Below are 65,138 nucleotides of genomic sequence, written 5' to 3' on the forward strand. Positions count from 1 at the left end.
TGGTGCAATCTCGGCTCACTGCAACCTCCAACTCCTGGGTTCAAGCGATTCTCCACCACACCCGGCTAATTTTGTGTTTTTAGTAGAGACGGGGTTTCTCCATGTTGCTCAGGCTGGTCTCGAACTCCCAACCTCAGGTGATCCACCCGCCTTGGCCTCCCAAAGTGCTGGGATTACAGGCGTGAGCCACCGAGATGGCTGGGAAGTTTTATTTTACCATTTGTTCATTTTCTCACACTCTAACACCCAAGGCAACAACCTACTTCAAGACATGACATGTTTGGGCTCTGTGGTCACTTCCATCAAGGGCCATTTGACTGGGGCTTCTCAGGGGCATGACATGTAGGTGAATACATCTGGGAACTACAGAGCCATTGCTAACAACGCTCATTACTATTCAGAATGATCACCATCAGGCACATCAGCACCTCTCCCTCCGACACCGGAACCAACACCCGAGCCACAGAGCTGGGCTCTGCTGCTGCACAGGGCACCGAGTCAGCACCGGCACATCCCGGCCGTCCTTGCTGTCTCCCCATTCTTCCCCAACGTGGGGCCTATCAGCACACTCCCAAACTCACCTCCCCAGCAGCCTGGTTCCTTTAGTCCCACTTTCTATCCTGGACTACTGCCCTGAGGGACAACAGAATGGTTTCTGGACTCTTTGGACACCAAGGCCAACCCGGGCTGCCGTAGGGGCAAGGCCTAAAGAAGGAGCCTGCAGCCTCCATACTGTGGGTGGCAGGGTCATGTGCATGTGAACTGCCGCCCCGTTTTGTTGTGTTACTACAGAGAGAAACACAGTGGACCTTCTCTATCATGAGATCACCATAGTCTAGGAGGAGTGAAGGAAGGTCTTTATTTCATGAGACTTAAAAAAAAAAAAATAGCTTCAACATATAGTTTTAGAAACATTAGCAGACATCTTGTGGTCTAATATCAATTCATAAATCAGATCTTAAAACTGATTTTAGCAGATCTTTTCTATAAAATGCTGTATTTATAAAATGGAAAAAAGGCAGGATGGTGCAGCAAATTGGCCATGCACAGATTGCATATTGACTTCATCTGACACTTTTTTGTTTGTTTGTTTGTTTTTGAGATGTAGTCTCGCTCTGTCACCCAGGCTGGAGTTGCAGTGGCGTGATCTCGGCTCACTGCAACCTCCGCCTCCCAGGTTCAAACGATTCTCCTGCCTAGCCTCCCAAGTAGCTAGGACTACAGGCACACGCCACCATGCTTGGCTAATTTTTTTTTGTTTTTTTTGGTATTTTTAGCAGAGAGGTTTTGCCATGTTGGCCAGGCTGGTCTCAAACTCCTGGGCTCAGGCAATCCTCCTGCCTCGGCCTCCCAAAGTGCTGGGATTACAGGCACGAGCCACCGTGCATGGCCCTAGCCCATTTTCTTTCTTTTTTTGGGGGGGGGCGGGGGCGGAGTCTCATTCTGTTGCCCAGACTGGAGTGCAGGGGTGCAATCTTGGCTCACTGCAACCTCTGCCTCCCGGGTTCAAGCGATTCTCCCACCTCCGTCTCCCGAGTAGCTGGGATTACAGGTGTGTGCCACCATGCTCTGCTAATTTTTTGTGTATGTGTATTTTTAGGAGAGACAGGGTTTCGCCATATTGGCCAGGCTGGTCTCCAACTCCTGACCTCTAGTGATCTACCCACCTCGGCTTCCCAAAGTGCTGGGATTATAGGCGTGAGCCACCACACCCAGCCTCATCTGACAAGTTTTAAAGTGGCAGTAAGAAGTGGTCTGTGCTCCATGATACAGAATATGAATCTACTTCCAACTGAAAAACATTCACGTATCACCCAACCAGGATGGCTGCAGCAGGAACAAAAGCAAACACACTGAGAAATAAGATGTCTGCTGGCTACTCTTGATTTGACGCTGTTTGTACATAGGGTCTAATTTTCAAAATAAAATCTTCTTTGCTTGTTTTGCCAGTTCTTTCTTATATTTGAGCAAATTAGAGGGGAAATAAAATGGCAAAATTCAAACTAAATTCTTGGTGCCTCCAAGATTCCTCAGCCATGAGGGAGAAGGATGATGTTTCTTAGGAAGAATCATCCGGATTCTGAGTATAGGGCAAAGGCCGCCAAATCCTAGTCCCCCATTTTGAAGCCTGATTAACTTGTTAGAAAGAATTCACACCTGTAATCCCAGCACTTTGGGAGGCCAAGGCAGGAGGATCACTTGAGCCTAGGAGTTTGAGACCGGCCTGCAACATAGCAAGACCCCTGCCTCTACAAAAAATAAAAAATTAGCCAGGTGTGGTGACAAATGCCTTTAGTCCTAACTACCTGGGAGGGTGAGGGAGGAGGATGGCTTGAGCCCAGGAGGTGAAAGCTGCAGTGAACCAAGATCATACCCCTGCGCTCCAGCCTGGGCGACAGAGCGAGACCTTGTCTTAAAAAAAAAAAAAAAAGATTTACCCAACACCCACTATCCCCACAATAAGCCTGGAGTTCATAACCTGGGAAGAAGATAGAGGAAAAAGAGAAACTCTTGAGAGCTCACTCAGTGCCCGCAGTTTCACGTTCACCTTTAGAGTGGCCCCTGGGGAAACAGTAACTGATGGTAATGAGACAGGGCTCAGAGTGCATGTTAAACTTTCTAAGCTCAGCTCTGCCCAGGGAGCTTTCCAACCTGCAGAGCCTTCTTTCCACCCTATCCCACGCCACCTTCCACAGGAGAGGCCCCACACTCACCTGTTCTACAGACAAAAGAAACACACACCTGCCCCAAGGAGAGGACTTAACTAGGAAAACAGGATTCAATGTTTACCAGGCTAACAAGAAAAATGCTGAACAAGCCAGGAACCAATAACTAAGTGTCAAACAGACCTGCAAGGCCCAATGTGGCTTGCTTCACAGGAAGAGGCACACAAGCACCTCTTAGAAGCCCTGCATTGAAACAATCCCACAAATCCCCCCCGAGGATGCAGACGGGAGATGCCCTGCAGCTACTCCTGGCCTCCAGAACTGGGAGGGGCTCAAGCTCTGGCCCAGTGAGAAGGCAAGAGGCCTCTATTTGTGGCTACAAGAATCAATAGAAACTCATGGACTTCTAGAGAGCCTTGCCAAAGATCTCGAAACTCAGGAACCATGTAGGGAGCCCTACTGTTCACCACTGTATGTTGTATGTTGCCCTGTGGGCTTGGCAGAAATTTACATAAGTGCAATACCAAGGGGCAAATAAGATGCCAAACTGTGGAAAATAAACAGGGGAGCAGCGGCAGTTCTCGGAGTTGGGGAAAAGAGAGAAAACGTGTTTTTTAAAATGAAAATGTTTGTCTAGAATTGAGAATGCAAAGAAATGCCCAGAAAGCACTGGCGAGCTGCAGGAGAAGGGTGACAACACAGTCTGCAGCGAGAACAGAGAGTTCGCAGAGCCTGGGCGTGTGCCTGCTTCCATTCCCGCCCACCCACAGTTTCTGGGGCAAACAAATTCTTGGCTGAGCAGGTATGTGTGGGAGGCCTGATTTATTTTCCAACCATTAGAGCTTTGCCCAGAACTACTTAATCAGGATTTTTCAAGGTCATACATTCACATATGATGTTATAGCCTTACAAAACAAATAACTTTGGGGTCTATGGGGCAGGAGGGTAGGGAGTGACAAGAAGGGGAAGAAGAAATTAACCACTCTCATGTGATCTAGCTTCCCAACCATTCTTGTATCTACTATATATTCTCAGAAAATTGACACACTGTACAAATGCACAGCTCAAAGAAATAATAGCTAATTATAATGCTTACTCTAAAGCAGGCACAATTCTAAATGCTCTGTATATATTGACTTATTTGACCCTCACAAGAATCCTTTGAGGGGGATACTAATATTATTGTCCCGCTTATTTTACAGATGCATGAAGAGGTTAAGTGACTCACCCAAGGACCAACAGCCGGCTGGTGCACCCAGATAGTTTGTGCATTCCCACTCTGCTATACTCCCTCTCTGTGCTCTGCCGTCCTGTCCCTCAAAAGAGCTTGTTTCAGTCATGGTGTATCTAATTAATTTTCCCAGTGTGGTAGAGTTTTATTTAAGCTACTTTCTTGAAAGGAATACTATCAGAGCCAGTCTCAACCTCAAAGTACAGATGAGACAGTACCAACCCTGCTGCTTAAAAAGCCATATAATTTTAGGAGGGCTGGAAAAGTCCCAAGGCTCAAACCACAATTCACTCTCACACAGAGCCTGATTAGAAGCAGTTCTAGGCAAAGCTTTGATCCTGTTAAAACGTACAAGCTTCTGGGAGGCGTTCACTTTATGCTGTTATCACTTTGTAGGAAAAGTTGCATTGTTATCTTTTTAAATACAGTTAATGATAAGAACTTCAGGTGGTTTCCAGGCATCTGATTCACCTGTCCAGTTCTGACTTGTTCCCTGCTGGGTACCTGGAACTCTCCAGGACCTGGCACATAAATAAGTGCTCAATATTGCCAGCGTGGGCGAACGAACGAATGAATGAATGGCTGTCATTCCTGCAGATGCTAGGTTTAGGGCAAACCCATGACACATGTAGGTATCACAGGGGCAACCAAGATAGGCAAAATTATCACATTAAAAGTGTAAATGTGAACAAGTAAATCTCTGCCAGATAGTAATAGCTGAAAGAGACCTCAGGCATGTTTAAGTTGTATATGTAGAGAATGGTCTTTTTAAAGATTATATTTTAAAATGCATATGCAGTAGAGCTAATATACCTAATGAAGAAGGTAATAAATGGCTTAAGAAGGAAGTGATGTCTATGTAATTTCCCCCTAAAATTATACTCTCCCAATAGGTAATGTGCCCTAGGACATCACCTGTTCTCCCAACAGTCTCCTATCCAAGTCCTCTGTGTACTCAAAGTCCTCCCCAAATGCCTTCTTTTCCAGGAAATGTTCCCTGGCTTTCTGGCCAGAAGAGGTCACTCCCCAGTTTGTACTCAAAGGTACTTTGTTCTTTCTTCTTGTACACAATTCATTTTCTGAACTGTAGTTATTTTTCTCATCTGCACTACCAACTTGTCCCTAACTTCTTCCCTGTATTCCATGAGGGAATCACACATTCTTCCTAACGTAAACCAAGCATCTAGTAAAATTCAGGCTGTTTTTTAAAAGACTCCAATGGAAGTGCTCCAAGGATACCACAAACATCTGTTTCTGATGTTCAAATACGTTTTGGATATTTTTTAAGCTTTAATTTAAGAAAACAACCTGAAATGGTTTATATGCAAACTTTTCACGCACTGCAGATCTCTGCCCATGAATGTGATGTGTGCCAATAAACCCGGCCACGCCGGGCAACCTCGCAGCCCTCACAGGAGGCTGCTTTGCCCGCTCTGTGCTTGCTCACATGTGAACTTCTCCTAAGTGTGACACTGGTGAGGGAAGCTGTAGCCCCAACTTGGCCCTGTGAGAAATACCTGCCTGCGTAGTCTGCTCTCCTAAAGTTGTTCAAGCAAGCACATGAATACAAAACCACACCCTAGCGTGGGCTTCGATTAAATGCCAGGCAAGGCTCAGGGCCATCTGTACGGCCTTGCTTTCATGGCACCATAAAGTCCTTTGTGATAATATCCCACTTGAGAGAGAGTAAATATTTATTCTAAGAATTAGATGTTTCCTGTATGACTAGATTTATGATAAGGAATGTGAGCAACTGTTTCCTAAGTTCAGTTACAGGGTTTCTTACAGCTTTGAAACAAATACTCCCTACCTTCCACTAGCTGAACTAAAATGTATCCTGGGATCCTAAGGCAAGGTATTTAAATCAAACCAAAAAACTCTGTTACAGTTTGCAAACAATTTTCTACAAAAACAGACTTTTAAAATATCCTGCATTTAAAGCAAAGTACACAATTTTATTAAAGAAAGAAGATGATGTGAATATAGCTATGATAAGTTAACAACACCTGACTTAAAATGTTTTCTGTCTTCATAACAGCCTCATTGTTCTTACTGACATGGCAGTAAATAAACTTCATGAACGTAAACTTAAAAAAGTTTATCCTAGTAAGACAGCACTTTATCTGTTTTACATGGTAGAGTTTCATGTAAGATTTCAGTTAATGAAAGGATTCACTGCTTCCCAAAAGTTTGAAAACTTCTCTTAATGTTCCTTAAACACCAGTCTATAGAATGACTGCAAGACACCTGGAGAAGATGTTTTCATACATGTGTTCCTGGACCATTTTCCTCAGTAATTTCCTTATAATAGATACGAAGGTAAGAATCTAAACTTAGGCAAAAAAAAAAAAAAAAAAAAAGAAAGAAAAGAAACCACTAATCTAATACCATATTCATAGAGTTTATTTAACTCTGTCTTAAAATTTCACTGACAATCAAGAGCCAGAGCATCAGTGTGGCTTCTAGAATCTCACTTTATTTAAAATTTGAACAAAGATGATTTTTCTTGCATTCGGCCCCTATTCTGCATGATTTCTCAAAGTCAACATCAGGGTTTTTCAAGTATTTGCATGCTCCTTCAGCACATCCGAGAGTTTGAGAAAAATTATATATATATATATATTTGAGATGGAGTCTCGCTCTGTTGCCAGGCCGGAGTGCAGTGGTGCGATCTCGGCTCACTGCAACCTCTGCCTCCCGGGTTCAAGTGATTCTCCTGCCTCAGCCTCCCAAGTAGCTGGGACTATAGGCATGCGCCGCCACGCCCGGCTAATTTTTGTATTTTTAGTAGAGATGGGGTTTCACCATGTTGACCAGGATGGTCTCAATCTCTTGACCTCATGATCTGCCTGCCTCGGCCTCCCAAAGTGCTGGGATTACAGGTGTGAGTCACCGTGCCCAGCCGAGAACCATTAATATTTCTTAAATTTAATTTGAAGTTCTGGGATACACGTGCAGGACATGCAGGTTGGTTACATAGGTAAACGTGTGCCGTGGTGGTTTGCTACACCTATCAACCCATCACCTAGATATTGAGCCCCACATGCATTAGCTCTTTTTCCTGATGCTCTCTTCCCCACCCCCAGAGTATGTTATTCCCCTCCCCTGTGTCCATGTGTTCTCACTGCAGAACCACTAATTTTTAACAGTAGTCACTGAATATCTCCTCCCACACTGAGCTACACTTCCCAGGGGCCTCTGCAGTTCTGAACTCTTTACAGTTTAAAAACAGTTTCCTTGCATGAAAGTATGGAAGTAAAACAGCAGTTGAGTAGAATCACGGATTTTTCAGACAGAAAGATACTCTGAAATGCAACTACTCTATGCTGATTTTTTCAGATAACGGAAATATATTTAAGAAACAAGAAATATACGCAAGATGAAACAGGTTGTTGGCAAAGTGAGAACTCAGTAGCCAGGTTTCCATGGTTTACTAAATAAAGAGATCTAAGTTCAAATTCAGATTCTCCCACTCACTAGCTGTACGCGCCTGATCCAATCTTATGAGCCCCAATTTCCTTATAAACAGGAAAAATATGTGAGAATATATTATTCCTGTTTATACCTATAAGGATTGTTAAGTAAATTGAATTGAAGACACTTAACTGTCTTGTACAATAGTGCCTGACTCCAAGTAGTAAGCACACAATAAATGTTGGTTGTAGTTATAAACAGATTTTTGTTGTGGTTTTAGAAAAAAAGAGGAACATTCCCCAGGTATGAGGTAGACTAACCTGAGACCTTTGTGTTTTGAAGGCAGAGACTGAAGGAATTAGGTGCTGGAGCCCAGAGCTGCGAGTGTGAAGGTTGTGGGCCTGTGGGAACAAAGCTGGAAGTGACTCAATCCCTGGGGTTGGTTTCCCCAAAACTGGGAGGGGAAAGGATTAGGGTCCCATGAAGAGAAAAGCCCTGACCCACTCACACACCTGCAGGAGGCAGGATTCCAGATGAAAGTGTTGTCAGAGTGGAGACCTCAGTGAACACGCGCTTGGGGGCACTCTGCAGAAACCCCCTGCAAAGCATTAAGAGGTTCCCTTCTGAGAGGACGCCAGGGGACTGGGCCAGGGACATGAACAGAGCAACCACAAATGGAGGGAGGTCAGGAGTCCCTCTTCCCCTCTGGCGGAGGGAGGGATCCCAACAACGAAAGTGGGTTTCCCACACACTCTGAAAAGCGGGAACCCTCATCAGATTTGATTTGATTCAGAAAAATGATTTAAATCAGGTTTAGCCTAAGGTCACGCAGCTAGTAACAGCAGAGCAAGGATTCAAAGCCAAGTCTGTCTGATTCCAAAGCCCTCACTCCTGTTGCCCATGCTGCCTCTGTGTGAGCTAACTTGTTCAAGCATGAGTTCCACCAACTATAGATCACCATCAGTGTCTTCGCAGGTGGAGTTCAGTATGTAGTGTTTCAATTAAAAATATTTTCTAATTAAAAATTTTTTGGTTTTTGGCAGGACTATTTGGATGGGCTCTAGACCAAGCGGTTGTATTTACAATGGCTTCCCTCTATTAAAGTTAGGAGAGATGACTCTACGGTAAAGATTCTGTCTGTTTTAAAACGCAGTGGTAAATAAAATTTATAGTAGCCCAGTGGTTTGGACTGAGCTCCTCCTGCACTAGGCCCCAGAGGCCAAACCACAATGGAGTCACTCAGGCTGAAGTCCCAAGCCACCAACTCAAAACTAAGTTGTTCCAAGAAATCAGGAGAGAGAGAGAGACAGATAAGAGCCAAATCCCCCCAAAGGCCAGTTTTAGCTGGCATGATAAGGAAGTCCCCTCTGCTTTAACCTTTGTAAGGAAAACAACTTTGAAATGACGAATCACTTTTTGTTCACCGTTTTCTTCAGCCGTTTTCTCCCTATAAAACCAACCTCCTCTTCTCGGCTCATCGCAACACCCACTGTATTTTATAGAATGAGGTGTTGCTGTACTTTAGAACAGCAAATAAAAGCCAAATAGATCTTTAAGCTAATTTTTGGCATTTTGTTTTTTGACAGCGGGTCAGTCTTCAGTACCTCCAGAGATATGTTTAAACCAGATACAAGAAACAAGAAATCCCTAAAGAATTCATTTCTTTTACTCCACCTGAGTAAAAGAAGGATGGTCATACCTCTAGGTGTCCTCGTTCAGAGGAAGTACTGGCAGTAACTCAGGCAACCAGCCAGTTACGCTGGTGAACAGTCCTGGCCCTCCACATACCTTGGTTTTTAGTGGACAATCTGATAGAAGCAGAAGTCCTGTTATATCCAGATAGGGGGGCCTTGATAAAGAATCTCTGAGGGACTAATCTATTTGATGTAAGCCAAAGAACTTTTTCATTTTCAAATTACAGCTATTAACAAATGTCAGATTTATACAAATGAACTTAATGCCACATTCCCCCAAAAATGGTTTTAAATTAAGATATATTTTCTAGTTGTGAGATGAATGACTTGAGCATGTGTGAAAAGATCCTAAAAGGATTTCTACTTGTACTGCTGGAGGTGAATGACAAAAGTGAAAGGCCACCACATCCCAGTGGGTGAGGGGATTTGTGTGGGCTTCTTGCCTAGGACAAAGACTTCAGCAGGGTTACCTATACTGAAGACTTGCTGGTAAGCGAACAGCATTCCCACTGTGTAGGAGCTTCTCGGAAATGCAGAGCCTCAGGGCTCCACCCCAGACCCACTAAATCAGAATATTTTAACAAGATGCCCCAGGGTTCTCCATGCACAGTAAAGTTTGAGAAGCACTGCACTTATACCTTACTTAAGTAAATGCAGATGCACTGTGCCTAAGTGTGATCAGTTTTCTGTTCTGTGATTTCAATCAACTATCAGAGGTTTCTCATAAACTAAATGTTCCTTAAATATTTCCAAGGAAGAGACAGGCTATTACTCTCCCTGGAAAAATGAGCTGATGTTCATCAATCTGTGAAACACTGACTCCACATAAGCTGTGTCACAGGCAATAATTTCCTTGATATACATTAGTACCATCAATGCTTTATTTTTATTTTTTTGTTTCTGATTGTCCCCAAATGACAGAAACTCTTAGAATTTTAAAAAAATCCTAAACTAAAAAAAAAAATTAAAAATTCTATTTCGCCTTTTACCACCGTTTCTCCTTTTATATCAAGTAATCAATGGTGGGTTAATGACTTCTCAAATATATTAATAAGGAGTTGTAGATGAATAAAATCGTAAAACAGAAACATACTTTGAGAACAAAATCATATCTTCCAATCACCTCAAGCTTCTTGCAATTTATCTGTGTCTAAATCAGATTTCTAAACCAGACCCTCCTTAGAACAAGAGACAAACTTTATTTTGTCACTGCAAGCTCCACCTCCCGGGTTCACGCCATTCTCCTGCCTCAGCCTCTCCGAGTAGCTGGGACTACAGGCACCCGCCACCACGCCCAGCTAATTTTTTTTGTATTTTTAGTAGAGACTGGGTTTCACCGTGGTCTCGATCTCCTGACCTTGTGATCCGCCCGCCTCGGCCTCCCAAAGTGCTGGGATTACAAGCGTGAGCCACCACGCCCGGCCCCCAAACACAAAAGCTTAAAAAGTCTCAATTACAGGAAAATTCTGTACTTTCAAATTCCAAACAAATTTTAAGTTATGTTTAGGTGTGTATGAACTGGGGACACCAAAAGAGGACAACTGGATTATCTAAATAAATAAATATTACCACAAACAATAAAGGGAGCACTTGAGTGCACATTTACTTTAACAAGTAGCTTTATCGGCCACGCGCAGTGGCTCACACCTGTAATCCCAGCACTTTGGGAGGCCGTGGTGGGCAGAACCCCTGAGGTCAAGAGTTTGAGACCAGCTTGGCCAACATAGTGTAACCCCATCTCTACTAAAAACACAAAAATTAGCCAGGTGTGGTGGTGTGCACCTGTAGTCCCAGCTACTCAGGAGGCTGAGGCAAAAGAATCACTTGAACCCAGGAGGCAGAGGTTGCAGTGAGCTGAGACCGCACCATTGCCCTCCAGCCTGGGCGACAGGGTGAGACTCTGTCTCAAAAAAAAAAAAAAAAAGTAGCTTTATCAAAGTGAAGACATGTGAACTATACTACATTGAAAACTGAAGTCTGCTACTCAATAAAAATATTTAATGAGTCACTCCTATATGGTAGTGTGGCATATTATCTTGGTGTCCCCAAGGAATCATGCCTACTGGTGATCACACCCATGGTCATGCCCTCCCACACCAACTCTGGACTGGACCAATGGGACATTAGAAAGCACGATGTAAGCAGAAGCTTCGTGAATGCTTGCATACTGGGTGGGGCATGTCCAATAAAAGTATCTCTCAGAATATCTAGTGATATTCAGCTGTCCTATTAAAAAGACTAAGCAAGCCATGTAGATAGAGAGGTCAAAACCTCTCCACTATCCCCAGTAAGGTGCTGGACATGTAAACTGTCTTGGATATTTCAGCCCCAGTCACTATCTTACTGTAACCACTCTAGATAATCAGAGACCAGCAGAAGAACCATCCACCTGAGCCCTAGCCAACTCACAGACTAATGAGCAAATAAAATGATAGTTGTATGACTGCAGTAAGTTTTGGGGTGGTGTGTTATATAGTAATAGACAATCCGAACAACTAGGAAACGGTATCTGGCTTAGAATGCAAGAGACTTCAAATAAATCTAGGTTTATTAAGATTTTTAAATTCTTTTGTAGATTTTTTTTTCTACTTTCTGTTTATGACCTACAAAAGATAACCTCATACTTAAGAGAACATTAAATGGTCTAAGTAGGGAGTCATTATAATCTACTTGAAATAATGCTGCTTTTTACATTAGTACAGCATTTTCTATCTATTATGGCTTATCAAATGCACACTAACTTCTAAGGCAGAGATTCTTAATTTGGGGGGAGCAGGGGAGAATTCCCTCTGAGAATCCAAAAAAAAAAAAAAAAAAAAGGTAATGGTCCCAGAAACACATAACTACATATATATTTTCTAATTTATTTTTATTTTTTATTTTTTTTAAGAGATAGGGTCTGGCTATGTTGTGCAGGCTCATCTTGAACTCTTGGACTCAAGCAATCCTCCCACTTCAGCCTCCCAAGTAGCTGGGACTATGGATGTGCACCACCAGTCTTAGCTTTATATATGTAGTTTTAAGGAAGACCATCTATAAACGCCAGGTTAAGAATCTATGTTTTCTAGGGAAACAGGTCTTACCAGCCTAGTAACACTGAGAAGTAAACAGAATTCTCTGGAAAATGACCTACCTAAGCTTATACAGCTAGTAATTGATAGGACCAGCAATCTAGTCTGTCAGAGGATATACCACTAAACTCTTCTAACTTTAGTTTACAGTCAAAATGGGATTGCTGAACCTGGGAAAAAAATAAATGCTTCCCAATTTCCTATTTAAACAGTGTAAGAATTGGGGGAGGCATTTGAAGGTGGGAGAAGAAGGGCAAACTTGTTAGTTTACTAGTGTGAGTGGTAGATTTTTATGCCAACTAGAATCACTGAGATTAACCTTATGGACGGACTGTAGACTGGAGATTAAAGTCCACACTTGAATTTGGATGATATAATGCGCAGCAAGCACAAAACATTCCATATATTTTTTCAATGGTTTACTCATACTTGAATCTCTTATTCCCTATCTACTTCAAATTACTTAGAAAAATCTGTATATACATAAGATGAGAGAGCTTCTTTATATTATATTTAATTTTTTGTTGCTGTTGTTGAGACAGAGTCCCGCTCTGTTGCCCAGGCTGGAGTACAAAACATTGCACATATTTTTTTCAATGGTTTACTCATACTTGATGAGAGAGCTTCTATTATATTTAATATTTTGTTGTTGTTGCTGAGACAGAGTCTCGCTCTGTTGCCCAGGCTGGAGTGCAGTGGCGTGATCTTGGCTCACTGCAACCTCCGCCTCCTGGGTTCAAGGGATTCTCCTGCCTCAGCCTCCCGAGTAGCTGGGATTACAGGCGCATACCACCATGCCCAGCTAATTTTTGTATTTTTAGTAGAGACGGTGTTTCACCACGTTGGTCAGGATGGTCTTGAACTCCTAATCTCAAATGATCCACCCACCTCAGCCTCCCAAAGTACTGGAATTACACACATGAACTACCGCACCTGGCCTATATTTGAATATTTAACAATTAAGCTGAAAAGCTTCTTGATGACATATCTTTAGAGATGATTACCAAGTTACATCTTCCCCTTTTCCATATCCGTGGGAAATATACCCAACACAGTGCTACAGACTACCAAAGCTGGAGTCCTGGTGCACTTCCTCATTTCTGACCTGACAGCTACCACACTTGGACCAAAGACAGTAGGCCATCCGAGAACCCACACAGGCACTTGGCAAGTCTATAAAACGACTTGCAGACCATCTCCAATCTCAGCCTTTGACTGGAAAATTCCAATGTACAACAAGTTTTTGAAAAGATAAAAAATATATATTTTTAATATTTCTCTGCCTCTCTTGCCTCCATCTCCACTCATTCAAGCTTTACCCACTTTTCTGCTTTCTGCACAACTGCCATCTTTTGCATTAAAACTTTCCATAAACCATACCTTGCCTAAGCGCGATCTCTGGGAGAAAGAAGTGAACTCCCACAGCACTCCATCTTTGCCGCTCCAACAGTGCCATCATTTTCCACCTTACACGGTTTTTTTTTGGCTTTGTTTTGAAGACAGGGTCTCGCTCTGTTGCCCAGGTCATAGTGCAGTGGCGTGATCTCGGCTCACTGCAGCTTTTAACTCCTGAGCCCAAGCAATCCTCCCACCTCAACTTCCCGAGTAGCTGGGACCACCAGCATGTGCCACCATGACCGGCTATTTTTTTAAAAAATTTTTGTAGAGATGGGGTCTCACTATATTGCCCAGGCTGGTCTTGAACTCTTGGGCTCAAGCAATCCTCCCACCTCAGCCTTCCTAAGCGCTGGGATTACAGGTGTGAGCCACCGCACCTCGCCTCTACCTTACACGGTTTTATTTCTTCTTTAAGCAACATGAGCATAGGATTTGTGTGGTTTCATCTTTCTTCTAGTGCCTAGCATCCTGCACATACACTATGTGTGTATGTGTGTCTGTGCATATATCCTGGAAAAGCATGTAGACACACACCCAAATTTACCAAGCACTACTATGCCCAGGCACTGTGTCTTACCTACACTGTTGCAAAAATCATCCATCTTCACAAAGTCTCCATCAAGTAGTCATTATCATCATTCTCATTTTGCAGAATAGCAAACTGAAATTTAGAGAGGTTAGTACTTGGCCAAAATCACAGAGATAGTAAATAGCAGAGCTGAGATTGAAATCCAAGCCTGACCGATTAAGGGTCAAGGCACTTAATAATAAATTTAATACCCATTCGATATGTCATTTAGTGAACAGCATTTCTGTGCAAGGTACTAGAATGAGAACTGTTAGGAATGAAGATAGCCCAAGGTCAACAACTATAATATAACTATCGACAAAGGAGAAAGAGCAAAGTCCAAGAAAAGAGTGCATAAATGCTAAGGATGCTCACAGGAGTATGAGATCACTCTTTGGGGGAATGGAGGTAGAGAGGGGTAGGAGTAAAGATAATCACGAAGAAGATGGCACTGAGTTGCAGCTTGGATCTGAACAAGCAGAAATGAGAGGATGAGAGGTAATAATATGTTAAAGATTAAACTGGGCTCACCTTAGTTTTCTTCCTAAAGCAGCAAAGTGGGCTAATAAATTACATTCAGTTATATTATCCTTGATAGCAAAGACAATTTCATATACTTGTTTTTTATGTAACATTCATTCTGGAAACATCCAGTAAATATTTACTGATTGAGAAAGGAGGAGAAAAGGGGGCAAGGTGGGCGAATAAGAAATATTAAATATTTCTTTGAATACTTAATTAGTTCAAACACCAGTTTGTTCCACATGCAGTCTGGTTTTACAATATATGTGAATTAAATCCTCTTCTAGTCACTAACAATCTTTTACTAAGTTGTATGTATTCTCTGCCCATAATACTGGAAGAATCTAGGTGAAAAAAAAATTGCCCAGTTTTTTTTCTCTGCCCAATTTTAAATCTTTATGTGTCCAGCGACGTCTGCATTCAAAGTGATTAGGACAAATCATTGTCTTATCAGTTTTATTCCCAAAACTAAGTACAAATCCATTTTAATCTATTTATCTGTACATCGAAAGATTTTTCTCTAGAAAATACATTTTTTTTTTTTGAGACAAGTCTCGCTCTGTCACCCAGGCTGGAGTGCAGTGGCATGATCTCGGCTCACTGTAACCTCTCCCTCCTGGGTTCATGCAATTCTCCTGCCCCAGCCTTCCGAGTAGCTGGGATTACAAGCGTGCACCACCACGCCCAGCTAATTTCTGTATTTTTAATAGAGATGGGGCTTCACCATGTTGGTCAGGCTGGTCTTGAACTCCTGGCCTCAAGTGATCCACCCACCTTGGTCTCCCAAAGTGCTGGGATTACAGGTGTGAGCCACTGCATCCGGCCTACATTTGTATTTTAAAAAGGTAAAATTAACAAAAGGTGCCCATCTACGTAAAAGAGAAAAGTCAAAAGGAACCATCCACCTGCAAGGCAGCATGAATAAAAATGTAAAGGCAAACTTAACCGTTACAATAACATATCAGCTCTGAGTCTAAAGGAAAACGGGTGTTTGTTAAGAAATGTGCTAGAGAGAACCAGCCAGTTGTAATGTGCCTTAAGCAATGAAAACCTGTTTCCTCCTTTCCTTCTTGTCCTTTTGAAAAGACAACATGTCACAGGGAGACGTTTTTCGAACAGCATCCATCCTGGTGACAAATGTTTGCCAAGGGTGGGGAGAGAGGAGGGAGGAAAGAAAGAAAAAGAGAAGGAAGACGCCATCTGCTGACAAAAGAGAAAAGAGGAGGAGGAGGAGGAACTGGAAGGCGCCACTTCCGGATCCGTGTCTGAGAAATACAACGTATCACCATAAGGCAGACTTCTACTCGATATAAGGAAGAACTTTATAATAATTGGAGGAATTCAAAGGCAGAAGTGATCAGGGACCGAAGTTCAAGCAGGGGGTGGTGAGGTCTCCTCAGGCAGAATAATCTTTCGTAAGCTTCTCCCTCTTGAAGGAAGAACTGCCCCAGTTCAAATAGAAGAAAATACTGTGCTTATTATTTTTCTCTAATTCCTAAATGTTTCAAGTAGTCTCTATCTTGATAATTCATGATTCAAAGGACTGAAACATCAACTAAGCAAGCACACAAATTTGCCTGACACCACCTGCCCCCACCCCTAGTCCCTGGGCCTTATTTCTGGGCTCACTGCTGGGCTCTCCACGGGCAGCCGGCTGCCATTGCTCTGCTGGAGGGCGGTACCATGAGCATGGATGCGGCCTGCATGGCAGGCAGAGCACTGGAAATTAATGCCAGCACCCCGCTGCTGCCTGACTCTCAGTCGGCGACTGGCCAGAGCTGATGTGTAAGTGACCCATGTGGGCTAACACTGAGGCCTGGTCCTTACACTGGTTCCCAGAGTGTCCAGCAAAGTTAGGCTCCAATTGTTTCCCTATCTCGCTTCCCTTAAAATGTTTCTTTCACCTTCCAAACAGACAGCATGCATCTCTGTCTCAGGGGAACTCAATCCAGGAAAACACCTCACACCATGATGATATGAAGATGACATAATCTACAAAGCATGGAAGATTCTCATCTTGGTTTCTTAGATTTTCTAGCCACATATTTTAGACTCAGTTTTGTCACACAATTAGCAACAGAAAATATACAGGTATTTATACAACAAAATATTAATATAAAACAAGTTATCAGTCCTATGTTTGTGAAGACTAGAGAGTCCACTAGACTCATAAAAGGAATGATGAAGAATACTATCATTTCTTTCAATTTTTTCAGTTCTGAGAGTGAGTGACTTTGAAGTCAAAAAGACAAAAATCACTTCAGTATAATGAAAAGAAATTCTAAAGCACTATTTTATTATGTGGAGAAGTTCACTTTCACAATTACTAAAGGCTTACTGTGTGTTTCAGATGCTGTGCTTGGTCCTACCTAAAATATAAAATCAAGACCACCCAGACCCTGCTCTAAGGAAGTCAGTCTCTATAAAGGGACAGAGACATGTAAGTAAATAATTCCACTTGAATGTAATAAGTGCAATCATTCAACCTTGGACAAAGACACTAGAGGAAGGTCTGTCTGTAGGGGGAAAGGTCAAAAAAGGTTTTGTCATTTAGTATCATGTGAACAAGGTTCCCAAGGATGCCTCTAAGAGCTGACTGGGGACTCCAGGAGCGAGAGGCAACACACGGGGTGGAGACTCAGCCTGGGAGGAAGCAGAAGGGTGAAGCAGCTTTGTGCATTCATCTCTCCCTGGCTTCAGTTCAACAGATGGAAAACTAATAGGCATATGAAAATAAATAATTTTTTCTTCTAGATTATAAGATCCTCACGCTACATCAATAATCACTTACTTGACAAAAGTCAGAGATATTTTCTGTCTCAGAAAGAGCCTCTAAAATGCTGTGCCCTCATGAGTCACCCTGATAGCATAAATCAGAGAAAAATTATCTGACTCAAATTGTAGTTACTGTAAAAGTTCATTATTACTTATTAAAAGCCCTCAGGTCTACAGCCATGGGGGAAAAAAAAGCCTCCTATTTTTAGAAATAAGACTTATTTTCTCATCTTCTGCATGTTTGGTTTAATTTAAACTTATTCTTGGAGTTTCAATAGACATTGATGGCTATGGTCCAGTTGCTGAGGGAAATCTCTCTTTAACTCTATGGGAGGTGAGAGGCTCCAACGGGGACCAGACTTTGGAAACTGCACACCATCAAGGGTGTGCCATTAGAGGACTTCTCTTGTCTAACAGAAACAGGGCAATGCTACAACCTTGTGATTCTTTTCCTTCTTCTAGGCTACCAGGAAGAAAACTGAATATCCTTACATCGTGAGGTCAGATGTATGGCTTTCATTCTGAATGCAGTAACTTCAAATGTAGACACATGAACAGAAAGCTTTGTAACAGAAAAACAGCATTGTTGTTAGATGACTACAGATAAAGTCTATGAAGTTAGATGACTTCATAAAATACAAGAAAAACACTCAAAATTAGCTCCAAAAAATGTATGAAAGGTGATATTCTGATAATCAAACAGAACTTCTCACAACAACAAAATGATCCAATTTCATATACCAATCAATAAGCAAGGGTCTACTAACTTCACCAAGAAAGAGAAAAAAACCTAAGTTAAAGCAAAATAAAGCCGGGCGCGGTGGCTCACGCTTGTAATCCCAGCACTTTGGGAGGCCGAGGCGGGCGGATCACGAGGTCAGGAGATCGAGACCAAGGTGAAACCCCGTCTCTACTAAAAATACAAAAAATTAGCCGGGCGTGGTGGCAGACGCCTGTAGTCCCAGCTACTCGGAGAGGCTGAGGCAGGAGAATGGCGTGAACCCGGGAGGCGGAGCTTGCAGTGAGCCGAGATCGCGCCACTGCACTCCAGCCTGGGTGAAAGAGCGAGACTCCGTCTCAAAAAAAAAAAAAAAAAAAAGCAAAATAATTTGGATCTTAAGGACGTCAATAACACGGGCCTTGCAGAAAGTTCCAAAAAACATGCTTGCAAACCTTTACCTCCATGAAAAACAAACAAGTGTTACCTCCTGCACCTAATGAGCACTGACGGGCTCAAGGTAGTCGCCATGCTATGAAATATGGCAATAGCTACAATGTCATCTGTTTAGTTGTTCATCAGTCCATTGCTTAGGAGCCACTCAGAAGCAGCTGGGCGCAGTGGCTCGTGCTTGTAATCCCAACACTTTGGGAGGCCGAGGCAGGAGGACAGCTTGAGTCCAGGAGTTGGAGATCAGCCTGGACAACACAGAGAGACCCTGTCACTACAAATAAAAAAAATTAGGTGGTCGTGGTGGTGCACACCTGTGGGAGTTTGCTTTGCTTACAGCCAATTAAGTGTTCCACTCTGAGGACAAAAATGAATGAGCCTGGGAGTCTAAGATGGGAGGATCGCTTGAACCTGGGAGGTCGAGGTTACAGTGAGCCGTGATTGCACCACCGCACTTTCTATATTCTTTTGCAATAGGAGCTTATTTTAAGTCATTCTTAAACACACAAATAAGTTAATTCTGGGGGGGCAGTCTTGATCTGGGTTCTTGCTTTCCTCTGCAGCAGTCCTGTTATTAAGCACCATCTATACCCAGGGCACTCTTTCTTTTGCTCATTTTACCCATCCCAAACCTTGGCAGGAAATCCAACAGTAATGCTTTCACTCTTATCCCGTCCTAATCTCAAGATATCAGTATTAAAGTCTTGAAAGTAAGGAACTAACTCAAGTAACTTCCACTTCAGATTGACTAATGGCACACTGAATGGCTCCAGCACACTCACTTACTGGCCTCTGGTAAGTGACTTAACCTTCCTTAGTTTCTTCAACCAGCAAATGAGAAGGCAGAACTAGATGACCTCAAAGGGCCTCTCAAGCATCAAAGTTTTGCTTCTATGAAATACGTATGAGCAAGCACATTCAAGTGCAGACAATATAGATTGGCAAATAAGGGCAAGTAGGACACCAAGAAAAGTCCCAGACTCTCAGATTCAAATCTAGCGTCTTCTCAGGAAGTCAACCTACTCACACAACTATTTCCGAGAGCACTGTTAACTGCGTGTCATTAAATTCATGTAGTAGTTCCACGGGTCATTATATTTTTTTTTTAAAAAAAAATTTGATTTCCATGTTCAAGTCAGTTTCAGACACTGGGTTAAATAAAGTTAAACAGATTTTTCAACATCCTAGACTTTTACAGTGCTAAGAGGGCATGTGAGTTTCTAGGAAAAGTACTACAACACAGCATTTTCCCAAACTTAGTTGCCACAGAATCCTTTTTCATAGGGCAAATCCTGCAGATCTTGTGTTCCCAGGAACAAGTGGGAGTTTGCTGTGCTTGTGGCCAATTAAGTGTTCCACTCTGAGGACAAAAATGAATGGACTTGAAGGGTCACTCAGGGCCCCACCAGAAGGAGCCTTGGCTGCAGATCAAGACCCTCGACTCCACTGCAGGTTCTGCTGCCAGCTACTTGTTTGCACTGGGCCCCATTTAGCCACCTCCCCAGACCTGCTGGGCCCCACTGGCCTTCCAGGCATCCGCTGCCAGCTTCCTTCCCCAACACCAAGCCTCCCAGGCCCCAGCAGCACAGCACGGGGCCATCCTAGGTCTCTGTTCTCCTCTGACTAAACTTTGCAGAAACACTGGCTGCAGTGGCTGCTCCCATGTCACAATCCATTTATGGCCTTCATTCCACTATCATCCTAATTTCTAAATAGTCATGTAATAAATATTGGTAACATTTTGGAATTATTGCATAGAGAATTCTAAAAAAAAAAAAAAAAATCTAATTGTCTTGAAATGTTCTCCAATGTAGATATAACTAAAGAAAATGAACCACAGTCTCTCTTCCAACTATTTTCTTTTCACAGAACTCTCCTAATTAGCAAATTACAATTAATACTAGAAATTAGAGGAACCACGTGGGATTCTTTGAAATAAAAAAAAAAAGCTTTTCTGATAAGTATTACTGACTGAAATACAGTTAACATGTTTGTCACTTTCAAAAACCCACAAATGAATTTCTCTGAAAAACCCAACGTCTTTATAAAAAAAAAAAAAAAAAATCCACAAAACTGGGGCTCTGCCAAAACGTGAATATTGCAAAACCATGTGTCACATGCCCTCCTTCAGTTTCATGTTAATCACTACAGCAAGGATTAAACTTTTGGAGACTGGAATTCAGAAAGGTCAGACGGGGATTCAAATGCTGGCCTAGCTGGCTGGGAAGTACTGAGGCAAGTTACTTAATTTTTCTTTAATCCCAGTCCCGTAAGCCATTAAAGGAAAACAGAAATACCCAGCTCACAGGACGGTTAAGTTTTAAGTAACATCAAGCTGAACTGTGACCTGAACCTCATGGTCCAAGATGGTGGCTTCCACATTCCAGACAGCAGAACGGGAAAGGGACGGAGAAGAAAAGGCAAAGCAGGAAGACACACTGTCTCTTAAGGAAGGTTCCTGGAAGGGCCCACGTGGTAACTCACCTCCCACTGACCAGAATTTAGTCACATGACCATATAGCTGCCATGGCCCTGGCTATAAAGTAGGTCTCAGGTTGCTATATAAAGGGGGAGTATGGACACTGGGGGCCAACCAGCAGGCTCTGCCACAAAACCCAGTAATGGCTCATCTCCTATCTCCAATGGCTTCAGCTTCCAGGAGGAGTAACATTCAGCCTGTAGGCACTGGTACAGCACGCCAGTTATTTGAGCTGGCATCCGCCCTGAATGACTGGATTCCCATGCTGTCCTAGTTGTTAAATATTTTGCAAATTACCCTTGCCTTTGGGAAGCTCTGCCTTAAATTTCCACAACAAACAAGATTTCCTTAATAGCACATGCTGTTTGGGACATAAATTTTTCCCAAACTAATTAGTTTTCTTTCCTGAAAAGGTATAGAGCCTAGCAACTTGCTTTAATAGAAAAATTAATTTTGCTGAATTACAGGTTCAGTTTTCAAAAACGAACACTTCACCGTTAACTCTGCAGGCACTCCATCTTGATGCTGCTGTCTCCTGGATGCACAAGTACGGAGGCGTGGTGGTGGGAGAAAGCCACTCGGTCTCTACTGTCTACGTCCCCACCCTGCTGTCCTTCCCACCTCTTCCTCACTGACAATACCTGTCAGCCAAGGATGGGGGAGGAGAAAGAGCAGTGTGGACTTTTAAGAGAACCCTCAGTGCCCATGTGGCTTATCTGTGAGCAGGCTGTGCCGAATAAGCCACAATGCGTCACAATTCGACTTAAACTCAGTTAACGCTAAGATTCATTTTCTTTTTTCTTTTTTTTTTTTTTTGAGACGGAGTCTTGCTCTGTCGCCCTCAGGCTGGAGTGCAGTGGCGCAATCTCAGCTCGCTGCAAGCTCTGCCTCCCGGGTTCACGCCATTCTCCGGCCTCAGACTGGTGCTAAAGCAGGGTGACCCAGACCTAAAATAATTTCTTTTCAGTCTCATCTTTCTGTTCTAATTATTTCCAAGAGTTTCAGTCAGCATTTCCTAAGTTGTGTTCCACAAGTGTTAAAAAGGGTTGTACTTAAAAAAAAAAAAAAATCAGTACTAGAAATACTTTTTTCCTAAAACATATTAAATTTATGTAAGAAAAACAGTTTTAAAGCTTTAATTGTTGCAGAATAGCCAGAAGCTAAGAAATGCTGGGCCAGCGTCAGGAGAAGGTGTGCCCAGCGGCCTCGTGCGGGTTTACGCTCTGGCCACATGAACCCAGCCCTACGCTCTCACTCAACTGTGCAATTCTTTCTGTCCTATGTGATCCTAGCTTCCTAAATGACCTATTGTGTGTCCTGCACATTTTAAGAATGTGTTTTATTTTTCCTTCATTATTTGATTTTTTTCTACTACTAAAACAAGCATATATTTACAAAGTATATGAAGCAACACGTATACAGTGAAAGTCAATCTTTTTCACCAGTCTTCTTGTACTGTTTCCATTCCCAGAGCAAAGTATTCTGCTTCTTGTGAATCTTTCTAGATTATGTATTTCCTAACCATAAAAGGTGGCATAAATACATCCTGTTTTGCACACAAGACAGAATGCATTTCCAATATTCTAATTTTTTATCATTTTACAAAGCTTCAATGTAATTGTCAGCACTTGCTGTAACTAATGTTACTAAATGCTCTGGAGCCAAAATTGAACAGCAGCATTTACTGTTATATATAGGTGCTGTTTAACTATGTATGGACCTCACCAATTATCAGTAATAGTCCAACCCTGAAAAGCTATTGGCACCAATTTTCTTTCCCACAATTAACTTACTATGGAACACTAATTCTCAACAGACTTCTGGAAGACATGTCTTCCAAGAAAAGCATCAGAACTTCAAGTGGGAAGGGCATGAAGATGCAAGCTCTCCATCCAATCACAGAAATTTCGCGATGTCCTCCCTGGGAGTTATCGCTGCTCCCATCTCTCTCCTGTGGAAAGTCACTGCATTTAATGACAGATGTAACTGAACCAAGTGCAGAGTGCAGCACTGTATAACAGAGCCTTCTGCAACAATGGTGATGTCCCCAGCCATGCCACCCAACACCAGAGCTACCAGCCACATGGGACTAAGGAGTACTTCACATCTAGTACAACTGAGGAATGTTTTAATTTAATTTAAAATACGGATTCAAATGTAAATAGCCACATGTGCCTAGTGGTCACTGAATTGTGGGAAGGCAGAAAAAGATATCAATTCTGCTTATAAAACAGAGGAATAATAGGAACTGTGTATGAATATATAGGGTAAGCCTAGCAGATTAAGCCCAAGTACATCTCCTAAGAATCATCTTTCTTAACACATGCAAGGCTGAGTGGACCAGTTCCAAAAATAATCTGTTTAGTTAAAGTTGGAACAAGCATTAAGTTATGTTGCAATTACCTCTAAAATTTGAAATTAAAATAATTTTAATTTACCCAAACTCTATGTTTGATTATGCATTCTGTTTTACATTTTTCCTGGCATGACGTTGCATGTGGATCACACTAAATTAACAGTTTCTCTGTTAGGCGAAAAAAACAAACTGCAGAACAGTATGTACAATGTTATGCCAACCATGTCAGTGTATATGTTTGTATAGGAATAGAATTCCTCTAGAACACTGCTGTCTAACAGGACACTTTGTAAGAATGGAAACGTTCTATGTCTGCACTGTTCATCACGGCAGCCACCAGCCACATGTGGCCATGGCACACTTGAATATGGCTAGTGTGACTGAGGAACTCAATGGTTAACTATATTTCATTTTAATTAATTTAAATTCAAACGGCCACAAGTGGCTGATGACTACCTTTTGAGATGGTGCGAGAAGACTAAAGAAACCCCAAACTTAAAAAGGCTACTTCCCAGCAATTATGACTGGAGGGAGGAAAATAAAGTTTTACCTACTTTAAATACCACTATATTGCTTGGATCTACTTATTTAGTTGTGTACAACTGGCATGTAGAGTGCATTAAACAAACAGATAAAAAGGGGAGGTATCTTAGCCAGTGTGAGCTGTTCTAACAAAATACCATCAACTGGGTGACACAGACAAAAGGAATTTATTTCTCACAGTTCTGGAGGCTGGAAGTTCAAGATCAAGGGGCCAGCAGATGTGGTTCCTGGTGAGGGCTTTCCTCCTGGCCTGCTGTGCCCTTACAAGGCAGGGAAAGACGGAGCACTTGGGTCTCCCTTCCTCTTATAAGGACACAAATCCCATATGGGGGCCGTAGCTACATGACCTCATGAAAACCTCATTGCCTCCCAAAAGCTCTACATCCAAATACCATCGCATTGGGAGTCAGCCCTTCAATATAGAGATTTTGGGGGAAGACAAAAACATTCAGTCCATTACAGAAGGAGAAAGGGAAAAATCAAAGATTCCTTCTCCTTTCTGTATTTCTCTCCACTCCATTCACTTAGCTTAATAAGTACCATAGAAACATTAAGCATCTGAAATCTGGTTGTGTTTTGTTTTGTTTCGTTTTGGTAAAGACAGGGTCTCGCTGTGTTGCCCAAGCTGCTCTCAAACTGTTGGCCTCAAGTGATCCTCCCCTCAGCTTCCCAAAGTGCTGAGATTACAGGTGTGAGGCACTGTGCCTGGCCTGGCTCTTGAATAGCTGGAACGACGGCATTTCCGACCAAGCAGATATGCAACCAAGTATCTGGACCTTAGGCTATTATAAATTCCAGTGTGAAACAATGTACTAGTGATTCAAAGTCCTCATATGTTTACACAATCTCCTGATGCCCCCAACAAATGAATGGAGGTGCCAAACCCATGCTAGGCAAGCTGGAAATGACACTTCCCTTGTTACCTTTAACCATACTTGTTCATTGTTCATTGCTGTGCTGCAAGGAGCTGAACTGCCTTAAAGTGGTCCCAGAAGCTCCCTCTGGGTTGCCTCAACCAACTAGCCTCTCCCAAGCTCTTTCCTTTGGAAGCCAAAGGCACTTTATTCCAGTGGAAGAGGTCATATTCAAGCTCAGCTTCCCACAAGCCCAGTGGCTTCCTCCGCTCTGAGTGTGGGGGTACCGGGGCTTCTCACAGATCCTGAGGTCTCCAGGTACAGGGATGCTGGCATTCCCAAGCAACGCCTGCAAACAGCCATCCCAAATCCATATATCCCGGTCCTAAGCAGCCTGTATGTTCACCCACGGTCAAAGCTGCTTTCTTGTCCCCCATAGAAAAAAGGTTAGGGTGGTTGCCAGGGGCTGAGGAGAGGGAAAAATAGGGACTGATTGCTTAATGGAAACAGGGTTTCTTTTGTGGGGTGGATAAAGAGGCTTTGGAACTAGACAGAAGGGTAGCTGTACAACATTGTGAATGTACTAAAATGCCATTGAATTATTCACTTCGAAATGGCTGATTTTATGTTATGTGGATTTTGCCTTCAAAAACCCATTAAAAATAAGTAAGGCCAGGTGTGGTGGCTCACCTGAGGTCAGGAGTTCAAGACCAGCCCAGCCAACATGGTGAAACCCTATCTCTACTAAAAATACAAAAATTAGCTGGGTGTTGTGGTGCGTGCCTATAATCCCAGCTACTCAGGAGGCTGAGGCAGGAGAATCACTTGAACCCAGGAGGCAGAGATTGCAGTGAGCCAAGATCGCGCCATTGCACTCCAGCCTGGGTGACAAGAGCGAAATTCCGTCTCAAATAATAAATAAATGAATGAATGAATGAATGAATGAATGGCGGGGGCAACATTCCATCACTCACACAGAACTGCCCTGGTAGACCCCCTTCCTCCCTGTTCTCAACCAAGCTTTGTAAGATTTCCTTTTCCCTAACAAGCCTTGTAGAATTTGTCCTGGACCCTAGGGACCATGAGGGAACCCGCCTAACCTCTCCAACTCTTTATGTTTCCAATTCAGCCACAGATCCAACTGTTGCCCCGGAGTTTTTCTCTGTGAATATTTTTTCATCTTGTTCTGCTATTTCCTACCATATTCCCCACAAGGAACTTTCACTCAGCATCCTACTGGAATTCAACATTGTGGGTAAATGCTATGCTCCTTGTCTGCAGTGGTGAAAAAATTCCTCAAGAGACTTTGCCTGGAACTTTGATTGCTCTGCTTCAGTCAAACACAGTGGCTGGCCCTATCTGGACAATGGGTGCAATCATTATGATTATGGTTAATTAATATCACCAACCCATTGTTTGACTAAACTGACAAATGGCTGCAACAGTGGAATTAGCTGATTGTTCTCCTTTATTACACCCTCATACAGCAACCCCTGGTAGGAATATTAGTAGTAAGGAGGTGAAAGTAGGGGGATAAAGACAAATGGGTTTCTTCAGCCCTCCCCCTGCCACCTCTACTCCAGCCCCTGGTCATGCTCTAGAACCATGTTTCCAAAACAAATTTGACTACAAAATCCTTTTTTCATGGAACACCTGCCAACATCTCCTCCTATTCACCTTGCTCATCCTTCACTTTCCCCATCTCAGTAGATAGCACTTCCCTTTACCTAGTTGCTCAGTCTAAAAGTCTTGGAATTATCCTTGGTTCTTCTTTCTCTCATACCCTACAACTGAGCTATCAACAAATTATACCAGCTCTATCTTCAACATCCCCAATCTAACCCTTTCTTCCAACCCCCAATGCTACTAACCCTGTCTCAGCCACCACCTACCCACCTGGACCACCCCGCTCACTTGGACCACACCACACTTCCACTCTTGTCCCCAGCACACTCCCACTGCCCCCATAGCATCCAGTGACCCTTTACAATTAAAAGTTCTAACACACCTTTCCTCTGTCCAGGAAGGGCCTCTCATGCCACTGGGAGTCAAATCTAAACTGCCCACCACGGCCCATCAGGCTTGCATCGACTGACCTCTGGGTACCTTTCCAATTGCTCTTTCCTTTGTTGCCCACTCTGCTGCAGCGACACGACGGCTGACAGAGGTGCTCCTTTGACCTGCCCAGCACTCTCTCATCCCGGGGTGTGATTCCCCCTTCCTGGAACGCTCTTCCTCTGTCACCTGCTCGGAGAGGCCTGGAGACTTAGCGAAACATGACTCTCTATCCCTCTACTTGGCTTTGCATCTCTTCACAACATTTATCATAACCTGACATGGCACCCCATGTTTACTGGGTGCCCCCTACCCTTTAGGGCAAAAGCTCAAACAGGCAGAAATGCCGTTCTGTGCCCCATTACATCCCCAGCACTCAGAGCCGGGCCTGGTTGGTAGGAGTGCTCAATACATACTTATTAAATCAATTAATAAGTAATTCTCATAGAATCATCTCTCAGAACCATCTACTGTGAATTCCTTGTCTGGAGTAAAACAACAGAAGCAAAAGGAGTCAAACTGGGAGACAGTACTATGATGGTCAGAACACATAACATGGAAGCACTCCAAAAAGAACTGAATCCAGGTTCACATCACTAGTGCCAGACCCTGGATATAAGCATTTTAGGTTCCCCAGAAGGATGCAAAGGTGCTAGTTTCCAGATAAGTGTAATAGATTAAATCGGACTAAATCATCTTTAGTGATCTATAAAGTGGTTCCTACATACCTTCCACGACAGATAACCCTTTTTTCCTCCCTCAGCTGGAAGTCACTTAAAATTTCAAAGCTGTGAAATATTTTAAGACTTAAGTTTGAAGTTAGCTTTTAAGGTAGCAGTAGGCGAATACACTATTTTGCTAGAAATATGTTACCAATGAGAAACATAGTTATAACAAATGCATTACAAAATAAATGAGGCTAGTATAATTTTCAGGCAGACTAAGAATTCTGCATTACTAGTAATCATACCGTAACCAATGGAGAAAAAACCCAGCACTACACAAATGACTTTTAGCTAGTTACTTCTCCAACACTTCACTATAAACTTAAAGCTAATATTCAATATGTAAATAGTCTATTCTTAGGACTTGAATTCTACTATTTATCATCAGCCCTTTGAAAAAGGTGATGTGGGAGAGAAACTGTACTTGTACTAACAGGAGTTAAGAGCATGAGCTTTGCATTCTCACCAAACCTAGACAGTATTTCCCACTCTGTGACTTGCTGTTTAAGTGACCTTGAGCAAATGACTTCACTTCTCACAGCCTCAGTTTCCCCCTCTGTAAAATGAGGATAACCCTGGCAGTCTTGAGGAGATTTTTAAAGATTATCTGGTCAGGTATGGTGGCTCACACCTGTAATCCCAATACTTTGGGAAGCTGAGGCAGGTGGATCACCTGAGGTCAGAAGTTCAAGACTAGCCTGGCCAATATGGGGAAACCCTGTCACAATGAAAAAGACAAAAATTAGCCAAGTGTGGTGGTGGGTGCCGGTAGTCCCAGCTACTCAGGAGGCTGAGGCAGGAGAATTGCTTGAACCCAAGAAGCAGAGGTGGCAGTGAGCTTAGATCATACCACTGCACTCCAGCCTGAGCAAGACTCCATATCAAAAAAATAAAAAATAGAGATTATATAAAATTATGTAAATAAAATGCTCAGCATAGACTGTAGCAGTCTTTACTATATTCTACTGGAATTCTACATTGAGATGTTTCTCTCTTAGGATCACCTGAAGGGCAATGCTGTGTCATTCTCATAATCTTTCCATCCCCAAATGCCCAGCTCGGGAACATAAATCAATGAATTATGCCTACTAAATGTTCAGATTTTGACGTGAAAGTTAACAGAAGAGATAAGAGAAGAGGAAAGAAAATGAGAGGAGTAACAAGATGAGTAGAGGCAGCCTTTGAATGAGTAGGAGGGGAGCGGGCAGCAACCCTTCCACAGCGAAGAAGAGAATCAGTGATGCAGAGGCATTAAATAGAACAGATCTGAGGCTTGGCAGAGGGGGAGGCCAACAGGAGCTCCAGACAAGCCTGGGCAACTTAGCGAGACCCCGTCTCTACAAAAAAATTTCAAAAATAGGCAGGTGTGGTGTCATGCACCTGTAGTCCCAGCTACTCAGGAGGCTGAGGCAGGAAGATCATTTGAGCCCAGGAGGTCAAGGCTTCAGGGTACTATGATCTGCACCACTGCACTCTAGCCTGGGTGACAGAGCAAGACCTTATCTCAAAAAAAAAAGGGGGTGGGGGGGCCAAAACTGCCACTTCAGTGCACCTTGATAATTCTCATAGGCACTGCTGAGCCTTGCAGAGGACCACACTTTCAGAATACTGTAATGGTGAAACCAGTCTATCAGGGAAATTCCTGCCCATTTCTAATCTGAAAGATGCCAATCAAACATTCCCCCATCCATGTGTGCAGAATAAACTCTAGGGTACTATTTCTGCAGAGTGTAGATCTGCTCAGCAGCTAAGAGACGTGGTTACTGTATACGGCCTGGCACAGCATTCAGCTAAGATGATAGTGAGAAGTCCTACGGCCCATGCAAGTGCCCACATTCATGCAGCACAAAAGAGCCAGGTGCCGCTCACTCTGCAACAGACTCCAGTCCTCCAGCAGAAGGACAAGAACAGAAGCCCAAAATTGTTTTGCTGTAGTTAAAAGAGAAAACAGACATCTGTGCGTGCCTGTTGACAGAAGTCAGTTTGACAGAGATGAAATCAACAAAGACAACTAAAAGAAAGGGCAGTGAGAGAGACATAAAAACCAGGGGGTTGTCAGGTTTGGAGGCCAAGGACCAGGCAGGGACCCAGTGGCAGGTGGGATGGAGGGACCTACTGCAGGAGTGCAGTGGATGGCAAGGCAAGGAAGAAGATGACCTGCAGAAACCCTTCACTAAGTCTGCACACAAAGGAGAGAAGAAACAGGCTGCTGAGTGAGGATGAGGGCAGAGGGGGATATTTTAAGTTTTGAAGTGTGGTGGCAAGGAGGTGCGGTAGCTCCTGTGTGACAGCCTCGCTAGGCTCTATGAAGTGGAAAATTGGATCATCTGTGAAGAGGAAGCGGGGAAGAGAAGCAGGAACAAGTCTGAAGAGAGTGGGCTAGGCTTGTAACAGTCACTATGAAATCTAAGAGTGACAGCTAACCAGAGTAACATGTACAATTACTGCATAGTGCCAAAGTGATTGCCTGAAATTTACATGTACCAGTACCAATTTGCCCAGGTGTATGATTTTCTCCCACAGTGCTTGGCAGCCCAGGTGTGAGCAAAAGGATCAAATGATCAGGAAATGGGGGGCTTTGTCTAGAGAGTGATTTACAGTCCAGACCCTGGATTCTAAGTTGTATAAGAAAGAAAATAGGCCGGGTGCAGTAGCTCACGGCTGTAATCCCAGCACTTCGGGAGGCCAAGGCAGACAGATCACTTGAGCCCAGTGGTTCAGGAGCAGCCTGGGCAACACAGCAAAACCCTGTCTCTACAGGAAATACCAAGAAAAAAAAATTAGCCGGGCATGGTGGCACACGTCTGTAATCCCAGCTACCCAGGAGGCTGAGGTGGGAGGATCACTTAGCTTGAAAGGTCAAGGCTATAGACTCTTGCCTGCGAGACAGAGTGAGACCCTGTCTCAAAAAAAAGAAGGGAAATAAAAGTGAGAAGAAACTGATGGATAAGGCACCAAGTAAAGGAAACAGCAGACTACAGGTCTTAACGTAGGTAGAGGTGGGGAATAAATTTTTGTGGCAAGGTGAATGGGTACGAAGAAGTGGGCGAATAGGGAATTTCTTTTATTTATTAATTTATTTTTAGAGACAACCTCATCCTGTCACCCAGGCTGGAGTGTGGTGGCATCATCATAGCTCACTGTAGCCTGTAACTCCTTGGGCTCAAGTAATCCTCCTGCCTCAGCCTCTTAAGTAGTTAGAACTACAGGCATTTGCCACCAGGCCTGGCTATTTTTATTATTTATTTATTTATTTATTTATTTATTTATTTATTTATTTTTGAGACAGAGTCTTGCTCTATCGCCCAGGATGGAGTGCAGTGGCATGATCTCGGCTCACTGCAACCTCTGCCTCCTGGGTTCCAGCGATTCTCCTGCCTCAGCCTCCCGAGTAGCTGGGATTACAGGTGTGTGTCACCATGCCCGGCTAATTTTCTGTATTTTTAGTAGAGACAGTGTTTCACCATGCTGGCCAGGCTGGTCTTGAACTCCTGACCTCATGATCTGCCCACCTCGGCCTCCCAAAGTGCTGGGATTACAGGTGTGAACCACTGTACCTGGCCTCAAATTTCTGACCTTCCGATCTGAGCTATAAGTAGACAAGGTCTAAAGACTGGAGGGTTTGGGAGCAGCTGAGGAGAAGATCATTGGTGATGAGGAGCCCTGATACGGTTTTGTTCTATGTCTCCACTCAAATCTCACCTTGAATTTTACTAATCCCCACGTGTCAAGGGTGGGACCAGGTGGAGGTAACTGAATCATGGGGACAGTTTCCCCCATGCTGTTCTCATGATAGTGAGTTCCCACGAGATCTGATGGTTTTATAAGGGGCTTCCCCCTTCGCTCAGCACTCATTCTCTCTCCTGCTGCCCTGTGAAGAGGAGCCTTCCACCATAACTGTAAGGATCCTGAGGCCTCCCCAGCCATGCAGAACTGTGAGTCGATTAAACCCCTTGTGTTTATAAATTATCCAGTCTTGGGTATGTCTTTATTAGCAGCAGACTAATACAAACCCAAAACCCAAGCAGTCACAGAAACAGATGGGTTGTCTAATGAAAGCTGAAGCAGGGTGGCAAGCAATGAGCCAGTCATTAATGATGAGTGGGAGTAATGGGAAAGTCAGCAGGGCACAGTTACAAGGTGGACAAAAGGATGTGTCTTACCCATGGCTGATGCTCCAAAGAGGAGGGTTATCACACAAGGGGGGAAAAGCAATGATCCAGGGCAGCCATGCCAAGAATGGGTGCCACCAATCCCACCTTCTGAACAGTTACATCTCTGTAATGTTAAAACTAACCTACCTAATCAGGTCATTCCTGCCAATTTTTAATCTGGAAGATGCACATCAATCTTTCCCCTGCATTTATACAAAATAAATACTATTTCTACAGGTTTTCCAAGTAAAATCTTCAATGAATGGAAAATCTATCTTAAAACTTTCAAAAAGTATCACACATTTACCCACAAGCTTACAGGGTATAAGTAATTTTTATTAATTTTTTAATGCCAAGTGTTTATTATATCTTATCTCATACCAACTGGAAACAAAGTTTTGCCTCAAAATTAGAAATCTATTTCCTTATCATTTGTACTGGAGATGCAGGGATCTGGTATATTTTTACTACCTCCTGGTCTTCCAATATTTTGTCACTCATTCAACTTACAGTCTCATATATGATGCATCATTTTATGTTACTAGAGGTATTTCATGGGGAAATTTAGCTCTTCTGCTCCTCTGAATCATCTTGTCTCCTTTGGGAAAATTCAATTGATATCCACACCTCTGTTTTCCATTTTCCCAACTGAATGCTCCCCTGTTCTGCCATAGGCACTCTATGGAAAGCTCTGTTATTGCACTTAATACACTCAAATGTCAACCATAGCAAACTTGGTAACCTTGGGCAAGCACTTAATCTCTCTGGGTCTTAACTTACTTATGTATAAAATGGAGAAAATAACAGTAAGAACTTCATCAGGCTATTTATCCACTCATGAGCTAAAGCCCGGAAAGTAGTTAGTACAGCACCTTCCATATAGTAAGTGCTACTGAAGTTTTTGCTATTAGTGTCATGATATGCGTTTGCACGTCTCTCCTTTCAGATTTGTCTGCACCTTTAAAATGGGGACTAGGTCTTAATCTCTGTATCTGCAGTGCCTGGTATAGTGAATAAATGCATGCATCAATTGATCAGTTTTTTTTTTTTTTTTCTGAGACAGGGTCTCTCTCTGTCATCCAGGCTGAAGTGCAGTGGTGCCCACTGCAGCCTCAACATCCTGGACTCAATCAATCCTCCCATCTCAGCTGTCCTTGTAGCTGGGACTACAGGTGGGTACCACCAAGCCCAGCTAATTTTTGTATATTTTTTTGTAGATACAAGGTTTTACCAGGCTGGTCTTGAATTCCTAGGCTCAAGCAATCTGCCTCTCTGGGCCTCCCAAAGTGCTAGGATTATAGGTGTGAGCCACTGTGCCCAGCCCCATTAGTTTTTATCTCACAAAAAAGTAAAAATGTAGATTAATAAAAATAATAGGCCAAAGCATCACCTTATTTATAACCCATCTTGTTTGAAAAGTAATTTAAGGCAGTTCATAAAGTACAGCCTGACATTTCAAATATGTAACTTAAATGAAACAAGTTAAAATTAAGGGTGCAGCACCTTGGGGGTTGAGGCAGGAGGACTGCTCGAGCCCAAGAGTTCAAGACCAGCCCCAGCAACATGGTGAGACCCCATCTCTAATGATTAAAAAAATAAACAAAATAAAATTAAAGGTAGAACTGTATCATCAATACCACTAAAATGTCAGTGTCAAAATAAACTTCTTAAGAATTAAGTACACTTACATATATTTGGACTGTAAGAATAAGAAATTTTTCACTATTGCTACAGAAAAAGGAAAAAAAATGTCCAGAGACGTAGCTCTAGACAAGCATTTGCTATGTGGATTTCTTTCACAGATCTAGGTATCTAGGGAGGAGAAAAACTCGATAACAACTGAGGTCCCCTACTTAATATGCTACAATTCTGCAGTAGGGAAGTCCCAAAGTTGTTGGTGACAGAAGGAAAACAACTGGGGCATCCAAAAAAATTCAAATCATTGTGGCTTAAGCTCCAAATGTTCATGATGCCCACAGATGCTCAGCGTGGGGAGGTGGCTCCTCTCCATCTCCAGTAGAAAACAGCCACTTCCCACATCTCACCAGTGTTTAACATTTCTACAGGACACCTATCTAGGACCATAACACCACCCTATGTAAAACTACCAGTGCTAAGATTCTGTCATTCTGGTTCTTTTCAGAAAGTAATTATTTCTAAAACTGCTGAAAATGAGGGCTGGGCGTGGTGGCTTACGCCTGTAATCCCAGCACTTTGGGAGGCCGAGGCGGGCAGATCACCTGAGATCAGGAGTTTGAGACCAGCCTGACTAACATGGAGAAACCCTGTCTCTACTAAAAGTACAAAATTAGCTGGACATGGTGATGCGTGCCTGTAATCCCAGCTACTGGGGAGGCTTAGGAAGGAGAATCGCTTGAACCCAGGAAGCAGAGGTTGCAGTGAGCTGAGATCGTGCCACTGCACTCCAGCCTGGGCAACAAGAGCGAATCTCCATCTCAAAAAAAAAAAGAAAGTGAGTCTCACATAACTAGTAGAACTTTCCTCTTTCACTGGCACATGAAAAAAAAAAAAAGCTGCCTTTTTCATTAAAATGGAATTTAATGAAAAGTCTGTGTTAAAGTCTGGGAGTGGTAGTGTTTCACAGAGGAAGAAAAATGTTTCTCATATCCTTCAGGTCACCCAAGTAGAAACCTATATAAAAAGGATGAGTGTCAAGAGTTAAGAGGAAAATCTTTAGCAAACTGAGGTTGTTTCTACTTGCTAAAAGGGTCTCTCATTTCTATTCATGAATGGCCTTTCTACGCTTTCTCCTGAGCCACAGAAGAAGACATTTGCAGCACAATCTAAGGTAGACTGAAACAAGCAAAGCATATGGATAAACTCCAGCATGAACACTGAAAAAAGAAACATGACTAATAAGCTCTTTTCTCCACATGCTGGAGATTCTACTGATGGTAACACACTCAGATACAAACACATGAACCAATAATAACCAATCTCACTGCTAAAGCAATCACTTGAAGTGATAACCTCACTTCTGCTTTCCCAAATAGGTAAGTATAAAATATATACATATATATATGAACATTCCCTTCCAAGACAGAGCATTAAAAAGATAAAGCACCACACACACACACACACACACACACACACCCCTTAATAACAGCGTGTGTCCTTTAATTAAATGTTGGGCTTTTTAATTTACTTATTTGAAGTTGTTTCTGTGATCTCAATCTGACAAGGATTGCATTTGAGGATTAAAATTGTCAAGCACATACCTTTTTAGTTCCTCATCTTTTAATTAGTACATAAGTGGTTGCCTAGGAAACCTCCAGACTGAATGATGAAGCTCAAATGAATTCTCCTTTCTAAGCTTGCAGGTTTGACTACCTTTGCTCCCCAAAAACTAAGTCCTCCAGAATTATGACAGCCAGATATTTTTGCAACCTGGGTGACATGTAAAAAAAAAAAACACAAAAGGTGAATATTTATTCTGAATACAGGTTTCTTAGGGAAATAAAAGTTAAAAAGGCCAAGTCCCTACTCAGAGCAAATTCAGAAGAGAAATGCATGTCTTCAAATATACCCATACTATCTGTTACCAGGTAATTGTGGAGGGTTATTTTTATGTTTTATGGCAGTATGTTAACATGGTAGTGATTAAACATTATAATGAAAGACAATAGAGAACAGCCTGGGAAAGCAGACCACGGAGACAGCAAAGCAAAATAATGTCAGAGGGGGTGCAACCCCCCAACCACTGCGGAAATCACCCCTAGCTCCGCCACCAGCTCTGGTTCCCTGTCCTTTCTTACAACCTAGCTCTACCTCTGCCCAGAATGACATGACATCATCATTGAACAGTGGCAAGAAAACATAGATCTCTTTTGCTGTATGCCAAGTAAACAGGGCTGATCACCATACACAAATATGTACACGATTTAGCATAAATGCATCTCGGAAGGTTCTGTTTTAACCACAGCAGATGCACTGAAGTAGGCTCATCTGGCAGCCCTCGGAGGAAGGACCGAGTGTTACATAATTCCAGCAAATGAGAGCAGAAATACTGAGAACAGCCAGAACACCCAGGCCAGATGGTACTGTGGTTCTGAAGCAGTGCCTGAGGCTAGAGACGTGAGCAGGCCTGGGGAAGACAGAGATGGGGCAAGTAGGCCCAGTGGCTGGAGGCAGAGTACACTCAGCAGAAGGCCTTTGATTACTTTCTCTCAGCCCTGATCTCAAAGTCTGGCTGCTTCCTCTAACATCCTTGCATCATGATCTTACCATCATTTACTTTAAATTTAAAAATTTTGAACCAACAACTCTTCTGGAGGAAAAGCAACAACAAATTTCTACCTCCATCCCTCCAGCTATGCTTCTGCCTCAGGGTAGAAGAGTTTGGGTAGGAGAGGAAAAGACAGATCAGAACTCAAGGCTCTCAGGCCGGGCACGGTGTGGCTCTTGCCTGTAATCCCAGCACTTTGGGAGGCCAAGGCAGGTGGATCACTTGAGGTCAGGACTTCGAGACCAGCCTGGCCAACATGGTAAAATACCGTCTCTACTAAAAATACAAAAATTAGCCGGGCATGGTGGGATGCGCCCGTAATCCCAGCTATTTGGGAGGCTGAGGCAGGAGAATTGCTTGAACCCGGGAGGCAGAGGTTGTAGTGAGCCGAGATTGCGCCACTGCACTCAATCAAGCCTAGGCAACAGAGCAAGACTCCATCTCAAAAAAAAAAAAAAAAAAACAAAAAAAAAAAACTCAAGGCCCTCATCATTTCTCCCCAGGATAACTAAAATTTTCTGCTAACTACTATTCCCACTGCTCCAACCTCACACTGCAGCTAATCCACTTCCCACAAGGATGGTTGAGATTTTCCTCCACTTAAATAAATCCCATCCCTGGCTTCCGTACTGCCCTCAGGATGAAAACCCAAGTTTCTCTCAGCTTAGTTTAGAAAGCTCTTCACCAGGTAGGCCCTTGAAAACTTGATTGCATTCCACTGTAATCTCAAAATTGTCAAAGAAAAACTGTTCCGTACCCGGTCTGGAACAGAACCAAGTGGTCTGCTATAAAATTCACAATATCCTACTAGGAAAAAATGAACACCATTCCAGAAAAATAAAAAAATAAAAATAAATAAATAAAATTTTTAAAAAAGCTGTTTTCTAATGCAATCTCCTAAATGAACTTTAAGGAAATTAAGACTTGCTCTGGGCAACTCATTACCATCTACCTGGCTGACTGTCAGCTATCAGAGTGTAGAGGTTTTTAACCAGACATTCGTTTCAATGATGATATTTAATCACTTTCTTCCCTTAATGTCCCTGTCAAGAGCAAATCATTGAATGTGCCTACTCTAGGACTTTCTCCTTGCATTGCAAAGCTAAAATAAACTGTTGGCACATGCTCAAGATTAAACTGTCTGAAAAGTTTTAATAAATGCTACCTAACCTAAAGCAGGTCCTTTTGCCCTGCAGTCCCCAGGACACTTTTTGGTCTCTGGCCTCCTTGGGCCTTCGAATACTCAGCAACTGCCTCCAGGGAGCACCCACCAGGGCTGACACTTCCCCTCACTCTCTACCCCAACCCCCCAGTGGCAACTCCCATCTTCTCTGGTTAACTTCTATTCATCTCCAAAATCCATGTCAATCATAGGTCAAATGTTAGTTCCTCCAGGAGAACTTGCCAAGAGGCTGGACCCAAGTCCTTTCAGGTGCTTCAGTATCAGAGCTATTACTGTACTGCACTGCATTTATCTCACCAGAGTGGGAGCTCACTGAGGACAGCACAGGGCCTCTTTATTTCTGTATTCCCCACCCTGTCACAGAGCCTGGCTTAAAATGAGCATATCCTAAATGTTTGTTGAATGCATGAATGCCAACAGCCAAGTGCAGGAGTGAACCTTCCAGGCGAAGGTGTTCAATTTCCTTGTGTAATTCACCTTTAGGTGTTCTGTGTTTGCACCAAGCCAAAAATCAGATGGGATAACCTGATGTTAAGGCTGTTGTTTCTACATCTTAGTGTTAGGGAGGGAGACAAAGCTGGGAAAAATGTACTGAAAGGGGTCATCACTGTGCAGTCCAGTAACCAACCCTAAAATGCAGCCTCTCTCCGGACCGAGGTGGAACTGGAGTCTGCCAGGCAGCCCCGGCAGCACTCTCCTGAGGACCTGGCACAGAGCGGGTAGTCCTGGAGTGACTCAACCCACTGAAAAGCACGGACAAGCCCGCCCGTCTGAGAGGAAGCAATGTTTAAATATAAAATTTCCTAAAATGTTTAAACCAGAGGAAAAATACAGAAATCTTTTAGAGGAGAAGCAAAATGAAAAGACAGATAACACCTTTAAAGCAGCCTTATAGATCTGAATCTTCTTGGCACAAGAACATAAAAATTTAGTTGTTTTATGAAAATATCATGTTAGGTAAGTTCCAGGGATGTCAGGGCCTGAGAGTGAACCAGGAATATTCAGGAAAAATTCTTTTTTATTATTGTTGTCTGTTGGCTTTTGGATGAGAGTGGGAGGACTTTTATTTTTTATTTTTATGTTTTTGAGACAAGAGTCTCGCTCTGTTGACCTCTAAGGCTCAAGCAATTCTCCTGCCTCGGCCTCCTAAGTAGCTGGGACTACAGGTGTGCATCGCCACACCCAGCCAATTCTTTTGTCATAGAGGCAGTGTTTCAATCTGTTGCCTAGGCTGGTCTCAAACTCCTGAGCTCAAGTGATCCTCCTGCCTCAGCCTCTCAATGTGCTGGGATTACAGATGGGAGTTACCTCGACCAGCCCTGGATGACTTTTAAATGCCTTAAGAGAAAGACAGTCTGTTCCCCTCCAATTTCCCCCTGGCCTTTCAGATCTCTGGGAATAATCTCAATAAGAACAAACTTTCCCTGAGGACTGGACCTAGTGCTGGAGGACAAAGGGAATGCCCAGGGACTTACTAGTTTTCTTCTCATTTAAGACAACTTCCATCTGGTACATCTGCAAGGGTGCTTCAGAGTGGAAGGACTGATGGCAGGTTCCTGTCTACCACTGAGGCTTTTCCCGTGTTCTTAGAGGGACAGAGGAGGGTGACGGAACACACTGAAATGGGAACCCCCTGTCCCCACAGAAACCATGATATTCTCCTGCACAAACACTAGAAAGTCCCAAAACAACATAGGTGGTCCCCACAGATGTTCTTTAACTAACTTTCTTTTTTTTTTTGAGACGGAGTTTTGCTCTTGTTAACCAGGCTGGAGTGCAGTGGCGCAATCTCAGCTCACTGCAACCTCCGCCTCCCGGGTTCAAGAGATTCTCCTGCCTCGGCCTCCCGAGTAGCTGGGATTACAGGCATGCGCCACCACACCTGGCTAATTTTTTTTTGTATTTTTAGTAGAGACGGGGTTTCTCCATGTTGGTCAGGCTGATCTAGATCTCCCAGCCTCTCAGGTGATCCGCCCACCTTGGCCTCCCAAAGTGCTGGGATTATAGGCGTGAGCCACCACGCCTGGCCTAACTAACTTTCCTATAGTGTGCTAATTACAAGATGATCTACCTTATAAATTGATTTATCACAGTTCTTTATCTCAGTATATTTTTCCAAAAGGGGCTCAACATTTATCACCTTTTTGAAGGTCATTTCAAAGCCTTAGAACTGGCCTCAACAGTAACTGCAGGAAGCATACTTGTCAGATCTGAGCCATAAAAATACACCCTGACTGCTGAGCCTAGAGCATGGGAGAGCCTACAGCTAACCAGGGAGGACATGGTGAGTTCAGTAAAAGGCAGGTAAGGAGGAGCCTTGTGTCCAAAGCTCTGTAGAATTTTCTTTACTTGCTGCATTAAAAAAAAAAAAAAAAGACCCAGAATATATCCAAAGATCTTATATTTAATAGGCCTTTAACCTGAGAACAAATCAATTTTTAGATTTCATTTTATCATGCTCATTCTTATACATCCATACTTAGAAAAAAGAATGAGTAATATTAAAACAAAGTAGAGGCACACTCAACAGACCTCATACCACTGAGATATGAGACAAATGCAATCATATCCTACATTCTACACATATCTGAAAACTTTAAAAGAAACTTACAGAACGTGTGGGAATCCCCTGCATGAAATTAAGAATTGCTTGACTGACTAAAAGTAGAATTGAAGTGCCGAAGAAAGGATTTCCCCTGTGGTTGATTAAGAACATTATTCTTGTTTTGAGTCGTCATACCAAGTGACCATGAAGTGAGAAGACTTGTTAAAATGCATTTTTTGAACTTTTTCCCTTGGTGTTAGATCCCAAGACTGGCTTAAAGACAAAATACTGTAACATACTCAAACTTTTTTAAATAAGTTACAGTAACACCAAGAAGAGGGAACATGAAGTTCTACTGTTCTTCTTAAATAAGTTGACAGTAACACCATGAAGAGGAAACATGAAGTTCTAATGTTCTGAAAAGACACTTTAATCAGTCCACCTTAATGGAATGCCTGCAACTGAGGATGAAATAAAATGTCTGCAAATGTGAGTTTGAAAATTGGTCATATAAATCATCATAAAATGTATCACAAGGTTTTTTGAAACAGTAAGTTTCCTAAAACATGTGACATGATGATTCAATGAACAAATACAATATTTATATACATCTCTTCAAGAACATTCCCATTATATCTAAAACAGTAACATATTCTTCTTTCATTCATATTTTAGCAAATGGGTTTGAAGTGCAAATGTATCAGTTATCTGAGTGGAAAAGAAAATCAGACAACAATGATCAAATTCATTAAGAATTTCACCCCCACAAACATGAAAACAACAAGCTATCTGAAATCTGAACTCCTGAGATTCAACTACTCTACAAGCAGAAGTGTGTGGAAGGTCAAACTACTCATGATGTTAGGGGCCGGGCATGGTGGTTCACGCCTGTAATCCCAGCACTTTGGGAGGCAAAGGAGGGTGGATCACAAGGTCAGGATTTCGAGACCAGTCTGGCTAATATGCTGAAACCCCGTCTCTACTAAAAATACAAAAATTAGCCAGGCGTGGTGGCACGCGCCTGTAGTCCCGGCTACTCAGGAAGCTGAGGCAGGAGAATTGCTTGAACCCAGGAGGCAGAGGTTACAGTGAGCCAAAATCATGCCATTGCATTCCAGCCTGGGTGACAGAGCAAGACTCCATCTCAAAAAAACAAACAAACAACTCTTCATGATGTCAGAGAGCATTCAAAGTCATAAATGTTTAATTTATACACAAAAACATCAGATTAATCGGAATAAACATATCTTGGTATTTATTAGGTAAGCTGCAGTGTGGATAAAACATTCATATACCAAACTTTATTCCCTGGCAGTAGGAGAAAAAGGAGGCATTCTTATGCCAGAAGAAAGAAGTACAATCTGTGTAGGCGAATGAGCAGAATGGAGTAGCTGGTGCAGTAGAAGGATGATGTATTTTACAGAGTATGAAGATTTTAAAAGTAAAACCAGGTGGGGTGCGGTAGCTAACGCCTGTATTCCCAGCACTCTGAGAAGCTGAGGTGGGCAGATCATTTGAGGTCAGCAGTTTGAGACCAGCCTGGCCAACATGGTGCAACCCCATCTCTACTAAAATTACAAAAATTAGCCAGGCGTGGTGGCACACACTTGTAATCCCAGCTACTTGGGAGGCTGAGGCAGGAGAATGGCTTGAACCCGGGAGGCGGAGGTTGCAGTGGGCTGAGATCATGCCACTGCACTCCAGCCTGGGTGACACAGAGACTCCATCTCAAAAACAACAACAACAACAACAACAACAACAAAACAAACAAAAAAACCCAATAAACCAAATGTACAAGGAGTGGAAGAAAGATTCAACATAGCTACTAACTACTTCCAATACTTCTTAAGTTTAGAATAAATTTTTATTCATTCTTAAGGCTCTAAACACAAACTCTATATTCAGAGTCAAAAAAATATTAGGTATGGCTTCAAATATAACTGGGTACCAACAGATAAGACAAGTAACAAAACTTTTAACTTGAGACTATGCAGTGCTTGGTGACTTGCTTCCACAGAGCAGAGTATTGGAAAGAAGGGGAAACAAATTTCCATGGTCAAGGTGAGCATCAGCAGTGGTAAGTCATGTTGATGGCGTTCTCTTTTCACATGGATGTGATAAGGATATCCCTTCACCTCTGTGATTGTCCTCCCAAAAACCCACATCCCAGTCTAATAATCAGAAAAACATGAAAAAATCCAAACTAAGGCACATTCTGCAAAATACCTGCCCAGTATTCCTCAAAACTGACAAGGCCATCAAAAACATCTCATAAACGATCATAGACTGCAGGACTTTAAGGAGACATGGTGGCTAAATGTGCTGTGATATCCTGAGTGCAGAACAGAAAAAGGACATTCGGAAAAACGGGTGAGCTCTGAATAAAATGTGGATTTTAGTTAACAGTAAAGTACCAATGTTTGTTCCTTAATTGTGACAAATGTAACATAATAATGTAAGAGTCAGCAACAGGAATCACTGAGTGAGGGGCATATGGAAACTCTGTAGTATCTTTGAACTTGTCTTCGAATGTATAATTATTCCAAAATAAAGAGTTTATTTAAATTTTTAAAAACTAGGCCGACAGCACTGAGGTGTGGTCCTTCAGGTGTGCACCGCAGCCTCGGCTGCAGCCACAGGGGCAAGCACAGGCTTGGGTCCTGGTCACCCTGCCTGCTGACCAACAGACACACTGGCCAATTTGGGAACCTGTCTCCAATGCCAGTAGACCACAGATGGCATGCATGCGACAAGAACAAACATCTCTGAAGTGCCTAACACCCCCATCTGAAGTGAAAAATAGGCAATTTTATGCAAGAAAAAAAAGACAAGGCCTAAACAGGTTGGCTGGGAGCCATCAGTGCTCTGTGAAAACACATGACAAACCAGCCTTCAGACTTCACTTGGCAAATACCACTGCCAGCATCCAGGCAGGTGTGAAACAGTTATACAGACTTCTCTTGCATACCCGGCAGGCTCTGTGTCCTGTTTCCTCACCACAGAAAAAGGTAAATCAGAGAAGTGGGGATATAGAATTCCTTTAAATATCCATGGGAGAAAGTAGCTCACACACAAAAAAGACTTCTTCAACCAAGCGGCAGTTAGTACCTATTTTTAGGAATCTGTCCAGCCAGGGAACACGTGGCACCATGAGAGTCCTGTTTTATGAGGGGGAGGCAGCAAGGCCTGTGCAGTGCTGTTCAATATAGAAAAACATTTTATCCTTACAGAATAAACACGTGGCAGGATTGCGTTTGCTGCAGTGGATTTCTTTAATTACATTGAATTTTAATCCAAAGAGAAATCTGGGGGATTTACCTGCTCTAACCAAAAAGTTCCAGAATTTATGAACTAGATGAATATGTAGCACTCATTAGGCCAGAAAATTAAAATATAAATGCCTTTAAGGTTTTTCTGTTTTTTGTTTTTTTAAGAAAATTAACACAGTGTAGGCCAAGCATGGTGGCTCAAGCCTGTAATCCCAAACACTTTGGGAGGCTGAGGCAGGCGGATCACTTGAGGTCAGAAGTTCAAGACCAGCCTGGCCAACATGGTAAAACCCCATCTCTACTAAAAATACAAAAATTAGCCAGGCGTGGTATTGGGTGCCTGTAATCCCAGCTACTTGGTAGGCAGGAGAATGGCTTGGACCGGGGAGGCAGAGGTTGTGGTGAGCCAAGATCAGGCTGCTGCACTCCAGCCTGGGTGACAGAGCAAGACTCCGTCTTGAAGGAAAAGGAAGGAAGGAAGGAAGGAGGGAGGGAGGGAGGGAGGGAGGGAAGAAGGAAGGAAGGAAGGAAGGACAGACGGAAGGACGGAAGGAAGGAAGGAAGGAAGGAAAAGAAAGAAAAGGAAGGAAGGAAAATAAATTAACACAGTGTCAGTCAAAATTATAATAGTTTTACAAGAAAGTTGACCAAATTATTTTCGCTTATCCGAGAGAAAAGTGATGCAGAAGTAGCCCAGAAAAATTCCGAAAAAACAATGATAACGATGCTCAACCACATACAAAAATTTATTATACAGCTCTGATAATTAAAACAGCATGGCAGTAGAACTAGAATAGACAGATGTGTCCATGGAAAATAAGAAAACATCTGAAAACAAAACAAATACTCAAATTCATTTATTCAAACATTTATTTTTTTTTTTTTTTTTTTTTTTTTTGAGACGGAGTCTCGCTCTGTCGCCCAGGCTAGAGTGCAGTGGCGCAATCTCGGCTCACTGCAACCTCCTCCTCCCGGGTTCACGCCATTCTCCTGCCTCAGCCTCTCCGAGTAGCTGGGACTACAGGCGCCTGCCACCACGCCCGGCTAATTTTTTTTTGTATTTTTAGTAGAGACGGGGTTTCACCGTGGTCTCGATCTCCTGACCTCGTGATCCGCCCGCCTCGGCCTCCCAAAGTGCTGGGATTACAAGCGTGAGCCACCGCGCCCGGCCTATTCAAACATTTATTGAGTGCCTGCTATGTATGGGCACTGTGGATGGTTACTTGACAGCAAAACCAAAAAGTCAATGTCAGACCAAAGGATGAAGTATTCAATAACTGGCTATCTGTGTGGGGAAAAAGGTATTTTTCTCACATTTTACACTCAAATACATCTCAAATACTTAATTATATACAACTCCTAGCACTACTAGAATAAAACAGGTGAATATTTACATATAATTTCATGATGGGAAATATGCGAGTTCGAAACAATCATTGTGAAATATGTTAATTTAAATGTTAACAGGGCGTAAACTACTGACTAGCTAAGTAATGGATGGTCTAGTCATTAAATTGTTGATGAAGAAATATCTTTATTAACATTTAAAAAGTTATAAAAATGATATGTACAGTAAAAAGACCTAAATATAGATATTAAAGAAGACATATAAAGGAAACATCTATCCATAAGAATATCATTACTCTTCAAACTAATCTATATAGTTAATGCATGACCTCAATCAAAGGGAGTTTTTCATGGAGCAGAACTCTAAAATGTATATGGAAAAGCAAAACGCAAAGAGTAGGGATGATTTTAAAGAAGAACAAGAACGGGACACTTAAACTACCCGACACTAAGACACAATAAGGAAATAAAGACATATTTTAAAAGCATGATGGTGGCTCATGCCTGTAATGACAGCATTCTGGGAGGCCAGTGCGGGCGGATCACTTGAGGTCAGGAGTTCGAGAGCAGCCTGGTCAACATGGTGAAACCCCATCTCTACTAAAAATACAAAAAATCAGCCAGACGTGGTGCGCACTTCTGTAATCCCAGCTACTCAGGAGGCTGAGGCCTAAGAATCGCTTGAACCTGGGAGGCGGAGGTTGCAGTGAGATGAGATCGTGACACTGCACTCCAGCCTATGCGACAGCATGACACTCCGTCTCAGAAAAAAAAAAAAAAAAAGCATGAAAATGGGGCAAGAAAAAAGAAATATACCAGTGGAACTAAATAACCGCCCCCTCGCCCCTACAAAAAGACATAGATCTACATAGACAGAAGTTGGTAGGACAGAATGGCACTGTGCATTGGTGGGGAAGGGATGCAAAGGCAATTAAATGGTGCTAAGACAACAGGTCATCCATGAGAAAAAATTAGGCAACTATACCTCATGCTATACACAAAACTATTTTAGATGGACAGCAGGTGAAATTGTGAAAAGCAAAACTTTAAAACTTTTAATAGTAAACAGAGGATATTTTATATGACCTCAGCCTAAGGGAGAATTTCTAAAATAATATACCCAGAAACAATGCCCAAGGAAGGATTACATTAAAAGGAAACTCTTATTCAACAAATGGAATTATTTAAAAAGTTAACAATCAAGCCGCAAACCAGGAGAAGATATTTTTACTCATATGGACCACAAAGAATTGATATGCAGAATATATAGAGATTGCCTACAAATCACTAAAAGGAAATCAACAGAAAAATCACATGATTAGAAAATGTCCTTCACAGAAGAAACCCAAAATAGCTAAACACACACATAAAATTCTCAATCTCCCTAGTTATCAACCAAATTCTAATAAAACTACAATGAGATACTACTCACTAGTTATCAACCAAACTCTAATAAAACTATAATGAGATACTATTTCACACCCCTCAAATTGGTAGAATTAGGACCTGACAATGCCAAGTGTTTATGAGGACATGGGGTGAGATACAACCACTCCAGAGAGCAATTTCATTCTAGTTATTAAATTTGAAATTGTGCATACCCTAAGACCTGGTAATTTTTTGGTTGTATACCCCAGATGAACTCTGGTGTGTGCGCTAAGGAGAAATATAAATGAATTAATATAGCCACATTTTTTAATAGTGAAAAATTGCAAAAACTTAAAAGTCTCAATAGGAAAATATATTTTAAAATTGTGACATATTTTGAAAAACTGAATACCATAAAACAATTAAAATAAATGAACTAGAGTTACAGATATTAATATAAGTAAATTCCAAAAACATAATATACAGCAAAAAGGGCAGGCTCAGACAATGTACACAATACAGACTGTAGTGAATACTGAGACGGTTGCTTAGGTCTCTCTTTAGGACTGAAGAGCTTATCCCCCAGTTTCTAGGGGTGTTGAAAGTTAACAGCCCTCAGTTGAAAGAGTCACCTCACCAAGGTCTCATCCCTTCTTCAGGGGTAGCCTTCTTCCCATAACTGGTCAATGTGAAGCTACCAGGGCCTGGCCCCTCCCCCCAACTTGGTACCATCCTCAAGGGCTACCCCACCTTCAGCATCCCCTTTGGGATCAGCAGAGGCCTATCTTGTGATCGCACACCACAGCCCAATTTCTCCCTCGGCCCAATTGTGCTTCCTCCTATTCCACAAGTGTGAATCCTAAAATCTCCTTAACAAACTTCCTATGTGTTAATCTTTTCTTTTTGGATACGGAGTTTCGCTTTGTCGCCCAGCCTGGAGTGCAGTGGCTCGATCTTGGCTCACTGCATCCCCCACCTCCCAGGTTCAAGTGATTCTTCTGCCTCAGCCTCCTGAGTAGCTGGGATTACAGGCACACACCACCACACCTGGCTAATTTTTTGTATTTCAGTAGAGATGAGGTTTCACTATGTTGGCCATGCTGGTCTAAAACTCCTGACCTCAAGTGATCTGCCTGCCTCAGCCTCCCACAGTGCTGGAATTACCGGCATGAGGCACTGGTGGCCCCCGGCCTTAATCTTCTGAGTTCCATTTCCCTTGGAACCTGACTTGCAACAGATACAATGTATATCCTGTTTTAAAACATGTACCATAATAAAATTTATGTTGTGAAACAGTATTATTTATGTTTCGGAATATGTGTGTATTTTGTAAAATTGTAAAAGCATGAACCAGAATGACTAACACCAAATTCAAGAGAGAAGTTACTTCTGGAAGGTAGAAAGGAGGACAGGCTTGTGGAAGCACATACATAATGTTTTAATAACTACATTACATTTTCATTCTTATACTGGATACTGTATACATATATACTGGTTAGAGTATTCCTTATGCTTTCTTTGTATATCCGAAATTCCATGACTTTTCAAAGTAACCTAAAAGGAACAGCTTGCCCCTGTATCAACCATTCTTCACTTTTTTCTGCTGCAATAAACAAATGGATGACATTCATGTGGCCAACAGAGAATAATGGGTGTTCCCACATTTTGAAACAAGAACAAATTTCCTGTTGGAAATAAAAAAAAAAAAAATAGGGCTACAGAGCTCTTTTTTTTTTTTTTTTTTAATGTGGCAATCTTGAGAAGTATTTACAAGTTTGTAATTCTATACCGTGTACTAGCAATGATCACTTTAAACAGGCTGGCACACAGATAATATAAAATTATGCATAATTTCTATAGTAATTCCACTTCCCTTTCTTCTGCTCAAGAAATTATTGGATTTCAAGTGACCAAAATTATAGTGATAACTTTGACTTTGTCAAGTTTCACACATTGTGGTGCCATGATTTGAGCCAGGGCAGTCTGACTCTGAGTTTGAACAGTGTTTAATTGCCAGGAACAAATCACAGAGAAAACTTCTAAACAGAAGGATACAGAGTAAAAGGAAATGCCTAGGACTGTTCTTTCTAAATTCTCAACATTTCCCAATACAAAAAGTATTATGGTATAATTACAGTCCTATAAAACAATGTGCTCTATGCATGATACAAATACCAGCAAAATAAAGAGATTACCTGAAAATTGTAAATCGAAGGACACATCCACATAACTGAGATACAAATGGATTTTTCCCTAAATTTGTTAGATAATTCCACAATTGCCAATTTCGCTCTGTTTGTTGAGATGTGATCTTGGTTTCAAATTTTAAAATTTCACTGTATAATAAAATGAGTTCCATGTCCCTAGGGTTGGGCCATGGAAACAATGTTTTCCTCTGTTCCCACCCAATGTGAGCTATGAATGACAGCAACACATCGCATAAAAGGATCTAGAAGCTCAAAATAAGAGGGAAAAAAAGTATGTGGGAGGGGAGCAGGATGAAAAGATTAAAGTATTTTCTAACTCACTAATTTGAAGCAAACAGGTTTTGTACATATCCAAGGCACTGAGCACAAACAATCCAATTTCAACTGATGTTAATTATTCAGGACTACTACTAAGAAACTAAATTTTAAGTTCTATATTTGTTTAATATAAAAAATTTATAATACAGTTACAAAGGAGGAGGAAAACAAAACAAATCAACACGGTCAGACACTGACAATAAAAGATTGTTGACTGGGAATGAAATATGTAACACTCTCTGTCAACAAAGCTTTTCATACCTTAAAGGAATTTTATACGTAATCCTTTCCTGTTAACCCATTATGTGTTTCAAGTTCCTCTTTCTCCTGACACTGTCAAAAAATCTTTTTCTTTAACGTTTTCCCAGGAATCCATTTATTCCTAAATTTTCAGCGACATTTTAGAAAGAAATCCAAACCTCAGCTCAGGTTAACATCTATACAGGCACTCCCTCTTGTGGTACAAAGGGAAACTGCCTGTTTACTCCAGCGCTCAAGCCCAAGAAGTCCTTTGAGTTTTAGCGCACTGAAACAGGTTCTTTATTGTCTTCATTTTACAGACCAGGAAACAGTACAACTGAGGTCCAGCAACTTACTTCCTCGAGGTATAACAACCAGAGAACTAAGATTCAGCTCAGATGTCTGATATCCCTATCCGAAGGCCATGCACTTTGCACCATACCTCGTGATCTACAACATCTATTCACCGTGTTCTTTTTGTTATCAAATTTCCAAGAATACATGTAAAGCAGGTAGCGTAGCGACCACATATTACTGAAAGATGCATTTAATGCAGTAAGAAGAATCTAATTTTAAATTTCTACTGTTTTGATGTAGTTTCAAAGCAGCTGCTTAGCTTGTATTTTCAGTTTAATATATTCGTGATCATTAACAAAACAGCGAAGTGAATAATGGGCATAAGTTTTCCAAAGAAGAATCATTTTCCATACTTATTTTTCAATATTATCAAAAAGTATGTAATTTTTTTTTTTTTTTTTTTTGGAGATAGAATCTTGCTCTGTTGCCCAGGCTGGAGTGCAATGGCACAATCTCGGCTCACTACAACCTCCGTCTCCCAGGTTCAAGCTATTCTCCTGCCTCAGCCTCACGAGTAGCTGACATTACAGGCGCACACCACCATACCCACCTAATTTTTGTGTTTTTAGTAGAGACAGGGTTTCACCACAGTGGCCAGGCTGGTCTGGAACTCCTGACCTCAGGTGATCCGCCCACCTCGGCCTCTCAAAGTGCTGGGATTACAGGCGTAAGCCACTGTGTCTGGCCGTAAACAGAATTTTATTTTGTGTGTTATGGACCCACTTGTAACCAAAAGCGCTTCTTTGAAGGACAAGATAAATAATTAGAATTTCCAAAATAATAAACTGTCATCCTTATTTACATGTTAATGTCAATGGATCTGAATAAAAGAATTTATGCGGCCGGGTGCGGTGGCTCATTCCTGTAATCCCAGCACTTTGGGAGGCCAAGGCGGGTGGATCACCTGAGGTCAGGAGTTCAACACCAGCCTGGTCAACATGTGAAACCCCATCTCTACTAAAAATACCAAAATTAGCCGAGTGTGGTGGCGCATGCCTGTAATCCCAGCTACTCAGGAGGCTAAGGCAGGAGAATCGCTTGAACCCAGGAGGCGGAGGTTGCAGTGAGCCTTGATCGTGCCACAGCATTCCAGCCTGGGTGACAAACTGAGACTCTGTCTCAAAAAAAAAAAAGAATTTATGCTTTGTGTTAATGGCATGTCACAACATTTCAAAACCTGCTGATTCCCAAACACCTATTTATCTTCATCATGAATTTATATGATGAAAAGTACCTCCCTTTACAGGTTTTAAAAGTTAAATGAGCTAATACAAATCAAGGACTAGTTAGTCTTTTATAAAGTTCACCCTTTTCATCTTCCTTGTACCAGAGAAATATAAAGATGTACTCCCATAAATGGTAAAAATACAGAGGGAAGAAGGCAAGACAGCAAGTAGAAAAAATAATTATCAAAAGAACTACTAAATTCTTCAATGTGACAGGTTTTCACCTGCAAGAATTTTTCCACTCTGGAAATGCCCCGAAGTGTCCCATGGTGATTCCACCTGTACAAGTGTGACTACAGTCCATGATACTGCCCAACCACAGCTGGCCAAGACCTCGCTAGCTGCCCCTTTCTGCCTGATGCGCCACGTGTGTCCCCCCAGAGCTGGGCCATGGAGCAAAGAGGATCAGCTCTAAAGCCCTATCAAATGTAGGCTGCATTCCCCTGATCAAACCTCCAAAGTGAATTCCTGGTTTCCTAAATCAGTAAGCAAAACAGATACAATCTCTGAGTATTCTGTCTTCCTCACCTCAGTGAATTCCCCACCACTTGCTGAGAAGGCCAACGCAGAAGCTGAACTAATCCTTGACTCCTTTTTCTCCTATATTCTCCTTATCCTGCCAGTCAAAAGGGCATGTAACTCCCAGTCACTGAATCTCTTGACTCTAACCTCTCTTCTTTAATCCCAATGCCACAGCTATAGATAAAGTCCTTACCAACATCTTGCAACCTGGATAACAGCCAAGTCTTATTCATCCCTCTGAACCTGGCTCTTCCATGCCCTCCTGCGAGGCCTTCCCCAGCCCCTCTCTGTGGATGCCCCTCCTCCCTTTTGAAGCAGATTGGATACCAGCCCCACCCCGCCACCATGCTTCTTTTATCCTTGCAGGTGGGTGTGTCTTTATCTTCAGGGTGCCTGAAACATATGAGTGTTCCATAAATTTTTGTTGAATAAGGGATTTGCTTTTGAGGGAAGGAAAAAGTGAAAAAGTACAATTTGGTTAACTAGCTGGTACTTTATTTGGAAAAATGGCTTAATGAATTTCAGTTTAAGAACTGGTTTTTTCCAAAATAAATTTTTTCTGTTTGCATAAACTTGGGCAGAATCATGGGCAGGATGTTCTAGGGTCATTGCATTTTCATTAAAATTAGGTAAATGTCTAACTGAAAAACGCCCACTTTTACCCAAGTAAGTAAAATTCAATCTTCTATTTTATATATGGGGGGAGGATTCAGGGGCAAAGGTGTGAGGTCACTAACCCCAGAGATAACTGATTCCTGGTCTGGTGAAGAAAATGGAAGTGCTCCAAGAGGGCGTCTCTCTGCTTCACTTCCCCAACCACTGCAAGGATATTATGCTCAGATTACCTGATGTCTCTACATATATGGGAGTTGGGGTCAGGTGGGTGGACACCCAGGCCTAGAAGCAAAGGTATTAAGCCACCATCAATTTCCTTCCTAAAGAACTAAAAGGTGAAGGATAGGGCCAGGCACGGTGGCTCACGCCTATAATCCCAGCACTTTGGGAGGCCAAGGAGGGCAGCTCATTTGAGGTCAGGTGTTCGAGACGAGCCTGGCTGACATGGTGAAACCTCATCTCTACTAAAAATCCAGAAAAAAAGCCGGGCATGGTGGTGCATGCCTGTAGTCCCAGCTACTTGGGAGGCTGAGGCAGGAGAATCGCTTGAATGCGGGAGGCAGAGGTTGCAGTGGGCTGAGATCACACCACTGCACTCCATCCAGCCTGGGCAACAGAGTGAGACTGTCTCAAAAAATAAAATAGGCCAGGCATGGTGGCTCATGCCTGTAATCCCAGCACTTTGGGAGGCCGAGGTGGGGAAATCACCTGAGGTCGGGAGTTGGAGACCAGCCCGACCAACATGGAGAAACCCTGTCTCTACTAAAAACACAAAGTTAGCCGGGCATGGTGGCGCATGCCTCTAATCCCAGCTACTCGAGAGGCTGAGGCAGGAGAATCGCTTGAACCCGGGAGGTGGAGGCTGCGGCGAGCTGAGATCGCGCCATTGCACTTTACCTGGGCGACAAGAGTGAAACTTGTCTCAAAAAAAAAAATTAAATTAAAAAGTGAAGGATAACCCACCACCATAAATTTGAACTACTTTACACAAATTGAATATTAATCCAAAAAACATATTTTCCAGTGGGGAGGGGGGTGTTAATAACTATTTAACATAAAGCCAATCATTTGACAAATAATATGCAAGGGAAATACAGCTATTCCTGGTCACTAAATTCTGGGAGAAACAAATAACTCTTTTTACAATTTAATTTAAATTATTTTACAATTTAACTAATTTACAAATAACTAATTTACAATTAGAATCCAAAAAGCATTTGGCATAGAACATGAATTCAGTGAACCTCAACAAAGTATTCCAAAGCAGTATGTTACAATGAAATCTTGTATTTCATTGTATTGAACTATTAAAACTATAGTTCAATTCCTTGAGTGGTAATTTTTTTTTCTTTTCTTTTTTTTTTTGGAGTCTCGCTCTGTCACCCAGGCTAGAGTGCAGTGGTGTGATCTCAGCTCACTGCAAGCTCTGCCTCCCGGGTTCACGCCATTCTCCTGCCTCTACAGGCGCCCACCACCACGCCTGTCTAATTTTTTGTACTTTTAGTAGAGATGGGGTTTCACCGTGTTAGCCAAGATGGTCTCGATCTCCTGACCTCGTGATCTGCCCGCCTTGGCCTCCCAAAGTGCTGAGACTACAGGAGTGAGCCACCGTGCCCGACCTGAATGGTCATCTTAAAGAGAATTTGAAATTTTGAGTGGCCACCCACATTTAGTGGCTTTCTTGAGGTATAATTTGCATGTCATGAAACTTATCCATTTTAAGTACACAATTCTACACGTTTTCATACAATTTATATACAACTATTACCAGGAACATTTCCATCACCCAAACTGTTCTGCTGTGCCTGTTTAAAACCAATCTCCATGCTGCCACCCCACACCCAGGCAAAGCACTGATCTGATCTAAGGTTTTGCCTGTTCTAAAAGTTTCATATCATGGTATCATACAATACAGGTATCATACAATCCCTTTCACTTGGCATAATGTTTCTGAGGGTCAACCATATCGTAGTATGTACCCGTGGCATGAATCAGAATTTTATTCCTTTTCATAGCTGCTATGGACATAACAAATTTTGTTTATCTATTCACGGGTTGATGGATTTGGATTGTTTCCAGTTTTTGTCTACTGTGAATAATGGTACTATGCACATCTGTTTGCTTTTTGAATGGGCATAGTTGTAGTTTTTATAACTTTACTGAGTTACTCTTGATATACAATAAATTGCACATATTTAAATATACAATGAGTTTTGACATATGTATACACCCATGAAATCATTAGGCATAATCAAGTAATGAAAATATACATCACCCCCAAACATTTCATTGTGCTCTTTCCTTTGGAATCCCTTTCTCCCTCCTCTCCCAAGCCATCCTCTGATCTGCAGGCACTGATCTACTGTCACTACAGATTAGCTTGCATTTTCTAGAATTTCACCTAAATGGAATCAGTATGCTATTTTGTAGGAAAAGGTGTCTGGCTTCTTTCACACAGCATATTATTATTTTGCAATGCATACATGTTGCTGTATGTATCAACAGTCCATTCCTTTTCATTACTGAGTATTATTCCATTCTATAGTTATACCACAATTTGCTTATCCATTCATCTGCTGAGAGACACATAAATCAGTTCCAGTTTTCAATCACAGCTAAAGCTGCTATTTTAACCACATCAGACCAATCTGGTTCATCTCTTCTGTAACAAAGTTGTGAGTTGCTTTTCAGTTGCCATGGGCCCCCAGATTGAACATCATGTAACCTGAGCATGCCCAGATGAACCAAGCATGCAACTATAGGGGCAACCTAAATGTTCCAACCAAGGAGAGGGGACTGAATTAAGAAGTGGAAGCCAGGTGTGGTGGCTCACGCCTGTAATCCCAGAACTTTGAGAGGCCGAGGTGGGCAGATCACCTGAGGTCTGGAGTTTGAGACCAGCCTGGCCAACATGGAGAAACTCCGTCTTTACTAAAAATACAAATACTGGGCATGGTGGCAGGCGCCTGTAATCCCAGCTACTTGGGAGGCTGAGACAGGAGAATCGCTTGAACCCAGGAGGCGGAGGTTGCAGTGAGCTGAGATCCCGCCACTGCACTCCAGCCTGGGTGACAAGAGTGAGACTATCTCAACAAAAAAAAAAAAAAAAAAGGGGGTGGGGGATATGGCATAACAGGATCCAGAATCCAATCAGATTGAGCTCTGGCATAGCCCCATGTCAGGAGCCAGTCAGAAAACACCCCCCAGCATCACTTCATCACAAGATCCAATTGGATCACATCCTATTACCCTATGCTTATAAAACTCTACCCAACTACCAGCTCCAGGAGGCAGATTTGGGTGCTTCTTCCTGGCTCCTTGCCAGTCCAGTCATGATAAAGCTTCTTTTTCCTCAAAAGCCAGTGCCATGGTATTGGCCTCCATGTGCCTTGGGCAGCAGGCCCATTGATTGCTTGCTGGGTGACACTATGAACATCATATACCAACTTTGCCTGGACACATGCTGTCATTTTTCCTGACAGCATACCTTGGAAATAGAATTGTTGAGTTACACGTTAAGTGTATGTTGAACTCTTTAAGAAACTGCCAAACTGTTTCCCATCATGGCCGTACTGTTTTATATTCCCACCAGCAATTTGAGAGGATTCTGGTTTCCGCATATCCTTGTCAACACTTGGATTGTCTATCTTTTTAATTTTAGCCATTCTGGTGGTTGTTATTATGGCTTTAATTTGCATTTCCCTAATGAGTGCATGGCTGCTTAGTTTAGTGGTCAGCCAGTGGATTTGGGCAGAGATTGAGCCCAGCCACCTTGCACCAGGGTAAGGCTTCCACCGTCTGCAGATGGAACAGTCTGTGCATGGAAGGCAGCATTCAAAGTTGTACCCAGATCTCAAGTCTCTTCTGGCTTTCACTTTTTGCTGGGCTCTACTGAGTATCCCCTGGGCATGCAAAGTTTAGCTGTCTCTAACAGATGGTTGGAGAGCCATATTAGCCCTCTATAGGTCTCTCATTTCTAGGATCTCCTTGTTAAATTTCTGGATGGTGGCCTCAAACTAGCAAACTTCAAACTCAAAGTAGCAAAGCTGTGGGTTTTTCATTATTAACTGATTATGCCACTTTTAGCCAGCAAAGCTGTGATTTCTTAACCCCAACCTTTACCCACACTTCAAATTGAATCTATCATGTCTGATAAAACAGCAGTTCGACAGCTGAGATAGTGGGCAAGGAGACAAAAGGAGCCCCGTGTGAGAAGGCCACAACCCCTATTCTTCGTACCCAAAGATTCAGTGTATCAATAACGCTTCTCAATCTGCCTTTTGTTTCCAGTGCCCAGAAACGACCATTTTGGACAATCTCATCCAGTTTTATGCTTGTTTAATTCAGAAAGAGAATCACCTATCCTCTTCACATCACCATTAAGGGAAGTGATCTTGGCTACTCATTTTTAATTTCTCAGTTTTCCACAGCATAAAGTATGACGATAATACAAAAATGAAGTATGACTATAATTCAACTCCAAGTATCAAATATAGAAATGCTCTCAAAGTTTGATAGAAAATTTATCATCAGAACGTGAATATTTTATATTAAGAGAGTGGCTCTTCCACATAGTAACAGCAAGCTAACATTAAAGTACCAAAATAGCCAGTTCAGTAACTTTGAGACGCCTAGAAGATAAACTGGTTGATTGCTTGGACCTCAGCTGTGGCTTGACCACAAAACTCAAACACGATTGATTCTGCGGTGTCATTAACAAAGTCTGACACAGGCAAAAAGCAAATTCTTGCAGTTCTATTAGTATGAGTATGTATTACAAATATTCTCAGCCCAGATTTTGTTACATTATACTTTCTCCAGTTATTTCACATGCTACCGCAAAATCCTCAAGTATAATTTAGTTTTAACATTACTTCATATTTATATAATACAATGCTTTATTGTTGACTAAGCCCCTTCACCTACTAGTTCATCTGATCCTCATAAAAACCTCCTGTGGCAGGTAGAGCAAATATTACCCTCATTTTATACCCGCTGGAACTGAACACAGAGGGATTAAGTGTTCCACATAGCTAGGAAATCAGATCTAAAATCCAGTTATTCTGGCAATATTTCATTTTGTGTGACCTTGGGTATTGTCTCTGCCTCAATTTCTTCAAATGTTTCAATAACTTCCTCAAAAGTAAGGAAAAGAAATTACACCCCAAACATCAGCTTTTTCAACATTTTCAGTTGAGGAGAACTAGTCTTAACATTTGCTACCTTAACATTTTTAATTCCCGGAATGTGAATGCAGACACTGAGCAAGAAGCAGCCAAATTTCATAACAATTGCAAAAGCCACCTTTAACATACTCAATGCCAACCTCTACATTCTCTCTCTTTCTCTGTCTCTCCCCCGATCCCTCCCACCCCTCTGCCTCTTCCACAACACAATTCTATGAAATCATCTTAGGAGGGAAGCACTACACCTCCCCCCGTAAAACACACATGTCGTGGTCTTAAATGTCATAAATCTGGTAGGCCATTTCAGAAAAATAACTTGAAATCTCTCTAACACATGCATTGGGAGAAACATGTAATTTCGCTCTTAAAAAACCAAAACCAAAACTTTCCTCGACTCTTCTGGACTTCACAAATTACTCAGAAGAGAGTCTGTCTGTACCCACTCTTCAATCCAGTTCCTCCAATTCTCCCTGGAATCTGCTCCACTCTGGCTTTTGTCTCTTCCATTTCACTGGAACCACTCGCCAAGATCACTAACACCCTCCTCACTGCTAAATCTTCTGATCAATTTTCAGCTGCCATCTTACCTGACCCATCAGCAGCATCTGACAAGGTGGGTTACTACTGCTTCCCTTGGTGTCTAGAGTATCACAATTTACACCTTCCTGTCTGTTCCTCAATCTGCCCTGCTGACTCCATGGGACCAGGAGAGGCCCCAGACCACTCTTCCCACTCCCTTGGTGGCCTCAATCCTTCTTATGACTTTGAACAACAGTTCAATGCTAATGATTTCAAATTTGCCTTTTTAATCCTGACCTCTCACTAAAGTGCAGACTCTGCCTACATGACCTTTCTGCTTAGATGTCTAAAGAGGAATCTCAAATTTAACGTGTTTAAAACTGAGCTCCTAGTGCTGCCTCCAGTCGGCCCCTCCACAATCCACCCCCCCATCTCAGCAAAGGCACCTCCACTCTCAGTTGTTCAGGCTGCAAACTGTGGAGTCTTCCCTGACACTCCTGTCTCTCATCCCATATCTAGTTTCACAACAACATATAACTACAATTCCGTCATTTCTCCTCACATCCCTTGCGTATGGTCTCAGGCACCATCTCGCAGCTGGGTCACTGCAGTAGCCTCATTGGGTCTCTCTGCTTCTACCCTTGCAAACACCCCCACCCCCAGCCCAGAGTATTCAAATCACATTAGCTTCAATAGAAAGATCATGTTGCTTCTCTCCTCAAAATCCACCAATTCTTTTTCATCTCACTGGAAGCCAAAACCCATACAATAACCACTGCTCACGCTGTTATGGGAAAGGGGTCCCGATCCAGACCCCAAGGGAGGATTCTTGTATCTCATGCAAGAAAGAATTTGAGGCAAGTCGATCAATTGAAAGTAAGTTCATTCAGAAAGTAAAAGAATAAAAGAATGGCTACTCTATAGTTGCCCATTTTTATGGTTATTTCTCGATTATATGCTAAACAAAGGGGTGGATTATTTATGCCTCCCCTTTTTAGACTATATGGGGTACCAACCTGACATTGTCATGGCATTTGTAAACTGTCATGGTGCTGGTGGGAGTGTAGCAATGAGGACGACCGGAGGTCACTCTCATCGCCATCTTAGTTTTGGTGGGTTTTGGCCAGCTTCTTTACTGCAAACTTTTTTATCAGCAAGGTCTTTAGGACTTGTATCTTGTGCTGACCTCCTATCTCATCCTGTGACTTAGAATGCCTAACTGTTTGGGAATGCAGCCCAGTAGGTCTCAGCCTTATTTTACCCAGCCCCTACTCAAGATGGGATTGCTCTGGTTTATATGCCTCTGGTTCCATATCCTCTCATCTCCTTTTTTTTTTTTTTTTTTTTTGAGACAGAGTCTTGCCCTGTCGCCACGCTAGAGTGCAGTGGCACAATCTCGGCTCACAGCAACCTCCACCTCCCAGGTTCAAGCGATTCCCCTGCCTCAGCCTCCTGAGTAGCTGGGACTACAGGCACCCACCACAACACCTGGCTAATTTTTTGTATTTTAGAGTAGATACGGGATTTCACCATGTTTGCCAGGATGGTCTCAATCTCCTGACCTCGTGATCCACCCGGCCTCGGCCTCCCAAAGTGCTGGGATTACAGCCCCTTCACTCACTCCACTCCATTCACTAGCGTCCTTCTACTTTCAAACAAGCCAGGCATGCTTCTGCCTCAACGTCTTTGCATTTGCTATCCTCTCTGCCTACAACACTCTTCCCCTAAACACCCACAGGCTCTTTCCATCAACTTCTTCACAACTTCTCACTGAGGCCTTCCCTAAACATTCTCTTTACCAGTCAACTCTTCAGCCCTTACTCTTGCCTGCCTTACATTTCTCCAAAGCACTCACTGCCTTCTAATATACTACATATTGTACTTTATTTGTTCTTAGTCTGTGTCTTCCTGCTAGAATGTTACCTCCATGAAGGCAGAGAGTTTAGTTCATTTTGTTCACTACTGTATCACCAATACCTACACTACTGTCTGACACATGGTAGGCAGTCAATAAATATTTGATTAATCAAAGAATCACATTTTTAAAACAATACAAATGTATATGAATTGATCCATAGGAGGACCAGAAAGTTCAAGAACTACAGAATGCTAGGTACTGGATGACTAAGAATGTTGACTGTATGTGATAATATAGATCAGTTCTATCCAAAAGAAATACAATGCAAGCTACAAGTAATTTTAAATTTTCTAGCAGTCACATAAAAAAGTAAACAAAAACAAGTGATATTAATTTTAATAACATGTTTTAATTCAATATATCCAAAATAATATCATTTCAAAATGTGAGTCATATAAAACCTAATATTTTGGCCTTTTTTAATATTAATTTTTTGAAATATGGTATTTTCTGCAGAGCACATTTCCGTTAGTACTACTCATATGTCAAACATCCAATAGCTACATGTGGCATGTGGCCAGTTGCTACCATATTGGACAACACAGATTTGGACCAAAATTAAATAATCCCACTGCAGTGGGGAATATCTTGCAGATTTATTCACTGTTTTTAGTTTAAGATTCCCAGACAAGGCCCTGGTACAACTTCATGGTTTACTAGTTTTGTCAAAACAGTTTCAAAGGATATAGTACGAGGAATAATAGCTCTTGTTCTGAGAAACCATTTGTTTTCAAGGTAACTGACTCAACACTTAAAACACTTTAAGCTTCATTCAGGTGTTTTGATTAGAAAGAATGAAAGCCATTCTTCCCTAGTCTGTTTGAGAAAGTTAAATCCAGAGAGATTCTGTGATCTTATCTATATTAGTATTGGAAAAATCATTACTTTCAAATAGAAAGAACTATTAAAATTCTATTTCCACTAATCCAGTATTTATTTCAAATTAACCAAAATGCATCCTGCATTAAAAGATAATTTTTACATACAGTTGCATTTTAAAAATGTATTAACAGTCGTTTTACCAATTTTTTTTAGATTTTATAATGTAAAAGTGAAATAAAGCACTAAGCAGAATGCTTTTAAATTTTTTTTTTTTTTTTTTTTTTTGAGACAGAGCCTCTCTGTCGCCCAGGCTGGAGTGCAGTGCCACAGTCTCAGCTCACTGCAACTTTTGCCTCCCAGGTTCAAGCGATTCTCCTGCCTCAGCCTCCGGAGTAGCTGGGATTACAGGCACCCGCCACCATGCCTGGCTATTTTTTGCAATTTTAGTCCAGATGGGATTTCACCATGTTGGCTAGGCTGGTCTCAAACTCCTGACCTCAGGTGATCCACCCGCCTCAGCCTCCCAAAGTGCTGGGATTACAGGCGTGAGCCACTGCACCTGGCCTAAATTTTTAATATATGTATTTAAGTCCTACGTTTCTTGAATGCTAAAATGTATGGAGAAAGTGTTCATTAACTCTTTTCTATCATCAGGGATTAATTTCTTCCAGAATCCCATTATTTATAAATATTCACTTATTAAAATATCATAATAACTGCCATTATTATTCAACAACAAAATTTAAAGAACCCAATTAAAGTTTATAGTATTTTAAAACTTTAAATTTTTAAAAGCAGTAAAACAAACAGAAGAATCTACTTACTCAGCTGTTACAGGGTGTTATCAATCATCTCTGGCAAATTGGCAGGTCTGAGCTCAGATCAGCAAGGCAGAGAAACTCCAGATGGCAAATTATCCCAACTCTTCTAACTCGTAAAAGCATTAATAAAATGCCTTTGTAAGAAAGAAACCTGAAGTTACAACCAAGACAGAACTTTCTCAAGTGGACTGTCTTGATAGGGAATAAACCTCTGTTTCCTCTTTTCTTTCCTTGAGGGCTTAGAGAAAGTTAATTCATGGCCTTGGAGTAGCAGGTGGCCTGATACAGCAATACTTGGTATTACAACGGCCTTTCTGTTTTAAGAAATCTCTGGGGAGAAGCCTAAATCGGTGCAATAAAATATCCACCCAGTACTAGAACTTGCTCCCTTTTTTTTTCTTTTTGAGACGGAGTCTAGCACTGTCACCCAGGCTGGTGTGCAATAGGATAGTCTCAGCTCACTGCAACCTCTGCCTCCCAGGTTCAAGTGATTCTCCTGCCTCAGTCTCCCAAGTAGCTGGGATTACAGGCTCCCACCACCATGCCAGGCTAATTTTTGTATTTTTAGTAGAGACAGGGTTTCACAGTGTTGGCCAGGCTGGTCTTAAACTCCTGACCTCAGGTGACCCACCGGCCTCGGCCTCCCAAAGTGCTGGGATTACAGGTGTGAGCCACAGCACCTGGCCCTTATTTATTGTTTTTGAAACAGGGTCTGGCTCTGTCACCCAGGCTGGAGTGCAGTGACGAAATCTCGGCTCACTGCAGCCTTCACCTCCCGGGCTCAAGTGATCCTTCCACCTTAGCCCCTTGAGTAGCTGGGACCACAGGTGCACGCCACCACACCTGGCCAATTTTTTTTTGTATTTTTGGTAGAGACAGGGTTTCACCATCTTGCCCAGGCTAGTCTCAAACTCCTGAGCTCAAGCGATCTGCCAGCCTCAGCCTCCCAAAGTGCTGGGATTACAGGCGTGAGCCACCACACCTGGCCATAATGAGTTTTCTTAACAGCTTCTGTCTCCTAATATTGATTCATTGGTATTTTTTTCTAGAAAAAAAATTTAATAAGGTCTCATTATTTTTAATTTTCACAAGGTTGCCACAATCTTTTTCGAAGTTTCATTTTATGTTAAATAATCTGAAATCACTGACACCTTCAGCTGATTCTTCTCAACTGACATTATTTTTAACAAGAAAATGCTGTCTTTATGGAAGTAAGAAGCCTGGTTAAATGCAAAGCAAATTCTGCTAAAGAGGGGATATTCTCACTTCTGTTTCTATACCAAAATTATACATATTTTAGACTAAGTATCTTCATAGGTATCTTTTTGTCTAACTTGGCGGGGTCTTTTCCCCACTTTTGCCCCTCTGATCCATTCACCAGGACATACTTCATCATGGGTCATATTTTTTTCTCCAATGCAAATCTCACCCTGTCACTTCCCAACTAAAACAGTTTTCAACGTTTCCCATTGCTCTTAGATACGATATCCCATAAGCTTTAATATGGAGGCTTCCAAAGCCCTGCATGACCTGCTCCCTTCCCACCTCTCAGGCCACCTGGGCCTTCTCTCAAATCCCCAAAAGCACCAGGTTCTCTCTCACCTGCCCCAGGGCCTTTGCAAGGTCTGTTCCCTTTGCTGGGATGCTCTTCTTTTCAGCCATGGTCATCTTTCACATCTGAACGACCTTCGTATGCCCCCCATCTAGGTTACACCATGCTACTCTCCCTCTCTTCCTCTCAAAAGTACTCTGTACTCTTCCTGCAAAGCGTTCATCCAAATCTGTATTTGTGTGTTTTTAGAAAGCCTATCTCCACCGGACTGTGACAACTTCATGAGGGTGTAGATCTCGTGACTGTTTGATTAATCCCTTAACCACTACTGTTCCCAGCACCTAAGCTCAGTCCTTGGCACCTTGTGAACCTACAATAAATATTTGTTAAATGAATGAATAAAAGACTAAGAAGCAGGGGCAGGTGGCAAGGACAATCTAGTTATTTTGGTCCATTGTTATCTATGATCCTAAATCCAACTACATCATCAGCTTTTCCCTCTATACAGGATGATTGCAATCACCGTAGAAGGTCTGTGGATTTAGGAAGGGAGTGAGGGAGGAGGGAGGAAGGAGGGAGGAGGGAGGACGGAGGAAGGAGGGAGGAAGGGAGGAAGGAGGGAGGAAGGGAGCGAGGGAGGAGGGAGGAAGGGAGCGAGGGAGGAGGGAGGAAAGGAGCGAGGGAGGAGGGAGGAAAGGAGCGAGGGAGGAGGGAGGAAAGGAGCGAGGGAGGAGGGAGGAAAGGAGCGAGGGAGGAGGGAGGAAAGGAGCGAGGGAGGAGGGAGGAAAGGAGCGAGGGAGGAGGGAGGAAAGGAGCGAGGGAGGAGGGAGGAAAGGAGCGAGGGAGGAGGGAGGAAAGGAGCGAGGGAGGAGGGAGGAAAGGAGCGAGGGAGGGAGGGAGGCTTTCTCGCCTACTGGCCTTTCCTCTTGACCCCAGGGTCCCACGAATTAACTCCCCATTTCTCTAATCCAGTTTTATAAGAATACTCAAAAGAGCTGACTCCATCCATTGTCTCCAATTCTTTCTTCCCGTTCCCATCAGGCTTTGTCCCCACTACTCCCCCTAAAACTGCTATTGTTAAAGCCAGTAATGTCTTCAACTGTGAAATACCCAAAAGCCAGGTATAGGGAGAGGCGCTTTAAAGGAATTCTCATCCATTTACTTCTTTTTAAAATTTTTAAAAATTGAATTTTAAAAAGATGGAATGCTTCACAAATATGCATGTCATCCTTGTCCAGGGGCCACACTACTCCTCTCTGTATCATTTCAATTTTAGCATATGTGCTGCCAAAGCGAGCATTATGTATTTATTTTTAGATAGGGTCTCACTCTGTCATCCAGGCTGGAGTGCAGTGGGGCAATCTAACTCACTGCAGCCTCAAACTCCTGGGCTCAAGTGATCCTCCCACCTCAGCCTCTTGAGTTGCCCAGACCACAAGCACATGGCACCACATCCAGCTATTTTTTTTTTTTTTTTTTTGAGATGGCGTCTTTCTTGCATAGGCTGGTCATCCATTTAAGCAGTTCATAGGCTGGGCATGGTGGCTCACACCTGTAATGCCAGCATTTTGAGAGGTCAAGGCAGGAGGACTGCTTGAGTCCAAGAGTTTGATACCAACCTGGGTAACATAGCAAGACTCCTTCTCTACAAAGAATTAAAAAATTAGGTGAGTGTGGTGGTGCATGCCTATGGTCCTAGCTACTTGGGAGGCTGGGACGGGAGGATTGCTTGAGTCCAAGAGGTCAAGGTTGCAGTGAGCTGTGATCATGCCAATGCCCTCCAGCTTGGGCAACAGAGCTAGACCCTGTCTCAAAAAATTTTTTTTTAATAAATAAACAGTTCATCACCACCACCTGATGAGGTAGGTACCATTGTTATCCCCAGAGAGAGGTTAACTGAATTCATTCAAGACTACTTGGGCAAAAAAGCAGCAGAAACCATTCTCACTCAATCTAATGTTCACTGTTCGGTCTTCCCCTTACTGGACCTGCCAGTGGCACAGATATAGCTGATCACTCTCCTCTTTCTTTAAGCACTTTCTTTGCTTGGTTGCCAGGACACTGCAACCTAAAGACTCTCCTCCTCCTTCACTGGCCATTCCTTAAACTTCTCATTATCCACCTTTTAATGCCAGAGGGACCCAGGACTCTCAATTCTCAAACTTTCCTGTCTATACTCTCTCCTCCTGGTCATCTCAATGGGTCTCAGCACCTTAAATAGGAGCCTGAACCTCTTCCCTGAACTCAAGGCTCATATTTTCAGCCACCTCGTTGACATCTCCGCTTGGATGTCTAACAGGCATTCCCCTCCTAACATCATGCCATGCCAAACTCCTGATGTTTCCCTAGTGCCCCACGCCTGAAGCTCCTACAGGCTTGCTCATCTCAGGAAATGGTAACTCCATCCTCTAAGTCATCTTGGCCTTTTCTCTTTCCCTCATATCCTCTACCCAATTCATGAGCAAACTTTGTTGGCTCCATCTTAAAACTACATCTGAATTCTAGCTACTTCTCCCTGCTCCCACCACTGCCATCTGAGCCTCCCTCATCTCCATCTGGATGACTACAATAGCCTGGGAGCTGATGCTTCCCTTGCCTTACTTGCCTGCTGGGAACAGAAAATGCATTAATATGACCACACTGAAGTCTTTCCGCTGAGATTGCCATAGTAAAGATGAATTGTTTGTTATATTTGTCTCTCAAATATTTCAGGAAAAAGTTGTTTCTTCCATGTTACATTAGTTCTGAATATTTAAATTGCTTTCTATTATGAAAACCTGTATTAACAAATGCAAGGTCCTTGAAAAAATATTCTATTGTTGCTCTTGACTCTGAAATGAATCAGAGTTCTGTGTGGGCAAAAATATTAGCCCAGCTCTTAAAGATCCATGGAAAATGTTGTTTGCTTTCTTCAAAGCTTAAAAGCTTCCTGTTAATCATCACAATAAGGTATCTCCACTGCAGGCATTTGTTACTTGAAGATGAACAGAACAGAATCAGCACCTATACAAAAACCACACTGACAATCTCTAATATTTTAGAGAAAATGAAATCTGATGGTCCTGTTAACAATCATGGTATTTTCTAAACCCCCTGCCTCCTTTTTTGTTGTTTTGTGTTTAGTCAGGGTCTCGCTCTGTCACCTGACTGGAGTGCAGTGGTACCCGCATAGCTCACTGCAGCCTTCAACTCCTGCCTCTGACT

The 65,138-nt window shown here is 42.4% G+C and overlaps 1 long non-coding RNA gene and 1 other non-coding gene across 3 annotated transcripts; one reads left to right on the top strand and one right to left on the bottom strand.

Moving 5' to 3' along the window:
* Positions 1 to 31,368: 31,368 nt before the first annotated feature.
* LOC129485016 (uncharacterized) lies at positions 31,369 to 51,666 on the top strand. Of its 2 annotated transcripts, none has more exons than XR_010121409.1 (3): positions 31,369 to 31,454; positions 32,737 to 32,845; positions 48,717 to 51,666. It is a non-coding gene; the product is annotated as an uncharacterized lncRNA (long non-coding RNA). The 2 variants fall into 2 exon arrangements; XR_010121410.1 differs by having other exon boundaries at positions 31,380 to 31,454; positions 32,733 to 32,845.
* Positions 51,667 to 63,127: 11,461 nt separating this feature from the next.
* LOC129485504 (U6 spliceosomal RNA) lies at positions 63,128 to 63,234 on the bottom strand. Its single transcript, XR_008658656.1, has one exon. It is a non-coding gene; the product is annotated as a U6 spliceosomal RNA (small nuclear RNA).
* Positions 63,235 to 65,138: the final 1,904 nt, after the last annotated feature.

Source organism: Symphalangus syndactylus, chromosome 6 (genome assembly GCF_028878055.3).
Source record: "Symphalangus syndactylus isolate Jambi chromosome 6, NHGRI_mSymSyn1-v2.1_pri, whole genome shotgun sequence".
Classification (NCBI taxonomy): domain Eukaryota; kingdom Metazoa; phylum Chordata; class Mammalia; order Primates; family Hylobatidae; genus Symphalangus; species Symphalangus syndactylus.